Source organism: Lycorma delicatula, chromosome 1 (genome assembly GCF_047948215.1).
Source record: "Lycorma delicatula isolate Av1 chromosome 1, ASM4794821v1, whole genome shotgun sequence".
Taxonomy (NCBI): Eukaryota; Metazoa; Arthropoda; class Insecta; order Hemiptera; family Fulgoridae; genus Lycorma; species Lycorma delicatula.
The window spans coordinates 11031905-11103993 of NC_134455.1; the positions used below are offsets into that span (position 1 = coordinate 11031905).

The 72089-nt window shown below is 30.9% G+C and overlaps 1 protein-coding gene across 1 annotated transcript; it reads right to left on the reverse strand.

Moving 5' to 3' along the window:
• Positions 1–18650: 18650 nt before the first annotated feature.
• Positions 18651–37851, reverse strand: Ude (Uracil-DNA degrading factor). Its single transcript, XM_075369661.1, has 2 exons — positions 37705–37851; positions 18651–20445 (listed from the first exon to the last, which is right to left on the reverse strand). Exon 2 carries the CDS (start codon positions 20436–20438, stop codon positions 19737–19739), a length of 702 nt encoding a protein of 233 aa, XP_075225776.1. The 5' UTR covers positions 20439–20445; positions 37705–37851; the 3' UTR covers positions 18651–19736.
• Between the last annotated feature and the right edge of the window lie 34238 nt (positions 37852–72089).

Here is a 72089-nt window from a genome sequence, read left to right on the forward strand (position 1 = left end):
ATAATAATATGGACATTAATTATTAATTTATTTTTTATCTTATACTCTTTATTCTTACACTTATAATTTATCTTATAATGAAGTGATCTATATAACATACTATTTATTATGTAATGATCAGAGTAAAAAAATTACTTATAAAAGCAGTAAATATGCCCTTAATTTGGGTTCAAAGAATTTCAACATTATTTCATCGTATCTGAAAGAAACATATCTTAATGATTTTTGCTAGGAGCAGAAATCAAGGTGAAATGTTTTGCTAGCTATAAATCAGAATCAAGGTGTTTTTGGACATATGTTTATAGAAACTTCTTTGCTTACATTAATAACCGAAATCAGCTCCCAGCTATCATCATGCAATTTTCAATTATCCAATGTAATATAATTCTACACTGTATATGTTACATAGTACACTAAATATTTTTAAATATTAATTATTTGATTTACTTGCTATTTATTAGGCATTTACTTTTTAAGCTTTGTAGAATATTTTAACTCCAAGTTTCATTGTACATTTTTTATTGAATAACTTTTCAGTTAAAAACCTGTCTGAAAGGAGCAAATGTTCCTTTATTGATCTTGGTCTTTGGTGAAGACTTCCTTTATGAGAATGAAGTCTTTGAACTGAGAAACAAATCTATTATTTATTTCACCCATGTTAGTTCCACTAAATGATAATTATTTGAAAAAATTGTTTTTTTTTTTACTAGCTTTATTATACAAAAAAAATGTATTGTTACTGTGTATATTAATGCAATCTTTTGCATTATATGAATTTATTCTACTTAGTCGTTTCATTTTATTGTAAGAATGCGTACCTGTGTTTGTAGAGAGTAAAAACATCTATTCTCTTTATGACAAATTGAAAAGTGAATTAGTTAAAAAAATGAAAAAACTGTAATCCCTTGTCAATATCAAAATCATTTATAATTTTTTTTTACTTCTTGTGTGAACTAAAGGAAGTATATGATCGTGAAAAATTTCAGTTTCCAGATTTCAACAGAAATATCCATTTTGACCATCCCTGAATCCATTTTGACTAATTACGGTGTGATGTCTGTACGTACATATGTATGTATGTATTTTACATAACTCAAAAACGATTAGCTGCAGGATGTTGAAATTTTGGATTTACAACTGTTGCAACATCTAGTTGTGCATCTCCCCTTTTCATTGCAATCAACTGAACCAAAAGTGTCCACAAAGCCCAAAATTCAAAACAATTTGGATTTTGGACTTTTTCTTAACTGCACTAACAAGCCCTCATTGAGAGATTTTTAACGATATATCATCATAACTGGTATTTATTTTCATTGGTTCTAGAGTAATAACTAAATAAAATCTTAATTAATGAATTATTTGGATCTTACAGTTCGAATCAGACTTCAGTTTAATTTTTTAACTTTTTTTTAATTTAAATATGTTGATTTATTAATAATTATTAACCTCTCATTGTAAAAGAAATGTTTACAATGAATAATAATTTAATAATAAAAATAAAAATATGAAAAAATATCAGAAGTTTTTAATGAAATAAAATTTTATGTACTTTTCATTTAAAAAAAAATGTGTAAATGTAATTAACAGTAAAATGTTAAATGTATTTAACAGGCATACAAGGAAGTCATGTGTTGTGCACATAATTTTTTTTTACTGAATATTACAGAATCTTCATTATTGATGCATAGGCATCATTAGTGTTACTTGCTATGTTGATGATGTAGTTTCAATATTACTTCGTTATTTTATTTTATTCAGTTTAAATTATGTATTACTTAATTTTTTTTTTATTCCTAATATTTCAATCTGTTCAACTAGTAAAAAATAAGCAACTCCCCTCCCAGGATCAGTGAGATGAAGATGATATGTTTGACATGTAAATGAGATGTATTGTTGAACAGACTCAGGCTGACGATTCTTCAGATGTGCGGTTAATTGAACCGCAACGACCCAAGTCCACCAGTATACACTGTCTAGTACTGAAATCCGTAAAAATGAAGCAACTTGCTTTTACCAGGATTTGAACTTGAAAACTTTTGACTTTGAAAATCAGCTGTTAAGTGATTTGCGATGACAAGTTTACCTCTAGATCACACAAATGGACTATATTACAATGATGTGATTTAAAACATTTTAATTCATATAATTTTTTTAATTTTCCTGGTACTGTGAAGTACCCATTGGCTGAATATGTTGTTTAGGAAGACAAAACCAAAGTCAATGAAAATTTAACAGCAAATGTTATAACAAAACTTATTTTATAGGATTGTAGCACAAAGCAAGATTGTTCAGAATAATAGTCGTTAGTAAAAGTACAAATAAATTTATACAGTTAATGGAAGAGTGATAGCAAGAATCATGACATAAAAGAGCCTTAAAATCTATTATCCATTAATTACTGTGTTTAGAATTGAATAATAAACATAAAACTAAAAATTCTGTATAATGCGCTGTTGTACCTATTTACAATTGTCCTTCTAGATATGATTAAATGTTACTAGTGAGGTAATAATTCATAACATAATTAGCAAAATTAATATAGTCATAATTTTAATAGTAGTTAGAAAATTACTATTACATTTTTAATTCATAATAAGTGATATTATAAATTATTAATTTAAATTGTTTGTTCTTGCCTTTTAATCATTAACAAATGTTGGATTAATAAAAAATTAAGTAAAATCATTTTTGATTATGATTTGTGCTTCCAAAATGAAGCAAATAGATAATAATGAAACAATGAAAATATTTCTTTATTTTATAAATTAGTTGAATACATTTAAAGTCAAATGATCAGATTTTATTAAAAATTGATACAGTATTAAGCACTTACTTTTGTAATTCTTTGTATTATTATTCAAGGTATTTTTCTTTTAATAGTTAAAAATTTGAACTGAAGAGTAAAACATTGTTAAATATTGAATTAAAGTAAATTTAAAGAATGTTATACTTAAAATAATATAAAAAATAATTAATTTATTAAAATTTAATAAAAATTATACTTATTTTACTAATATGTAGTTTTTTAATGTGTTTTAATTTCATTTTTAACTGAGTGATGTTGAAGTTTTTCCTCTTTAAGAAATAATTAATGAACTAAAGAATTACTGGCTTAAATTTTTAAGTAAAATTAATCAGGACACAACCCTCATCTACTAATTTTTTTAATATTTCATATCTTAGTCTTTTTCAATGAAAAAAGAACACATCTTTCGTAAGGACAAATTTATTTTAATTTCTGAAGGAATTAATTGTAAGTATTGATTAAAATGTAAAATAAGTCTGATAGTGTAAATAATTTAAGATATACTTACAATCTATATCCACAAAAATAAAAAAAAACTGTTACCATAATAACAATTACGCATTTATTTTTCTAGGGTTTTACATAATTGATGTAACCCTGAATAGTGATTGAATATTTATAGGAGACCAGACATGAGACACAAATCACTCCCAAAAAATTATACTTAGCTATTCTCAAGAACAACAAGCATCCTATAGCAAACTTTCTAAGGAAAATAAAAAATAATGGTTTCTCTTTGCTTTCTTCTTAGAGCAAATTTTATCACTATACATCAACATTCTGAGGCCCTTAAAATACAGTTGATGAGTTCGATTAATTTAATGCTAATGAAGTCGTGTAAGAGAATTAACTTCAGTAAAGATGAGTTCAATAAAAGAGATTTTAAAAGAGAGAACATAAAATTACAAAAGGGGAGAAAAGTTGAAAATCAAATTGTGTTCTGTAACAGGTTTCAGGTTTTGGAATTGAAGGAGAAACAGGAAAACTAAAATGGAAATGGTACAGGCAAGCATAGGAATGTGGCAGAAAATTAAAACAAATATTTTGAACACTACTAGAGAAGTAACTTATGCAGAAAAATTGATACTCACAGAATAAATGGCTCACAGAAGGGTTCAAGTGAATGGTTGAATATAGAAAGAGTATGAAGCATAATAATTTCAAAACAATGCAAATCAATATATTAACAGGACCAAATTCAATAGGATGGGGTGGAGATAAGAGTACTCAAAAGTAAATCAGTAAAGAGAATTGTAAGAAGCAGTAAATGTACAACCATTCAGTGGCGGCTCGTAGCTAAAATTAGTGGAGGTGCTGCTCCAGAAAATTTTTTTCTAGGCGTTTTCAAGGCCATGGTTAAAGTCTTCTGTAAAATAAATGGACCAAAAAAAAAAAAAATGAATCAAATAGAATAGCTGGAAGCAGGATAATAAACTAATTCTGCACTTTATCACATTCAAGAATATGGTACATGGTTTTTAAGCACATTGTGCTTAAAAATTGTATTCAATTTAACCAAATAAATAATAAAATGTCAATACAGATAATATTTTTTAGTATTATTAGATAATAACTTAATAAACGTCCACTTAAAAACACTATAGTCCAATGGTGCTTAATTTAAATTTCTATGTACATAGAAATAAATACATAATTAGTATTTATTAATTTCCTTCTCTTTCACCCTTCCAGAATGTTTTTGGACAGATTTACCAATCATAGTCCTTGCTTGCAGCTATCTTCTGATCACTACTGGAAAAACAACTAAACTACTTTCATACTACTGCATAAAAGAATAGACAAACAAGATTGTCCCTTTTAAACACAACATATAAAATATTATCAAAACTAATCTGGACTCAATTGATACCATAATTTCATTTCACTGAATGAGAATATTTAGTGGAGTGTTCATGAATGATGATGCACCATTGACCTTATTTTCACCCTGAAAGACCTTATTTTCACTTCAAAATATAAAAAAATATTTTGAAAAAATTACACATTATTATTTTAAGAAAGTCTGACAGTGTATGTAGAGAAAAATTGTGGTAAAGAAGAAACAAAACAAATTGATTTATTGGTCAGTAAACAATAGAAAATATTTTTTATTATTGAAGAAAGGTAACAGTAGAAAGAAAGATAACATTGGCAAACAATTATAACATTATAACATTGGCAAAATTATTTTATAGAATAAATGAGTGAGTTTAAACAGTACTGATACAAAATATATAGAAACCAAGAATGAATTTGTGCCAGAGTCCATATGCTTGCATATAAGTAATGTAATCAAAATTATTCTCACAAAAACTAAAATTTAGATGTATAAAAGTATGATCAAAATATTCTAACATATTGAAGAGAGAGATATTCCACTTTACATTTAGAACAATCCATCATTAAAGAATTTGACTAGGAAAGAGACCAAACAACTGTTTTTATAGAACAATAGTGGTGGAGTCATCATCCTTATAACAGAATAATATAAGCAAAGGAAATGAAATTCCTGCACTATGCATAGACAGTATCACTAACATTTCTGACATTTGGGGAAAGTAATGAACATTTCCAATCAAAAAAAAATTTATTTGAGTGTAAAGAGAAGTGGTATTTGTTAGGATGGAGGAAAACAGAATATCAAATAATGCATGACAACTGGTAGGGACAAGAAACCATAGATATCCTAGAAGATAGGAATTGAAATTCTGATTAAACAGTGATACTGGTATTGTAAATGGCAAAAGGAAAAGATGTATTAAATGATACAAATTTGTTGCTAAGGTAGAAGAAGTTCAATTATAAAGTAAGCGGGAAAATATTAGTTAGTAATATTTCTTTAATTAGTAATGTGATCTTGAGTTTGGCTACAGTATTAATATTTATTTTTCTTAATAGGCTATGTTGCATATTTAGGTAAACTAAATGTTACCTTTTGTTAAACATATATACATATTTATTTATATGTGTGTGAGTATTAGCCAGTCAGGGCTTGCTTTATTTGTTACAATAGTACTAATAAATAACAATTAAAGTCTGAAAAGCTCTCTTCCTTCCAAAATTTCCCTTGTTCTTGACAAATAAGCTTGTGCTGTAGGCAAACACATTCCTTTTGGTTCCCTTTCCATTATACCAGAATAGGTTTTTATCTCAGGAAGGAGAAGGTAAAAAGCTGAAAATTGTTATAAAATGCTTATACAACTATTTTTACATTGAAAAATGAAATCAAAAACGATATTAGGTCATTGTCAAAGAGGAAAAATTCATAACTTCTTCCTCAAGGAGGCTAAAGCCTTAACCTATGGCTTAAAACCTTCCCAGGGATATCACAAATGTATTAGAAAGCAATTAGTTGTTTTGGTTCTCTCTTGATGCTGTTACAATTGAACAGAACCGCCACAAACTTTCACATTTATGTATTAGATGAGTGTGTGTATAAAATAGTATATATAGTTTTGCAAATTGAACACATTCAGTATTTTGATCACATTGTTTATCAGTTATTTTAATTTCAAAGGAACACAATTTATAAACTCATAGTGCTAGAAATTTTTTATAATATTTTTTGTTTACATTTTACTTTTTTGTTTATTAATATTTAAAATTTTATTTTAAATATTTATCTTTTACTATAATAATAATAATTTGATATATTCTATATATGGCAACTGAATACTTAAGTAAAAAATAATCTCAAATTCTAATTAATTTTGGATAAAAACCTTAAGTAAATTTTATCATTATAATATCTAAATAATAATAAAAGATTTAAATGATATTCTTACGGGGTCTGTAAATAAAGTAATGAGGCTGGTTCAGAAAACCTTTTTATTTACAATCATATTATACATGGACTTTATCACCTTTGAAATAGTTCCCTTGGGAAGCCACACAACACTTCAAATGGTTTTCCCACTCTTTATGGCAGTGTTGGAACTCAGAAACCAAAAATGTCCTTCAGATGGTCGGTAACATTTTTTTTATTTCTTCTACTGTTCCAAAATGGTGTCCGTTGAGGTGTTTTTTAAAGTTGAAAGGAGGAAAAAGTTGCTGGGACTGAAGTCGGTGAATAAGGTGGTTGAGGAACTACAGGAATGTTTTTGTTTGCCAAAAACTCATTAATTGAGAGTGCAATGTGACAAGGTGTATGGTCGTCATGCAGCATACAGTTATCTTTGATGGCTGGTCTCATGCAGGCAACTTTTTTCCACAGTCTTTCAAGAATTATATGGTATACATATTGATTTACAGTCTGTCCTGTAGGCAAAAACTCCTTGTGGACAATGCCATTACTATCAAAGAAACAAATTAGCATGGTTTTGATTTTTGATTTGCTCATTTTTGCTTTTTTTGGATGTGGTGAGTTTGAAGTGTGCCACTCCTTGCTGTGGCGTTTTGTTTGGGTTGTACTCAAATATCAAAGATTCATCACCAGTAATAACATTTTTTAGAAAATCAGGATCAGTTTCAATTTGTGCTAGAAGATTGCGACACACTTCCATCCTGTTGTTTTTCTGTTCAACAGTGAGGTTTTTTCGGAACCAATTTTGCACAAACTTTTTTCATGTGGTATGGTTCAAATTCAATTGTTCTGCAATCATTCTGACAGTTAATCACTGGTCGTACCGTATCAAGTCTCTGATTTGCGCAACATTGTCGTCACTTTTTGACATTAATGTTCTTCCAGAGTGCGGATTGTCCGCTACTGATTCCCGGCCATATGAAAATGCTTTAAACCACGTAAAAAGTTGGGCTTGTGACAGAGCGTCACCTCCAAATGCCCTTTTCAATTTCAAAAATGTTTCAGTAGCATTCTCACAGAGTTTATTACATAACTTGATTGCACAATGTTGCTCATAATTAGTATCTCTCATTTTTGTAATGCACAACAAAAACTTGTTTCATGAAAAATTTGTTTACGTCTTACATGATAAAAGACTAAAAATATTAATACCTAATTTAAATCAGCTGTTCATATAACTATATGTTTACTAGTAACTTTACAATGTTGCCACTTTGGCTGCTAAAAAAAACTAGTCTCATTACTTTATTTACAGACCTTGTATATTATAGTGTGTCTGACTGTTTAAAGCAGGCTTTCATTTAAACAACCTTATTTTAGATATTACTCTCTATGAATCATGAGAGCTTGCTGATGGTGAGGGGGCTTGAGAGTGCTCAGTGATACAGAGTAGCTGGACTGAAGGTGCAACCACATTAGAGTGGTATCTGAGAGCCAAACTAAAGAATGATTCTGAAAGAGGGCAGCAGCTCTTTCGGTAGTTGTTAAGGGCGCAGGTCAAGAAGACTTAAACGGCTATATCATCCATCACTCAATCTTCTGAGTACTGTGCAGCTGAAAGAAATGGAAAACTAAAGCTGATTTTTTCCAAGAAAATGTAGCTCTCTGCATTTTCATGTAACGAAGATGGGGACGCCTTTCTTGGTAAAATATTTCAGAGGTAAACTAGTCCCCCATTTGGTTCTATGGGTGGAGACTGCTTAGGAAGGGGTCACCAGAAAATTATAAAATAACATTCTATGAGTTGGAGCATGGAATGTTTGTCTTAAAAAGGTTGATAGGTTAGAAAATTTAAAGAAGGAAATGGATAGGTTAAATGTAGTTGTAGTAGGAATTAGCGAGGTTTGATCAGGTGAATTTAGACTTAAGATTTTTAATTAACTGAGTCAAACAAAGGGCAGACAAGAATAGGTTTCGTTATGATCAAGAAGGTAGGGTAGAGAGTAGACTATTTCAAAAAGCTGAGTGATAGAATTATTGTAATCAGGATAAAATCAAAATCCAAGCCGACAATGATTGTTAACGTAAGTCTACATGCCTACAAGTGCTCATGATGATGATGATGAGATAGATTGTGTATACGATTAAATTGACAAAGTATTTAAACATATAAAAGGGGATGAAAATTTAATAACAGTCGGAGATTGGAATGCAAGCATCAGAAAAGGCAAGGAAAAAAACATTGTGGGTGAATACAAGGTGTGCAAAAGAAATGAAAGAGGGGACTGACTTATTGAGTTTTGCACGAAGTATAATTTAGTAATTGCCAATACGCAGTCTAAAAATCATAATAGAAGAATATACATATGAAAAACGCCATCAAAAATAGCACTGAAAAAGACTTTATACAATGCAATCCCTGCTCATGAAAAGAGACCAGAGGTCACTGGCATAGTCATTGTCAAGGTAAAAATATCCTTTGCAAAGCTTATTGAGGAAGGGAAGGAGAAAAGTGATTTCCCATTGCTTTCTCTTCTGAGCCAAACGTACTAATGGACATTAGCATGTTAACACTACCAAAATACAGCACATGGGTGTCTTTAAAAGCAATACTTTTACCAGGCAGAGAACTATAAGACATTGCTGGTTCACTGCAGTGATATGACTAGTCTATAGTAAACATTATTTTCACAATAATCAATTTTGACAAGTGCCTCTTGTAGATGAAGTTCACAGCCATAAGAAACTGCACGGGACAGATAGCATAACCAAAAAATTTATGAATCTGTGCTGTTAAGAAGCAACTTTATTTATATTCTCCAGCTAAATTACATTACATTATCTATGTAAGTAAGACAATATATATTTATATATGTTTTAATTACTCCAGGGAATTAACATTATTATTAATAATATTTTTAAATCCCATCTTTCAGAATGCAAATTCATCTTAAATATTTGGAACCATTGAATTTATTTAATAGTCAGAGCACACAATAAAATTGTCCAAACTAAAATTATCACAATAGCAGAATGCCTGCTGAATACTATATAGCTCTACCAAGAATTAGCTAAAATGAGCCAAAAAAGTCCATATAAAACTTTGATCATCGATCAAAGTCATGTTGTCTCTATAAACACTTTTCATCTGAAAAATATATAAGTCCATATGAGACGTCAAATGTAGAAAAAGCCATAAACACAGGTTGTATATTGAGTTTGATGCTTTCTGGAGAAGTCTATGTTAATTTCATTTCTCTCACATTTTCAGTACGGATTCTCGCTGGTTTCAAATCAAATTCATTACCAGTAAATTCAATGTATTTCCCCCAAGAGATATTGTATAAAATGAGTGAGGAAAATTCTACATATTTACTAAATAACAAAGTAATAAAATACTTGTCTGAAACCCAATGGTGAAAGACCAGTTTTGTCCAATATACTGTGTGAAGGGCTTATTCGAGATCCCCCAGGGCTGAAATGGCTTCCATTTCAAAAGGTGTATGACATTGTAAAAGCAAATAATTTTTTTTATATTTTAATTTTGAAAATGTCCTTTCTTCTGATGCTACAGACACAATAGTGACAAATAAATACACAACACAAAGGTAGTATTTGCAAATGTATCAATTAATTTGTTTTCATATATGTAATATGCAATACAATTTATTTTTTCCAAAGAACAAATTGTTTTTTTAAAATCTTCATAAAGTTTTCAATTCATCAAATAAAGTCTTGCCATCAGCATTGCGATTTTTAAAATATTGTGTGTCGCTCAGTTTTAAATTCAAAACTTGAGTTTTTCATTATTAATTCATCATCACTCCAATCGTTCAGTATAGTTATGTTTTTTTATAATTTGAAAGTCTTCATTGTATTGTAAGAGGAGTGTAAGGTGTGTGGGTGTATCTTAGCCTTCATGCAGTTCTTAACCTATCCTTCATGAATTATAGCTAAGGTTTTGCTACACGGTGCACCTGGTTATCACACACAAGGTGCTGATGACAAACTGACTATTGGTTTAAATGGTCCCCCTCTACCAAGTGTCAACATCCCCTTGGAGGGTCATAAGCAGATAGAGGCAAAGGGAATCTCTTGTTCTTAGGATGAGAAATCACTCCTTAAGGTGGATAAGCCCAACTAATTGGTTCAGTGGCAGAGGATGCAGAAGACAAGGGGAAAATACCACATTAAATACCATAGGATATCTCAAGAACCTCAGTTCCCTATGGTGTATGATGAATCATGCTTTATTTATTTTATTTTTAATTACAAGTTAATAAATGAATTACATTTTCAGAAAACAGCTATTATTTATGATTAATTTTTTCTGGTTGCACAATGAAGTGTCATTATCAGCGCCTGGATATGATATTTATATTTTAAATTAATAAATATTAAAAATTAATAATGGTACAACAGGTGAAACATACAACAGAAAATTCAGATAAATGAATGTAAACAGATGGCACTAAGAAGTAGTAAAACATAAGATTACATCATTTCATTATTCTCTAGCATATTTCGCATGTTAGCCCTATTTTAAACTTGTGACGCAATACCGCATAACAGACACAATCCACAAGGATGTGGTTACAGTTAGTTGCCAGTCACAGTGATTACAAACAGGTGCATCTGTTTTAGTCATCCATATCCATGAGTGAGCTAGTATACCTTATTTGCAAATGGCAGATAATAACCTCCTCTCGACAGTTATTCCTGTATGAGGAGATCCATGGTGACACGTTGTTCTTACCTGGAGGAAATTTATTGTTGATGGTAGCATTTCATTCACTTTGCCACTCATCATGAACCACCCTCTTAAGAAAACAGACAAGTTTGTTCGAAACAATGCGATTAGCAAATGATGGCTGGAACAAGCCTCTTTTGCTGCACTATCAGGGCTCTCATTGCTTGAAATTCCAGTATGGCTGGAGATCTAGCAGAAGCTCACAGTTGTATTACAATGAGTAATTTGAGAAATAACAGGCTGAATCTCATTGACAATAGGGTATCTGGAGTACATGTCATCAATCGCCTGTAAGGCACTCATATTATTTGAGCAGACAAGTACATGTCAAAATGCACCTATAGCAAGACAGATAAATGAACGATGGACTGCATCGATCATCTTTTAAGCGGTGGCCCGCGCCGTCGAATAAGCTACGCAGCCATAGTCTATGCGGGAACCGACCAGAGCTAGGTAGAAGCGCAACATGCAAATTATACGATCAGTTTCACAACGGGAATTGGATAGAACTCTCAGCATATCTGAATACTTTTAGACATTTTAACTTCAACTCCTTCAAATTTGTTACCCACGTCACTTACTGGCCAAACCACAATCCTAGAAATCTAACCCGCGTGCATGCTTCAACTGGTTCACAGCATACAAATACTTGAGGATCAACATGTTCCCTCAGCCGGGAAAAGCAAACGCACTTCGTTTTTTCCGGGGAAAACGTGAATCCAGTCGATTTACATCACTATCCTAAACGGACTATTGTGTTTTGAAGCACCCTCTCGGCAGTAGCCATGTTCTATATGCAACGTGAATAGAAACATCATCTATAAACAATGAACACATAACAGGTTTTCGTACGTAGTTGTTATATTATTTATGGTTACGGCAAACAAAGGAACACTTAGGACACTTTCCTGAGGTACTAGTGTGAAACTTTCGGATATCATCGTTCCAACTCGAACTCGAAAGAACCGAATACTGTGGAAACCCCTAATAAATGCAAGGAGATTCCTTGTAGAAAATTCAAAAATTTTCTTAAACTCGTTTGTTGTTTCATATTATTTCCGCAAGGAAAAAACCTAGATTCTATCCATGCTTTTACTAGTTAAATTCCTGCCCCTTTATAAGATTCCACTTCTCCCCTTACATGTATTGCAGCCTAATGCTTTATTTTTAGCAAATAAACAAATGTTTACTGATAAAAAAATACTGACATTGAGACTCATTCTAATAATAAGTAAAATTTTGTTTTTGGAGCAAAAATCTTATGTTTTTAGTACTGTTGATGGGAAGCCTAGAATCATACTTTCCACTTGAACTACTTTTTATTACTTTTTTAGATTCGTCTCCATCCAAAACACATTAGTTTGAACTTAGCTAATTAAGTAAACCTGTGGTTCTTCTCTGGGAAATTATTAGAAAATTATTTATAAATAGCTTTTCAAAAACTTCTATAATGAAGTTGCTCACATTACAGTAACCAAACACACATCTATTAGTACATAACCGTGAATAGTCATGGTAGTAGTTCGACTAAAATTAGTCGACTTACTGAACACACAAATTTTAGTAGACTGATTTTGAAAATTAATCGTTTCTACGACTAACACACCCTGACAGCATTAGTCACATTCTCATAACAATTCGCTCGAATAAACTGTTTTTACTCTAATTTACAAACTAGTCGTTAAACAAATACGGTAATGGCTATAAAAGAAGAAATATTTCTTTCTAGTTCTATCATTCCATACCAAACGTATCTAGCGCTAGCCCACCATGCTGTCTCCATCTCCCCACCACTCAGTCATCTCCACCACCACACGTTTTAACTTAAACCACTCTATGTACTACATAATGATTTTTGGTTTTGTTTTTATCGGTTTTTTTAAACAAACAATACAATAGACCTAATTCTAATATGTTAAGTAATGACTGCGTAAGCAAGTACACTCATTAAAAAAAGTATCTTTCTACATGCCATGCCACAATAAGATCATACTATCACCATTACACTACCTAATTTCACAGCATGAGTTACTTGTACCGGTACTAATTCTGCGGTATGTATATATGTCGAAAATATTCTAAAGTAGACATATGATTTAAATAAAACTGTACATCTACATGTCAAATTCTTAATTTTTATAAACTCGTAAATTTACGGTTAAATTAACATTCATTTGCTACTCATCTGTTAATTTACTTATTTAGTTGACTTTTTTCCGTTGGTGAGTTTTTCCATTAATTTCGGTAACACATACGTTTCTTAAATACAATTTTTAATAATAAATGATAGCCTATTAATGAGGCACTACTAAATTAAAAAGGCAATAATTACTCTGTATTTATATTTTCTTACTCACACTCATCTTTTACATTTAACTGAGAAAGTACGGCACCGTACGTAAACTAAACAAGTAGTAATACGAAGAAAAAATGTACGCAGACTAATAAAAAATTATAAGAACTAACATTAAAAAATATGATGATGCAGATAGAATTTAGTTACAGTATTACATAAATTACCTCGAAAACAGGTGTTATTGCAGTTATCTATTTTTATTCAAAAAAAATAGTATGTCAGCATCCTATGGTCTCATAGACTCGAAAATTGAGGCATCCCCATAAAAAAATCTTTCTTTAGATCTGGAGACCAAGGGAGTGACTCAATATCACCAAATCTGGACACGATGCAGTTGGGAAACAGAGGGCAAAGAACATCTATTGATGCTCAGGTTGTGTGAGACGTTGCCCAGTCCTGCTGAAACCACACGTCTAATAGTAATTCACCTTCTCCTTAACTCTGACACAAAAAAGGTGTTTACCATCTCAGTACTAGCAATCACAATAACACCATTTTGCTCAAAAAAATAAGGGTCAATGTCACAATTCTTCCCCAACACACACCAAAAAGTAAATTTTGGGTTGTGCAATGGTTTTTGGTGGATTTCTTGGGGGTTCTCAGCAACCCAGTAGTGACAATTTTATTTGTTAACTGCACCATTGAGGTGAAAATGAGCTTCATCACTCATCAACCAGACAATGTTTTCATCTTCCTCATAAAGTAACAACATAGTGCGTGCAAAATTTAATCACTGAGGGTAATCTGTTTCTTTCATTTCCTACATAACCACTAACTTATACGGATGATAAATGTAATTCTTCATGTGAAATATGCCTCATTGAGCGATTGCTGATCTTAAATTCTGCAGCATGTCTCCGAACAGCTCGAACTTCGTAACAATGTTGTTCTAAACTTTTCCACATTTTCCAGAGTATGTATTGTACGTGGGACACCAGGTGATTTGTTTTTCTCTAGTGAGCATCCTGATCAAATATTTTAAGCCAACATAAAATTGTGTTATGAGTTTGAACAGGTCATTTCAGTGGATGTTAAATCTACATCAAAACTCATGTTGAACTGCAGTCATTGAATCTCCATTTTAACAATACTAATGCTAAAACACAGTGCTCTAATCTCCACGGTTTCATGATGCTCACTGAAAATGAAATGCTATGAATAAAGGAACGGAATACCCCTGTCCCGCACTGCTTTCCCATTCCTATCAGCTGAATACTAACCATTTCAAAAATATCCTGTTTCTCTGCTGCACCTATTATCTTGTTTTGGAGAGGAGGTTACTACATATAAAAAAATCCCTGAGGGACTTTGTGTTCACATGCAAACAGCAAGTGCTTCCAAAATTTATGAAGAAGTCTTTGTAATCAGAAAAGTGGAGAGCGAGTTGAATTTTGATATGGAAAGAGCACATCAATATAGTGCCCCATTTAGTAACATGAACAAAACTATGCTCTAATCAAGGATAGTGACGTGTCATCCTGTCTGGTTGGCATTCCCTAAGCATTCATCAACAATTTAACTTCCATCCAGAAAGACAAGATTCTAAACATTTAATAACATCTGGCTTGAAGGCAGATTTACAACCCCAAACATTGGCAAACTGCTATAGTTATACTGCCCAAGGGGAGAAAGAATTAGGAACATATAAAGACTACAAGCCTATCTTTTTCATTTATTGTACATGAAAAATTTTTTAAATAATGATTAGTTCTTGGTTAGTTTGGAAGTTTAAGGAAAAATTTATTAACTTCATACTTCATACCAGACAGGTTATGCTAAATTTCATTCGACTATCGATCAGATCGTACATTTAGAAAATGAAATCCAAAATATCTCTCTAAATCAACCTTTCGTGGATTTATGGACCTAGAAAAGGCAATCGTTATGATATGGTGGCATGTCAAACGCACAAATGTACAACTGGGATTTGCAAGGCAATTTGTCCTGTAATGAACAAATTTACATGTGAAAACTGTTAAATATTGATTTCTTGCAGTTGGATGGAAAGCTTTTTCGCCAGCCTAAAAGCAGCGTTAACACCAACAATGTGCAAAAAGGTACTTTTGGTCAAAATAAGACTGGAAAATATTACTTTTCCTGACAAATTACATTTTTATGTTCAGGGACAAAGGGTTTCATATGTTAAAAAAGCATCAGATGAAAATATATCACTGGCTTCTATCCAGTAATCAATTAAACATCTCCAGAAGAAACTGTTTTGGTTATTTCACATTTGATGGCTCATTTTCACTACTTCCAGTAATGATATTTTGAAAAGTGATGGATAAATTAAGATTCTGAAGGAATAGGTTGTGACAACTTCAAAACAAATTCCCACAAGGCAACAGAGTGTTCCAACAAGATTTGGCACCATGCCATACTGGCAAAAAAGTGGAAAAACTTTTTGAAGCATGAAACATTTAAGTTCTCCCATGGCCAGGCAATTCTCCAGACTTAAACCCAACTGAAAATCTTTGGACAACAGTCAAAAAAGTACTTTCAAAAATGAATTGTACTACAAAAATTGACTTCATTAAATCAATAATACTGGTAAGGTCTCATGATGAAGAAATAAATAAAAAAATGTGTAGTACAACTACACATACTATTAGTAACTAAATATTATACAGGTATGATTTTTTTTTCTAAATATTACTTTATACTTTTTATTAAATGTCATCAGTGTTTGGATTAATTTGCATGCTACTATAAGTACAGTTTGCAGTTTATGATAATTATTTTATATCCTTCTTATCAATTCAGCACTAAGATGTTGCCTGCATTTTAAAATTACTATGCTTAATTATATTCAAGATGTATAATAATGATAAATATATTAAAAAAATGGTATTCATGAATAATGTAATAAATTATTTAATCATAAGAAAAATATCATAATTGTGTAAATGAAGAATAATAATTCATTATCATGTAACTTGATAGATATGAATGTACTATAATTAACAAATGAATGATTGTCACATCATCCAATACAGCAAACATGAATAGTTAGACAATCATTTGCAAAAAATACCACTAAAACAAAAGCTACATAATACAAACTAGACTAATGTTGAATGCTAATCTTGATTACAAGACAGCCCATTCTTTCTGGAGTCCATAATAATAAAAAATAAATTTTCCACCTCCCCTTATATATGGTATATGATCCAAATTAAATCCCTTAATATTTTGTCACATCCTAAGCAAGATAGGAAGCTTTAGATTTTATTGTATCACTTAAAACTTAAAAACTTCTTTTCCTTATTCTTAATCCCTTCTTCATATTCCTGTTTCTATGAGTGTAGGTTTTTCTTGCATAATCTGATAGATTTCCATGGTAGGATGCCAAGATATAGATGATAAAGCAGTCTAATCTTAGTGTTATTACAATAAATGTATAACAAAAGTAAAACAATTATGAAAAATAATAATTTACAGTCAAAATAAACAATAAAAGAAATAAACTTATATTAAAAAGATTTTGTCAAATGTAGCTTTATAGAAAACTAGTACTCTTTGTACTAAAAACTGAAGTGAGGTTGTGCTATCAGTGACTATTTCTTCTAGTCAAGAAATTTATTAGAATTTAAATGAAGATAATAATAGAAGCTATAAATTTCTTTGCTTAGTTTGGATTGTTGATTACCCCTGAAATAAATCTCTAGCATTGTATTGCCTCCTGTGAAAACCAGCAAACTTTTCACCTAAACCTTACAAAAATACCTGTGTTATGATAATGATTCTTTCTGTACCCTCTCTGTGTTTAAATAATCCATCTGCAATTATCAGATTGTTCAGTTGAATAAAAGCAGTGTATAATGAGGGAGTATGTTCTTTCATTTCCCAAGTGCACTGGTAAGAATTGTCGAACTAATTAAAAAAACCCCTGATGGTTGTCTTAAAGAGAAAAAAATCTTAGAATTATGTGTACAAGAAAATGTTATAAAAATTGGAGGTTTCCATTAAAAAATGAATTTCACTACCATATTAGAAAAATTATTTCTAACATGCCAATAGGGTGCTTTTAATCCAGTCAAGAATCAATCCTCATTTAAAGTTCTTTGTGACTTTTTTTAATATTACAACTTTAGACATGATTTTATGATTTTAAATGAGGAAGATAGTTGTAATAATAGGTAAAAATCTGTTCAATGATACAACAATCTCTTTAAATTTACCCCATTTTTAGTCAGTCAAACAAAAAATTGATTGAGTATCAATGAAACATACGCTAGATTTAACTTAAAATATTGAAATATACAATTAAAATAAATCAAAACATACAATTAATTAATACACAAAATTACATTTTCAATGCTTTAAAATATTTCTGTTGCCAGAAACATGTTAAGTCATTGAAGAATTTTTTCAAAATTAAAGTTAGGTGGTTTAATGCCACATAGAATTTAAGAATTTGCCTTTTAAAACATTCTAGTTTTCTTGAAAAATATTTAACATTTTTCTCACTGAGCAAGTAGTTTGAAAATGGATACAAAATAAAATTTAGAAAATAAAATGTTTAGATATACACACCACATTACTTTGAAAAAATTAAAAAAAAAGAAAAAACTGTTTTTACTGCTAGGAAATAAAACCTTATTTCCTAGCAGTAAAACCATAATGAATATAACCATATTCATTAATAGCTTCACTTTCATAGTCTACAATTTATGTGAGTAAAAGTGTAAAAATACAAAATATTGATTTTTTTTTTGTTAAATTTTAGTGCATTTTCAAAAGAAAAAATAAGTTCAAAAAATGTCATGTGGAAACTAAAACTAGTATATATACATTAAAGTAATTTTTGCGATATTTGAAATGAATAAGTAATGAACTGTAATTTTCTGTTTAATTGTAGCATACTTAAAATAATTTACATAACTGTACCGGTTAAATGGTTGTTCAATTGTACCATTTAGTGGTGTAATTTTTTATTGTATGATTACCACATAATCAGGAGAAAATAGGGATAAATATCATCTTTAATACAAAGAATAGATTAGAAAGTATAATTTTCAATATTACATAAAAGTTTACAATCTTGGTTATAGCTAATGAAACAAATAAATATTAATATTAAACATATAAATACAAATAAATTAATATGAAACAATCTTTTTTTTTTTTATATAACATTATATAATATTTTTCATTATAGTTTAAATAATCATTGTTATCATGAAAAAAGTACCGTGATTAATATTTCTAGAATAAAATTTAGAAATAAACTTACTCAACTCCTATAAATAATGTGCATATAGTATACAAATTATTTTACACAGATTTTTAGTGTAATTTAATTACAGAATTTGATGAGTGGAATTTTTATAATTACAATATTACGTATAATTTATTGAAAAAAAAAATTCACTTATATTTAACTGTATAGTATACTCAAAACTCAAAAATAAAAATTTTAATTTACAACTTATATTAATTATGACATTTATTATATTATTGTTTAATTCTTATATTTAAAATATGTTTATTATTTTGATAAAGTCTGCTCATAGCAAACTTAATATGCGTTAGTTGAAAACACACTTATTTTGATTAATGCGAGTAATTCTATCTACACTCAATAACAAATTATTCAGTAAAGAAAAGTACATGTGTACATAAGTACATGTATTAAGATACAACAATCACAAATCACCTGATATGTTTATTCTTCATCGCTTAAATAAATCATATTGTAATTGTATTTTCTCACTATATAAATCAGTTGTGCCACTGCTCAATGTTAAATAAATAATTTAGATAGTTATGTGTGAAAATGTCTCAAAAATACCCTCAGTTTAACTTACATCTCATAAAATAATATATGTAAATAAATAATCCATAATAAATAAAAATAAATTTAATAATAAACATATTTATTAGAAATACAATTAGTTATGGATAATTAACATAAACTCCTTTACCTACCCACAATAAAGAAATAGTTTCCAATTTTACATTTTGTAGTTATTATATGAAAACAAAGTTTTATAATAATAAAAGAACAAAAACATCTTAATATAATGATCTTGAGACTAATAAACTCCATTACTGTTCACAAAATGTATACCAAACTTAGTTACTTCACTTTTTCTTCAATCAAAGGAATACATTTTTTAATTTTTGTTAAGTCATTACTGTATCCCCACATAATTAACTCAACATGTTCTTTAGTGGGTAGACCACGCATTGGTTCATCAGTTTCAAATAGAGGTATGTAATTTTCTTTTATTTTAGTTTTAAGAATTTTTAAATTTTTATTTCTTTGCACATCCCATGTAATTTCTTCATCTGGAACTTTCTTTGATCTCAATGCTTTTATTTCACCATCCACATCTTTAAAAGCTTGTAAAAACCCAATATCTGTGATGTTATAATGTTTTGCTAACGGTTCATAACTTTCCATAATTTCTAATGGAAGGTAACTAAAATTTTCTTTTGAACGACTGTTTGCTTTATAATCATCTATCCATTTTTCAAATATTTCAATTGCATCATTTAAATTTTGTCTCTTTTCTTTATCTGTTGTGCGTTTGTATATAACTTTAGCTCTGTTGTACATAGAATTAATAATTTGAAACTGATATGTTATATCACGACCATCAAGTAATCTAAGTGTTTCATTTGCTTTCTCTTTGTCTTTGAATCCAGCACCTTGAAAAGTATTTTCATTTGCTTCAGTACCAAACAACTGGCCTCCTGCACCCCAGCCGGAAGTTTTCTTCTCTGTTTGTTTTGTAGGGTCATTTTCATTTCTTTTTTCTGATTTTACTTTTGGCATTTTTTGTCTGAAACAAAATTTGTTACAAAAGTTAGAAAAAGACAGATACATCTATAAATAAAAATGTTATCTCTAACAAGAGTAAAGACTACATACTGTATTAAACTGATTTGATTTTTCCTCTTTTTTTAAATTTTATTATGTTCTATGAATTTTAACACTGAAAATTAGATTGATGAATGTTACGTAAAATGATTACACCACCTTGCTGAAAATTAAACATAATATCAGCAGATTTACAAACCGATATATAAACTTACTGGCCAATGAATGAAAGATATATGATAAAATGACATAAAGTGAGGGGAATATATATTAATAAATCTTTTAGATTTTAGGTTATCTTGATTGGATAGACATATTCATATATGTCTACATAAACACATGTGCACTTTGTGCATACACGTATAATCGCATGTGTATCAAAAAATTCATGGTAGACTTCCTGAAAACAAATATGTAAATCTTTTTAAATTATTTTAAAATTACTATATATATAAAGCCTATAGCAAATTAACTTTTTAATTCTCCACAACAATTATCAGATGAAAATTATTTGGAATTTCAATAAAACTTTTTCTAATGCTGATTTATATTTACTAAATAAACTGTTAAAAACACTAGTAAATTTTTCGCAATGGAAAACTCATTTCTCATCATTAATAAAATTTTAAAAACTGTTGAGTAGCTATAATTGAATATAAGTCTTTATTCAATATAAGTCATTATTCAATCATTTTTCAATGATTGAAAAATGATTGAATAAATAAATGTCATACAGTAACTTGAATATCTAACAAACTTTTCTCTCACCAATATATAAAAAAATAACGTAATATATAAAAACATAAATATCATCTTAACATTATAGATTAGTCACATTTGTACAGTTTCTGATGAAATTAAATCATAACAATATAGATATACAAAGTGTATGAAATATTTAAATAGATAAGTAAGCCCGTTTAGAATTTTGCAATAATAAAGCATGACAATTTATTTAGAAATATCCTTAAAAGATTGCTTGATTAAATAAAATTACTGAAACTTTATCACTAGATAAGTTCGTTTCTGACACAAATTCCTAAAATGATCTATATGAACCAGGCAACAGAGGAAATTATGGCCAGATGAGGAGTACAATCAAAGAGAATCATACAGAAAATAAGAAGCCTGCACATTAATTCTGGAGGATGACACAGTAAAGAGATTATTAGCATGTTAATAGGACATATGTTTAACTTCCAGAAAGGTTCCCTTGACATTGAACTCCCTTATAGGTAATAGTAAAGGTTTTTGTAGTAGATTTTAGTACAAATAATACTAGCAGCAGTAGTGTATCACCTTATAATTATTTTATAAATATGATATTCTTTGCTGTAAAAGAGGAAGAAAAGAAGAACAATATAAAGTCAGTCAGTTGTGGCTTTACTTACATAATGGTTTACTTCATGTTTCATTTATATGAAACACAAAATAAATAAGAATTATTAAATCCTTATAACATTACATCAAATTCTTCAGAAACATACAAAATCCTGATTGAGCTTAGCACTTTCCATGCACTAAAATTCTGATTTCATATTCCCAGCACAGTCTTTGAGCTTGTGATAAAAAAAAAATTCTTTACATTTATAAAAGATTTCAAGAATAAACAGATTAAAAATCAGAACCTAAGAGGTAGCCGGCTCATAAACTTTGAGAAGTTTGGCTCATGGTAGCCAAACTTCATAAACCAATGACTGTTGCCAATAGGTTTATTTATCTCTTTTGACAAATATTATTAAAATTTTCTCAAAATCTCACACCGTTTTACTAAACATTATTAGTGTTTGAATCCGTTAAAAATGTTTATCTCACACATATTAACTAAGCAGTGTCACTTTCCCTTATTGAATTTATTACTGATTTAACACGGTAGAAAAATTAAACAAAGAATTGTTTTTTATTCCGTTAATGAACATTTTGTAATCATACAAACAATCCTTATTCGATGGAGTATGAATTACATGATATGTAATGGGACTCGAATGAAATTTTATAACTGTTGATGTGAAAACTCAGATCCAATTCGTTTAGATTCTGTAATTAAAAATTTCAAGATGGCCTATATTATAACATTTTCAAGACTTTATAAAAAGTTGCAAATTTATCAATAAAAAGATATTTTTATTAAATAGATTTATTTATCTTTTCTATTATTTTTATATTGATGAAATATAAATGAACATTCTGAATGTAGAAAAGAGAACGAAAATAATTACCAATGAAAATATATTTTTTTTCATGTATTTCATTCAAAAGAATGAAATTTTTTTAATTCATCATACATGTATCTTAATCACCCCTGTTAGAAAATTACTTTTGCTTCGGTTTTCCAAAGTCAATTATGAAACTTTCTTTTGATTTTCGTTGACTCGAGTAGCTGATTAAATTTTAAGTACAAATGATTCCCTTGAGTGAAATTTACAATTTAGTTTGAATGATTTGTGGTTTTTCGTGCAGATTAAAATCGAGCTACCTGGGTTTGATGTCATCAGAAATTAATAGAAAATTTTACTTTTACATTTACGGTAAGTAATCTATTCTTAGAGAACCTTCTTTATCTCTTCCTGTATGTATGCAAATATATATTTAGGAAGCACGGTTCAAAAAGTAAGGGCCGTTGAGTTATAAATAGCGATTGCCAAAACTGATTGGTTAGCACATCCACAGTAGCTTTAAGTGGTCTGTTGGGCATGTAATCGCCATATTGCCGTCAGTTCATTGTTGTTCGCCTTTGTGAAACAGATTCTTGAAGTGAGTGCAGTAATAACAAATCCCGCTAGTTGTGAAGTTCGATCAGAGAACATAATGTTGCTGAAATTCACCTCTAGTTGTGCGAAATATTTGGGCCTACCGCAAAGAATGAAGGAAAAGTGAGTCAATGGTGTAGTGAGTTTAATGATGGCCATTCAAATGTTCACGACGAACAGAGAATTGGCAGGCTTAATCTCCGGACTGACGATCTTGTTGAACGTATGAATGCAATAACGAAAGATAAAATGGTCGCTTTACGATTAGCAAGTTTTCTTTAGAATTTCCAGAAGTTTGAAAGACAATATTGCTGAGAATCGTAACTAACACTAAAGGCTATCGTAAACTGTGTGCACGTTGGGTGCCGAAAATGTTGACAAGTGTTCACAAAGATCACAGAATGACATCTGCACGTACCTTTCTTGACCGCATTAACCACAGGGGAAACGAATTTTTTCCCCATATCACCAGTGATGATATGGGAAAATTATTCTCTCGTTTCATCTGGTGATGAAACGAGGATTTCGAATATCAGTGCTAAGATGAAACAACAATCCATGTAGTGGCGTCATTTCAGTTCACCTAAACCGAAAAAGTTTCAAATAAACCCAGTCTTAAAAGAAACTCATGGCAACTGTATTCTGGAACTAAAAGGGTGTGCTTTTGATTCATTTCTTGGAACCTGGAACATCAATCACATCACAATTCTATTATGAAACATTTAGTAAACTGCGTCGTGCCATTCAAAATCGACATCGGGGAATGCTGAGATCAGGAATTGTTCTATTTTACGATAACACACGTCCATAATCGGCTGCATGTACAACAGAAACAGTTCAAGAATTCAGATGGGAAACTTTTTATCATCCTTTTACCATTCTGATCTCGCGCCCAATCATCTCTTTCTACACTTCGAAAATCAGATAGCGTGTCAATGATTCGAGGAAAGTGAAGAGTTGAAAATCTCCGTACAAAATTGACTAAAATCCTAGGCGGCGGAATTTTTTGCAATGGGTTTTAGAAGCTTGTTTCACAATATCAAAAGTGTTTGGAAATAAATGTTGATTATATAGAAAAAAAGTAAATAAGAAAGTATTTGAATCCATTAATAGATTTTTCATTTTTTCAACTGTTCTCATTTTGTTACCGATTAGCCCTTACTTTTGAACCGCGCCCGCATATTTATCCATGTTATACCATGTCTGAAGAGAGACATGAAGAGATTAATGTTCTAGGAAATTCTGGATAGCTCGAGAATGAATGATCTTCATTCTCAAGCTAGCTATTATATTTGGTTTTTCTCAGTTTGTAATAAATGTATGCTATTCATTTTTTGTACTATCAAGTGTTATGAATGTTATAAAAAACCATTTTTATGACGGAAATTACTTTACAACTGAAATACAATAACGGACTACACATCCAAATCTTACTGCGAGATCTGAAACTAAAAAATTCATGTAATCGGAAAACAGTTTAGCAATAAATAGAATAAATGAATAATGAATAGTTTAGTAATAAGTAATCTCTGTTACTTTTTAATCTTTACATGGAACTAGCAGTTAATGATGTTAAAGAACAATTTAGATTCAGAGTAACAGTACAACGTGAAGTGTAGTGCTATAGGAGAATGTTAAAAATCAGATGGGTAGATAAAGTGACAAATGAAGAGGTGTTCTGGCAAATTGATGAAGGAAGAAGCATTTGGAAAAATATAGTTAAAAGAAGAGACAGACTTATAGGCCACATACTAAGGCATCCTGGAATAGTCGCTTTAATATTGGAAGGACAGGTAGAAGGAAAAAATTGTGTAGGCAGGCCACGTTTGGAATATGTAAAACAAATTGTTAGGGATGTTGGATGTAGAGGGTATACTGAAATGAAACGACTAGCACTAGATAGGGAATCTTGGAGAGCTGCATCAAACCAGTCAAATGACTGAAGACAAAAAAAAGAAAAAAAAGTAATAAGAAATAATGAATGTACACGAATTATTATGTTTAAAAAATACAAAGTCGATAAAATGGCATTTTATAAATCTAATAATTACAAAATAATTTTAAATTTCCAACAAACAAAAATATTGAAAAAGAAATTCATACAGGAGGTAGTTTTATTAATTTACTAAATACAATTTTTTAGTCTGTTATTTCCGTTTTTTGATATTTCAATTTTTTAAATATTTCTTTTGATTAACTAAAAGTTGTAAATGTTTCATAAAATTAAAATTTTTCAACAATTCGGTTGACGTCTCTAATCAACAAGCTTCTTAGGTTGATGAAGCATCATTAGCTTCATTATTTTCTTCATTGTTATCGGCAATGTCTTTGTATTCTTGAATCGTATCTTCTAATATTTCTTCATTAGTTATTATGTGACCGGATCGTTATTATTAATATCCATCCGTTACCCCTTAAGAATTTAGGGAAAACCTGTTCAACGACTGCGTCTTTCAACCGAATACAATTATTAATTTGTGCTAGTAAACGATTCGTTGATAATACTTCACTTTCTGATTGTTAATTTTCCTCTCTAACAGTCAACAAATTTTTTACTGTTATTCTCGGAAAATTTTTCATGAAAAAGATAGGGAGATTATCGTCTCGTTTCATCTGGTGATGAAACGAGGATTTCGAATGCCAGTGCTAAAATGAAACAACAATCCATGCAGTGGCGTCATTTCAGTTCACCTAAACCGAAAAAGTTCAAATAAACCCGTATATATTGTTTTAATTTATACGCGGCGTAACCAGGGAGCACTGACATGTGTAAATAAATAGAGTCTGTATAAACAAGATTGATGTTTTGATGTAAAAGTTAATAAGAATTAATCTTTTTATTTCTTATCAAACCACAATAAAATTCCATTACTTTGATTTGAATATATTTGTCAGCAGATCACATTTGAATCAATAACTCGAAATATTTTGAAAGGGTCCTCCCTCTTGAGAAAAAACAGGTTTTTTATTTATGAAAAAAAATTGAAGAGAACAAACACCTTTCAGCGGAAACATTTTAAATTTCACAAATTTTTTTTATCACACATACAAATCGCATCTAGCGAATGATCTCAAGGTATGCAACAGATTTATGCAACAGAGAACAAATTTGGAGAACACATTTCGAAGAAAAACGATATAAAATCTCAAACTGGGGCTCTGATATCCGTTTTGTGGAAACAATTTTGCGGTTAACATTTTGGGGATGCATTTTAGTAAAATATTTCAGAGAACAAGAATTTAAAAAAAAATAAACCGGTTATCAATTCTCGGTGAATGTTTTTTTTTTGTTGAAATTTTTAACCCTGGTTCCATTTCCAATTATAGACAAAAACTGGTTCCGGCAAGAGGCCAGGGCAATTCAATTAATTAGTGGATAATGAACTAGCCAGAAGTCAACCAAACTATTCTTCAAGTAGCTGACATGAAGTATATTATTGAAAAAATATCTTTTATTCCTTACTTTCTCTATTACGTTTACGAAAACTGCGAACACATAAACAAAATATTCAGAAAATTATGAGCAAGTCTTTTGATGTTAACTATAATAGATAAGTAGGTTGTATTTACTTAACCGAAGGCCAGTAAATAAGGAAACTATAACTAAAATTGTAATATATAATAAATAAATAAACAACAATAAAATGAGTATTTATCTGGTTGATGTGCTAAAGTAATTATTGCAGTGTATATTTAGTCTGCATAACGTCTGTCATTATAACGTAGTCATATTATAACGTAGTTTAGTCATTATAACGACTGAAAAATGTGAAGCAAGTAGTGTGAAAGATAGTGAAATGACATTATTTGTCATCTCACTACCTTTCCAGACGTATTCATTTAAATATGATGGTGAAATAGCGTAATAATAATCAAACGTATTAAAAGATAAAAAAAAACTTTCAAAAGACAGATGAGACCGTCTCACTAGAAGAGGTTGCGTTACTTGTGGAGAACTTAACGTCGTATTTAACACTTTAAATACTACTGTTTTGGAAGCAGCTGTAAAATACTATTTAACACCTGCTCGATTTCAAATGTAAATTAACTACAGCTGAACAATCACTTGTTTTCAGACTTATTACAGCGATATGATATTTTTAATTGAACCCAGTTAAAAGGTTCGTTTTGATTACACAATACTAAATGATGAGTAATAAAACAGTAACTTATTTTACTATGTTGAATGTATATCGTCCTTATCATTCCTTATTCCATTCCTTATCACACATTCCTTATCCCTATTCCATTCCTTATCACAACTTACGGTTACTGAATTCCCTTCAGAAGAGAATGTTTTCAGAAAACAATCTACTCGACGTTTTTTTTACAAAAAAGAGCTTTTTTGTAATTTGATAATTTGATTATAAATATAATTTTTTTTGTAGGAATTTTCAAGCCTTTTTTTTTAATAAAATGCACGATTCGATGATTTTTAGAGTAAGCTTCTCTGATCGGTAAGATTTTTGAAATAACTTAAGCGGAATCTATAAAGATTTTTAATCTAAGTATTATATGATCAACAAATAAGATTTTAAAATATATTTTTATTCACTATAATGGGTTTTTAAGGCATTTCTAAATCCTCTAAATTAATAAACTAACCTATTTAAGCACTATTCACTGAAAAAGTGCTCCCAATTAGGGCACTTTAGATTTAGTCTTAAATTTTACTATTTATTTCATGATCTGTTTCGTTTAGTAGCCTTTGGCAGCTTCGGTTCTATGTAGCGGCCAACATGGACTTGTTTGATCATCTCCCATGTGTTAATTTTAAGTGATAATATTGTCTCGCTTGGTAGACACCTTTGAAAAATGAGATACACTAAAAGTTTTACTCGACAGTGTCACTTAAAAGACGTTTGCATGTTAGGTTGAACGGATCATTTTTTTATTATACATCATCTAACTCGTTAAAGGAACTAACTAATTCCATGTTTGGAGAGCATTAGTTTAGGTTCAATAGTAGTCTCCTCGCTTCTTTTTAAACAGTTCTTTTCTTATTTCTATCGAGACGACTTTTCCGTTTCTTGAAAAACGTTTTTTTTTCATATCGGGCAGCATTTTTTGTAAATTTACTCAAATTAAAAATTAAAATAAACAAAATTAAAGTAAAATTAATTTAAATAAATAATAATATTGTAACAATAAATGATGTTTATAAATATCGCTAAAAGTAAATATTATTATTTCAGTTTTTAAAGTTTTTAGTTTTTGATTTTTTTTTTTTCTTTCCGTAGCGGAGGAAAAAGCTCTGCCAGCCGCCGTCAGGCCCGTACTGACGGCAGTGCGGGGCTCTCACCCGCTAAAAAACCTCCCCTTCTACCATGCAGGGGCCGGATCTAAGCCATATGGTATGTACAGCCCCTGCGTGATCACCCAGGCACTTCACTATCCGAATCCGTGTGACCGGAAGGCGTCCCCAGGGGGCGATCGATAGTTTTTGATGTTGGCATCAAATTAACATTCACTGACAAAGTCGTGGAGTGTATACCCCCACTAGTAATCTCAAAAAAATGTTATTTTTTGGAAAAATAGTTGTCCAGTATTCTACACTGTATCAAAATATTCATGGAGCAAAGTTTAAACCGTACGCAATTTCTAGTAATATTTTTCTAAGACTTCGATCCAGGAGTTCACATTTATTTTACAGGAAATTAATTTGTTAGTATTTTATTTCGTTAAAAACTGTGAAATTTGGATCGAGGGCTCCAGTACTTTGTTAGAACATTTTTTTCATAACGTGATTCTTATTATATCAAAACCTTAAAAAAAAAGTTAATCTTCGTGCTAATATTTAAAATATAAATCGTTACAAGGTTTTTTAAAATGTCTACTTTCAAAGAATTGTATTTTCGATCATTACATTTAACATCTGCTTTTGATAATACGATTCTAAATGCAGCAGGTCTTTTCGTTTTGTATAAATATATATATTCACATGCTATATTTTATTATTTTACAAATACGATATTAAATAATCAAAATATACGAGTATTTATAATCAAATAAATAAAAACAAATATAAAAGCAATTTTATTTAAATTGAATAATAAGTTAAACATGAAGCAGTTACAAGTATTTGTGGAATTTTTATTCTATTTAAGATTATTAACACAACTGACTGAATGTAATACAATGTGACAGCTGGACGAATTGACTCGGCGTGAGTCTTATTACTGAAATTTTAGGAAAAGAAGTGAATGCGTATTATTTTGACTGTAAGTGGGTCGCAGGTTATTCCGTGTTTGAAAGGTGTTATTCCATTTAAATTATCAAATGATAATTATTAACTATCCAGGATTTCTAATAGTATAAAATTAAATAACCGAAGTCATTTCAATATACTGAAAATTTCTTTAAAAAAATCTCTTAAAAATTGATCATAAAATTATTAAAAAAAAATTTAATAAAATTGGAATTTTTGGCAGGTTAGTCAGAGAATATTAAGATATAAGAATGTAAGTTTATTTTAAAACTGCCTTTTTTAAGGCCATTAATTCAACTTACTGTAATTATTACTTTTTTAATTTAAAAAAAAAAAAAACATTCTTAAGTATAACTACTAATCCTCAACCATGTACGGGAGTAATCGGATGGTGATTAGTGAAGGAAAAATACCAAAGTCGGAAGTGAACTCAAATACTTACGGTTCATTCATAATATAATCGTATGGAATAATATTATTTAATATGTTAAAACCACAAAGAAAACGTTTACGAATAGTGTATTTTATCCGGTAATCAAATCATGACAGCGTTCTTGTTCTCAGTACGTCAAGTTTTCAATTCATTACCAAACTTATTACGTCTTAGTCGTAATGTATTTCCTAAAGCAAACAACTGAATAACACCACACCATTACACGATACTTTAATAACCCAAATAAAACACTTTTTTATCTTCTCTATTATAATCGTCGTCAACTTCGAGACATTTGTCATAGAGTGTCACGAGCTCATGCTTGCGATATTTCATTTATCATCGGTCTGATTAGTTGATATCTTCTTTTAATTGGTTAATTAATATCGAATAGCTTGCCGCACAAAAATTCCCGTAAAATTTTGAGCAAACTTAAGTCAATCGAAGCAAGATCGGAATATATAGCGGTGGTAAACAATCCCATACATTTTTTTCCTAGCAAATGAAAAGTCATACCGGCTGAGAATGAGTACTGTGTTTATCGTGCGTGAACATTACCCCATTTTTATCCGCTCCTGCATAATACAAAAAATGCTCAAAAAACATTCGGAAAAATCATTAATCGTGAGTTTACGATTTATTTGTTTGATTATATTTTTTAATCATCAGTCAGGTTCTTTGAATCGGTTGGTAATGACCGAAGCTCTTCATTATGCATATTATATCTAATATTTAAAAACATTTTGTCATTTTTTCATTCATGATTTTTAAATACCGAACACAGCAGCCAATCGTCTTCTAATTTCAGTCGATATCATGTTTTTAATTTTTCAAAGAACTCATTAATGCTTAACTTTTATTATCGGCAGCAAATCAAATCGTAAGCCTTACTTAAATTTCTATTATTTATCCGATTGATAATTTTATACGTATAAACATAGAGACACGTAGTAGACACGTACACGTAAATAAACACAGAAATAAACATAGAGAGAAGCAATAGGTCTAGTGACTGCAGCAAACAATGTCAATAAATTAGCTGACTAAGTCTGACCGTTCTGCGGACCCTCCTAAAGGAAATTGTTAAACAGTCATAACTAGCAAGATAACCCCGTAAATACAGGATGTCCCATATAAAACGCAACCCATCAATCACTCATCCATGAAATTTCAAAAGTCAAGCTTACTTCCCTACTCGTTACTGAAATGGACTCGTCAAACATCTGAACATCGCGGCGACGCAATAGAACACTACCGATAGTAACAACAATGCAATCATAACGTTCAGTGTATTGCTAGAGATAAGATGATGTTTTCGCTAGATGAACGTGTTTTCATTGTTGAGTCGTACTTCGGTACGAAATCAGTGGTTGCAGTGCAAGATTTGTTTCGCCATAAGTACCCAGATAAACCGGCTCCTAACAAAACATCAGTATTGAGGTTAGTTGCAAAATTAAGAGAGACCGGTTCTGTTAATAACAAGGAACACAAAAGATTTGCGTCAGTGTTGAATACAGGTACAGTCACTGAAATTAAAGACCGATTACTCGCCTCGCCAAATAAATCGATCAGACGATTGTCTGCTGAAATTAATTTGTCTAAATCGACTGTTTATCGGGCGACCAAACGATTACAATTACGACCTTATCACATTCAAACGGTTCATCTACTTCTTGAGCCCGACAAACAAAAATGGCTACAATATTGTCAACGGTTCCGTCGATTTCTGCGTGAGGGAATTATTGTTAATTCCCTCATCAATCCTCCCAGGATTTTTTTCTACGGGGTTACTCAAAGAAAAAGCCTACAGAAACAAACCACGAACACTTGAACGATTGAAAGTCAATATTGAACAAGCTGTATTAAATATCCAGCCACAAACTTTGAAAAAAGTTACAAGAAACGCTGTAAAAAGAATCGAAACTTGTATTCAAGAAGATGGCGGCCACTTCCAACATTTACTCTAAATGTAAGGTAATGGATGGTAATAATAAAAATTACATTTACATTTACACATGGATTTTTATTATTTCAATACCTACCGATATAAGGTTGGGTTACGTTTTACATAGGACACCCTGTAGTATCGGAATTGTTAGATGAAACATAATTAAATTAAAACGTCGCTAAAATTGTTTGCCGAATTTTCTCATTGCACAAAATTCATTATACATTAGACTATATAAAATTACTCTTATTCTGATATTCTTTCGGTACAAACGAATGTAATGTAAGTAGTTATCAAAAATTACAAAAAAATGTAAAGAAAAACTATGTATGTGTGTTCCACTTACACCTGTAACCTACAAACGGCTATAAAGTATACATACAGTCTAATAAATGAGTTTGTTCGGGGATCAGTACAAACGGATCATCAATTTTAAATGAAACTCGCATCATGATTTGGTCGTAGTCTTGATTCAAACTTAAGTTTTAATACTACTTTTATCAATATTTCTTAAAAGGTTTACTGCTAGCTCCTCTTTGCCAATTCTTTTCTATTTATCTGTTTGAAAGCTATTTTATTAAAAATGATAAAATTTAACGCTCAAAAATATCTCAAGATATTGTTAATAAATAATTAGTTTATTACAATATCATGAGACACATTTAGCAAGCTTCTCTTAATCAGTACTCTGTTTGAAGCATACAGTACACATTCTACAACAGCTACTATCATAGTTATCAAAAGAATAAAAAAATCATATTTTTTTTTTAATTTCAAACTTTTTTTCTTAGAAATTTTCAGTAACTTAAGGGAAATGAATCTTCACTGAGGCTGAGCGGTGACGTCTATGTATTTCATACGAAAAGCACCAGCCTTCGAGAGTATTGTATAATACTCGCAAAAATTAAACAGTAATTAGTAAGTGTTAAGCTTACTTACATTTAAGTATCTTAAATTTTAAAACAGTCAATTAAAAAAACGGTTTAGGTTGATCCGACTTCCTTCATTATGTTCATTACAAATGCCAATGTGGGTGTAAGACCATTAATTCTCCGGTAGTAACTCTTCTAGAGCGATTTGTACGTATATATTGTAACGGTATTTTTAGCAAAATTTCGACATTATATTACGTAAATAAACATTTTTAAAATGATATTCGATTATGTGAAATGTTTTAGACTAAAAAAAATAATTTTTTTCAATATTATATATGTGATTATGCGCAAGAGTTTTCTATTTTAATTACCGATTAATATAATATATATATATATATATATATATATAATCTATAAACAACAAAAGAAAAAAATTATCGAAGTTGAACGAATGCATTTTTAATTTATGTTCTTTAATTTTTAAAAATACTTATCCATATTATGTAAAAGCAAATTTTATACTCGACTTATTCTAGTTACGAACTAATTTCAGAACAGCATTTAAAACTTCAGTAAGTAATATCTTTTTTCCAGTGGTGAATAAATTAGATTGTTGATAAGTACAACTGTATCGTCTTACGAATTAATTCTATTCATTATTAATTTACTGATATTTATATTAAAATCATTGACGAATAAGAGGAGTTGCAATTCGTAAACAGTACAGCAGTTCATTTATTGTATATTGTTTTATCATGCGGTTGTGTTTTCAAGTGCACATTATGTTTGCGATCGGTAAATAGAATACAGAATAAAGAGAATACAGATTTATTATAGGTTATTTTACTACTGGAATTTTTCATAATTTCATCCTCATTAACTTACAGAAAAAAATAATCTTCGTAATTCGCTGTAGAGTGAATGAGTTATAAATAAATAAAAAAGGGCAATAATTTAAGTTAAAAGGTTAATAAAATATTATTTTAAATTATGGCGTTACTTCCTCTTTTCAATTATTAAAACGAATGAATGGTTTTCGTATTATAAAAAAAGAACAATAAATAGATAAAAATATTGCGTTATGAAGGTTAAAAATAACATGCTTGTTTTGTAATAAATAATATGGTGGAAATAGTTTTATATGTTTGAAACAAAAAAAGAGATTAAAATTTATACGGATTATTCAAGTATTACAACCTCACCTCTGAAGCAAACGTTGTTAATTTTTCAGAAAATTCGGGTTACGTTTATTCGTATATAGATCTTTATATTTTGTTTTGTTAGAGCCAAGCAGCTGCGCCAAGGTCTCTTTTATTACCTTTGACCTAGTTTCACGCCTGTTAACTCAGCACGCGAATGAATTACTCCCGGTTAATTCATTAATATGTTCGTGTAAACTGCGTTACTCAAAAATAGCATTGTATTCATCGGTTCAGATTATTTAATTCATTTACAATAATTTCAATTTCTCTATAAATTTAAATGAATAATAATAAAATATCTAACTGTAATGCCCGTTTCTACAAATACCATCTACTTATTTGGTTACCAATGTAATGTAGACATAAATTAAAAACTACAATATTTTGTCTATGCAGCACAAGCAATTTTAACAAGATCTACCGATGTGGCAATAATGTGTGTGTATAAATAAATGTCTCTGTGTACTTGTACTACAATTCATAGGCACAAACATACATATACAGATAAAAAAATATCTAATTTACTAAAACCTACGCACTGCAATCGCTCAGAAAATACATAATACCCGTTATGAAGAATTAATGTATGCAGTTTATAACAAACTGTGACTCATTGTCACCATCCCACTATTCTAAAATATAACTTAGCTGTGGGCCAATAACTCTTCAACTATAATTGCCGTCATAAATACAAATAATGATGTTTAATTACGTGTAATTGGAATTAGTACTGGTAAAAAAAAAGCAAAAGTTCAAAATTGATGAATTAAAAATTACGATAAATCACTAAATTTTATATATTTTAACAGAAAATGGTACAAATTGAGAAAATAAAATAGTTATGAATATATAGTCTACAAAAAACACAAAAAAAATACTGCGAAAGTAAATAAAAGGTAGAAAATTTATTTTCAAAAGAATTGTAAAATTTAATATTCAGCTTTATTGCAATTCTTTAATGTCCTTTTTTATACGATTGTTCAAAAAGGAGTGTAATGTATTTAGGGTGTAAGTATGTATGAATGGTATATATCTTTATTCCACCGTTGTAGTTCAACGGCTGAATCGATTTTTGGCTGAACCGATATATGACTCCGCGTTGGAACCCTTACGTTTTCAGGAGTGTCATAAGTGAGTCGTTTTTGAATAACTCGCATTTCAACTCTTCATTCTGAACGATTCGAAAACCTCGTATCTCATATGTGTGAAGTTGTCTTACTGGTTTATTTTACACGACTGACTAAAAAGGAATATAATGTATTTAGGGTAATGTATGTGTATTTGTTCCACCGTAGTAGCTCAATGGCTGAACCGATTTAAATGTATGACCTCGCGTTGAAATCCTTACGTTACCGGGAGTGTCATAGGCTATATAAATATGTATAAACATATATATATTTAAATGAATTTAAAAAAAGATTGAAAAATTATACTATGTAAAAAAATTGTCACTCTCGTGCTCTTTAATTATCCTATATTAAACAGCAATGTTTGTCAGAATTTTCTTTTTTTTTGGCAGTCGTGATTTTTAATATTTATCTTTTGTTTCTAGATGTTTCATGGCATATATATATATTTTTTTTAAAAACCGAATGACTTTCTGAACAGAAGATTACAGAAAAAAACCTAATGGATTGTTTTTAATAAAATATATGTTTTTCATTAAATATATATATATATATATATATATTTCTGAAGAAAATTAAATAGTTTTAGGTTTCATTTTTGTTATAACAAAAATAAACTATCCTAATAATGGGTAATTTTAATTATTATACACATTTTCTTATGTGATTTTTATTACACATTTTCTTATAAAATACATTTATAAAATACATTCTTTTTTTTTAAAAGACTATTGTAAACTGTAATAGCTTCTAACCGTAAGAAAAGGGGTGATAAAAGCGAAAAAATTGGCGCAAAAAACCTTGAAACTGAGAGAGGACCATGAGAAAAGATCACTGATTAGACAGTTTTTTTTTGGGTGGGCATTTCACATAGATATAAAATACAGCTAGGTTAAAAAGGTATTTTTATTTTATTATATTATTTAAAAAAAAAAAATAATAAGTGATAAATAAAATTGTATTTGTTAACATAAAAATAATCGGGAAATAAAACAAGACCACGTTCGATATTTTATCGTTATTAAGAAACGAGTAATTAAGCTTCATGTTCAACGGCAAAAGTATACATGACTGTAGATCTTTTTAATAATATTCACTAAAATTATTTCATTATTATATTTTATTTTGAAGAACACTATCCAATTTTTATTATTTATAATTAAATTATATAAACAGTTACACTTTTTATACGTATTTTACATTTTATTGTATTTATAAAATTATTACTGTATTAAAACGCGCAAATTTTATATAACAATTTTTTTTTAAGAAGGTTTATTACTGGTTTTATTCGACAGGTCGTAGCAACGATGAATTTACTGGCTGCACAGATCCCTGCCTCCTCAATATAAAAAAAAGAGTTATCAGACCTACACTCACATAACCGATAAGACATCGAAGAAATTAGATACATTGCCAGAATTTTCTGCAGGGTTATCCTCGACCATGATGGATATAATCATAATCACCCACCGGGTTGGTCTAGTGGTTAACGCGTCTTCCCAAATCAGCTGATTTGGAAGTCGAGAGTTACAGCGTTCAAGTCCTAGTAAAGCCAGATATTTTTACATGGATTTGAATACTAGATCGTGGATACCGGTGTTCTTTGGCGGTTGGGTTTCAATTAACCACACATCTCAGGTACGGTCGAACTGAGAATGTACAAGACCTACACTTCATTTACACTCATACATATCATCCTCATTCATCCTCTGAAGAATTATCTAAACGGTAGTTACCGGAGGCTAAACAGGAAAAAGAAAGATAAGATAAGAAGGATATAATCATAATAATAATATTACTAATAATAATAATAACAATAGCAAAAACAGTAATAAACAACACTTTTATAATTATAATTTACAGAATTAATGAATTTGGGATTTAAAATGTTACAATGTTGAATTATAGTTATTCACAAATAGGAGTTTCAAAACTGTAATTGTTTCGTATTTCAAAAATTGTAAAAATGTAAAAGTTTTTCTATTAAGTAATTAACCGAGGTCCCTCACCTTTCACTGATAAAGATGTACAAATATATTTCAGTCTTAATTTTTGCTATTCTAACATGCAAGCATTATTGTTAGTTAGTTCATGCATTTGTTGTCATTACAGATTACTTACGCAAAGTTTTACTTTCATCGTTATTAAATAGAGAAACAACCCAAAACTTTTATTTCTGTCTCAAAGTACGTTGAATACGCAAATATCACAAATGTAAATATATAATATTTTTCATTTTATTATGACATATGAAACAATTTATTAATATTATTATTTTAATATATTATTATTTTAATAACAATAATAGTGTTACACCTTTTCAGAAAACCACATTCATTAAATTAGATTACATGCAAACACTGTAGGTAAATAACGTTTTTTAGTAAAGATTTTCCATTGTGAAATATTATTAGATAAAATACAATTAGATAATAAAAGTATAAAATATTTTTATATTTAAAATGGTTAATATTAGTTTTATTTCTGTTCTAATCATCAAATAAAATATCTTTGTTCATTAAAATTGACAGCAAAATCTCTAACTCTTTCTTTATAAATTAATAAAATAAATTAATTAATGTATTCGGTGTAACTGTTTCGTGCAATATTAATTAATTAAAATTAGCAAACAAAAACTAATAGCAATGATAAATAAAAATGTTGAGGGCTCTTACGTTGTATTGGCTGAAGTCGATGTTTACAATCCCAAGGTAAAACTATGAATACGCCCGGCTACACGCTTTAGCTTTACATCACCGTTCAAAACAGAAACAAACATGCATGTACCCCACTCTCATCATTCCTATACAGCGTAGAATGATGTAATACACAAAAATAATAGTGGACGGCCATGCGCAAGATGCTGCTTTCTATGTCCTTTTAGTGTTCCTACAATTTTTAATAACAAAACATACCTTGAACTTATTTAACAAAAATATGCATTTAAATTTACCACTATATATTCGTTTACACTTACTTAAATATTGCATTTGTCAATTACTGTTGGAAATATTGCAGTGCAAAAAATCAGATACTATAATTAACAGAATTAACAAACATAGAAAAACAAGTCGATGTAGATAATTATAGATAAAATATAGTCTTCAATTTTTTTAGTTAAATACTCTAAAAACTGTGTCAAAATAATACCGCAAAAAATTTAGCATAACATTTTCAATTTTTGCTACTATCAGTAAGAAAATAACTTTATTTTAATTAAATGTCCATTTCATCTGCTAAGATTTCTGGTCTTTCCTTCCTTCCTTTCTTTCTTTCTTTACTGTTTAGCCTCCGGTAACTACCGTTTAGATAATACTTCAGAGGATGATATGTATGAGTGTAAATGAAGTGTAGTCTTGTACATTCTCAGTTCGACCATACCTGAGATGTGTGGTTAATTTAAACCCAACCACCAAAGAACACCGGTATCCACAATCTAGTATTTAAATCCGTGTAAAAATAACTGGCTTTACTAGGACTTGAACGCTGGAACTCTCGACTTCCAAATCAGCTGATTTGGGAAGACGCGTTCATTACTAGACCAACCCGGTGGGTTAAGATTTCTGGTCTGCAGAAATGATTTACATCGGTCTATCTGCAGAATACATCTGCAGCTGTTCCTAAAAATTTTGTAATGGATTATCACAATAGAAATTTTTGCCTAATTAATCCGTGTTTTATTTTTATATGTCATCAAATAAATACATACGAAATATCAGCTGTTCCTTGTACGACAAGGAAGTAATGTAATCCCGAAAAATTTCGGTTTTCAGATTTCTACGGAAATATCCATTTTGATTATTTTCGACGTGACGTCTGTACGTACATACGTATGCATCTTGCATAACTAATAAATGATTAGCCGTAGAATGTTAAAATTTTGGATTTAGGACTGTTGTAACATCTAGTTGTGCAGCTCCCCTTTTGATTGCAATCGACTGGACCAAAAGTATCCAAAAAAGGGCAAATTCAAAAATGTCTGGATTTCGGACTTTTTCTTAACTGCAGTAATGAGCCCTAATTGACAGCTTTTTAACGATATATCATAAGTGATACTTATTTTAATTGGTTCCAGAGTTATATTAACCCACCGGGTTGGTCTAGTGGTGAACGCGTCTTCCCAAATCAGCTGATTTGGAAGCCGAGAGTTCCAGCGTTCAAGTCCTAGTAAAGCCAGTTATTTTTACACGGATTTGAATACTAGATCATGGATACCGGTCTTCTTTTGTGGTTGGGTTTCAATTAACCACACATCTCAGGATTGGTCGAACTGAGAATGTACAAGACCACACTTCATTTACACTCATACATATCATCCTCATTCATCCTCTGAAGTATTATCTAAAAACGGTAGTTACCGGAGGCTAAACAGGAAAAAGAAAAGAAAAGGTTCCAGAGTTATAGCCAAATAAGTTTTAATAAATGAAATATTTGGATCTTACAAGGGAAGGCACAACGGTTCGAATCAGACTTCTTTTCCTTTTTTTTAAATTTAAATATATTGATTTATTAACAACACTCATCAACAATGATTTTGTTAAACGAGAGTGAATAACTGATTCTTATAGTATTTTTCATGCTGATTTGAAATATGAAATCAGAATTCTTCTACCAGGCTTAGTTTCTTGTAACTACCATTCTTATTTTCAGGTAGTGTCATGCATGAACTCCATAAGCGTAGCATTTTCTGAGTATTTAATTATATTTGTCAACTAAATAGCTTATTTTTATTATTTACATACTAATTAAAATGAGACTCATTCTTCCTATTTTCATCTTACTATAAACATATCATCCACTCATTAGTTATTTCTGTCGTTATTATATTTACTTATAAACTGTCATGCAGACTAGAAAAATATTTTTAATTCTCATTCAAGTGCGAGTTCTTGTGCAAGTAACATTCAATTTTGTAGCTGGATTGTTCAGTAAAGTGTGTTATGTCTATTAAATTAGTGTGTTTATAAAGTGTTTCTTTTTAAACAATATTAGTTATTATAATGTATTAATAATGCCTCGCAGTTGCATTAATCATTCAAACAATTTCTGCTACATCTCTGGTAAGGTAACACTGAAGTCTCACAAAAGAAATATAACTCCACTGATATAAAAGTTGTGTGAATTGTATTTTGGATGTAAATTAGGTGATGAGGATAAATCTTGGGTTTGTCATATTTGCTGTGCTTCTTGTGTTAATATTGTTGACTGGTTGGCTAAATGGATCTCATCACAAGCCATTTGCAATTCCAGTGGTTTGGAGAGAACCAAAGGATCACACCACAGACCGTTATTTTTGTGTAATAAAGATATCCAGGATAACAGCTAAAACTAGATGTACTATTAAATACCTTAATATTCCCTGTGCCATGTGGCCAGTGCCACATAGCCAAGAGCTTTGAATTCCAGTACCACCAGAAACATGGAACTTAGATAAAGATGAAAATATCGAATCTTGTGCTAACTTATCAAGCGATGAAGAAGGAGATTCAAATGTTTTAGAAAACAGATACACTGGACCCAATTTAAAGTCATAATTAAATGATGTGGTTCTAAATTTATCAATGAATCAAGCAGAAATACTGGCATCAAGACTGAAAGGATGGCATCTTTTACAACCAAACACTAAAATAAGTGCTTTCCGTGACAGACAGTCAGAATTTGAACATTTCTCAGAACGAAAACTTAGTATACTGTAATGATGTGCACTCTTTATTGGAAACTTTGGGACATATGCACCATCCTTATGAATGATGATTTTTTATTGACTCGTCAAAGGCTAGTTTGAAAGCTGTTCTACTTCACATTGGAAATAAATACCCATCAATCCCATTAACATATGTTGTTCACATGAAGAAATCTTATGAAAATATGAAACTTGTATTGAGCAGGATTCAGTATGAGAAATATTTTTGGCATATTTGTGATGATCTGAAAGTAATAGTGCTTTTACTTGGACTGCAACTTTGATACACCAAGTTCGGTTGCTTTATGTGCGAGTGGGAGCCGGGATAGGAAAAACCATTACACAAAAGAGCATTGGTCAAAGAGAGAGGTACTGATTGTAGGAGAAAAAAATGTTGTTAATCAGGCATTAGTAAAACCAGAAAAGTTTATCTTCTGTAACTACACATTAAGCTAGGTTTATTCAAAAATGTATTAAAGCAATGGATTATAATGGTGCAGGGTTTCAGTTTCTAAAAAAACAAATTGCCTAATATAAGCAATGCTAAAATAAAGGAAGGTGTATATTTGTAAAGGAAGGTGTAAACTAATGAGTGATCCGGTGTTTGAAAAATGTTTGAATGACTTGGAGGTTGCTGCATGAAGTCATTTCAAAATATGGTAAACAACTTCCTTGAAAATCATAAGGCCAGTTACTATAGAGAACTTGTGAGCTAACTCCTTCAAGACTACAAAGAACTTGAGTGTAAAATGTCACTCAAAATCCATTTCTTACATTCACATTTGGATTTTTTCCCAAACAATCCTGGCACTATCAGTGATGAACATGAACGCTTTCATTAAATCTACCATTTGGAAAGACAATACCAGGGAAAATGTTAGCTGACTACTGTTGGATTACTGTTGAATCTAAAGAGGGATCTACCTACAGAAAATTACAGCAGAAAATACAAATTAAATAGACTTTAGGTGAGTAATAGACTTTAGGTGCATGTAATCTAATGTCATATTACATTCACTATACATTTTTTGTTTCAGAAGAAATTTCAATTACAATAAAACTGAACTTGATAGAAAAAATTTATTGACATATATGAATTCAGCATAAAAAAATACCATAAGAATCAGCCATTCGTTCTCATTTAAAAAAAAAAAAAATTAAATTTTGTTGACCGTGTAGTTAATTATATCCTCTAATTGTAAAAACGTTTTTACAATAAATAATAATTCAATAATAACAATAAAAAAAAAGTATGAAAAAAGTCAGAGGTTATTAGTAAAATAAATTTTTATGTACTTTTAAAAATGTGTTTATATAATTTAATAGGCATACAGGGAAGTCATGTGGCGTCACCACCAGGTTTTTTTCACCAGTTTCTCTTTAATTTACTACATCAGTTATATTTACTTAAATGAATTGTCTTAAGATTTTGGTAAACCGGTTGAAAAATAAATGTTTAAAAATGTATGCTCTTTTTCATATTTCTCATTATGGGAGGGATACTTCCTCCTTTAAAATTCCTTAAGTTTTCTTAACAGAATTGGTAAAATTAATGATACTATTATAATAAATTTTCTTTTTCTTCCCATTTTCAAATCAATTTTATGTACGAATATTAAATTTTTTAGTTTTGTTTCTTTATAAAATGTGAACATTTACTAGTAGAAGAACGCACATAAAAATTATAAACTAATTATATTTACTGTTATTTTGCAAACCAAGTCATTCTAAGCTTAGGCAGAAGCGATCGACAAATTTTTGAAAGTGAATATTTTTCCAGATGTCAGTCTACTAGAGCATGATTTTATTGTGTAACCATTTTTATTTTTCTTCCAAAATTATTATTATTTTCTTTGAAGTTTTGGGGCATCGACTGGTATGGTTATTAGTCGCTTCCACATCAAAAAGAGAAGAAAAAGAAAAATATTCCTTTCCTTTCCTGTAAAAAAACACATGCGACACTCAGTAGACTAGTGTTGTCAATGTAGATCATCTAATAAACAGACTTGTCGTGGGATTAAAACCCAAAATAAACACAAGATGGCCATTTAAAAACATAAACCATTTCTAACAAAACGTTGTTAAATATTCACTTATATAAAAAATTATTTAACACATAATGACAAGGGTGTAAAGGACCCTTACCACATAACAACACACAGACGTTAAAATATCTCAAAGCACACAAAAACGAACTTCATCTTAATAGCTATCGCCTAGGTTTTCCCTTAGGTCATCCTTTTTTGTACCTCTTCTCCATCTTTCTGAAGGCCTCGATGTCAAATTCTGCAGTATCTCATGCATCTGAGATAGATTCTTCAGTTCCTCCGCCTGAAATCGCGGAGGATCTCCTGCTGCGGCATCATATGACACCAGCTCCTGTGGTGGGGTGAGTAGTACATAACAGTCCAAACTGGATGCATTAATCGATAAAACATGTGGGACGTCCAAAGTCCTCGCCCCTTAAGTCCTCCGTGATTTTGGGGGCTCCATTTTTGTTTTTTGTAAATATTCTTTTTCTGGGATTTTCACCTCTATTTTGTCACTTCCCTGAACGGGGATTTTGGTGATTTCTACTTTTCTTTCAGGCTTCTTCTCTTGCCTGCATTCACTGTCCTTCGTCTTCAAAGGTTCATTCCTCAAAGGAGACGAACTCTTTTGCTTAACAGCTGGTGTTTTCTTCTCTCGTTTTAAGCTATCCTCTCTGGTCGGACGATTCCTAAATTTGTTGTCGTCGTTACGTTCAACTGTACTTGCTAACGCTGGAGCCAGTTCCGTAATCACATCCTTTGCATTGAGGGAAGCTGCAGGAGATAACACAGCTTGTACATGTGACATTGTCTTCGGCGATCTATTTTTTACAACCTTCTTCGATTTGACATAGTTCACCTTTTGAATAGTCTTAATCTCTGCTACCTCTTCTTTATGTTTTGGAAAATTTATAGATCTCGCTGAATGATTCCCCTTAGAATTGATGCATCCCTGCATGGCTCATCATGATGGAGCGGTTCACCACAAACACAGATCAGTTTCCTAGTGCAATGTGCCGCTGTGTTCATATCGCTGACATCCAAAGTATCGCAATAGCGTCGGGACAAACGGACGAAGGTCTAGCCTGTGAAAGCCGGCCGTTTCTTATCTGGGCATTTTGGTCTGTTGAAAATCAAAACGTGCGACGCGGAGGATTGTACTTTTCCACTGCGCCTAGTGTTCAATCGACAAGCTATAACTCCCTGATAACTGAGTTCCTCGACGATCTCATCTTCGGTGCAGTCCAGCAAGTCTCTGCACACAAATACACCCTTAGAAGTATTTAGGGTCCGATGTGGTGGTATTTCAACGTCTAATAGTCCAATTTTCTTCGCTTTAACAAACGTGAGGATTGTAAATCGTAAACACTCCTACTGCAGTCTTCGTTGCACCCTTTATCCGTCCACCAGCAGCTTCCGTGATGTCTCGGGTAATCATAAAAGGACTTGTGTTGCTAAAATCTCCTCCTCTTCTCTTTTTCCTTTCGGTCGAAACTTGGTTTTATCCGTCTTCTTGATTACCAAAAATTCTTCTTTATCGCTAAACTTACACTCTTCCTCCTCTTCGTCTGCGAAGACAGAGGCTCTCCAAGACGAAGGTTTTTACGTGGATCCTCTGCCACGGATGTTGTGAAAGTTCAAAAATCCAAACCTATATTTTCGCTAGTCGACATGTCACAAGGTGCGGGGGGAAAAAAGGTTGGGCGTGCCCCGAATCATAGATCCTGCCTGGATTCCCCCAGTCCGTCGCATCTCATAAATTTAACCCAGGCCGGGGAGTCAGGTACTGCTTGACCCACGATACCGACGTCCTAGGGCTTGCACGTAGCAGTAAGGGCTCGGATACCCTTACCCATGGAATAATCTCTGCCAAAGGCCGAAGCGACTGACTCACAATGGACGGCGCAAGACTTCGGTAGAGCAAGCTCACAGCAGCCCACCCTCAACCCGGCCCCAAAACCGAGAAGAGGGATGGGCACTCCCCGTCCATATTCTGCCCAGAGTGTGACCCAAACAGATCACGTTCATGCCTCCCACCCCCGTTGCAAACATCGAAACAGAGAAGCTCAGACAGCTCGAGACCGCCAATCCCGTACTTCACAGGGAGCTCCTGAGCAAGGCCATTTCTCCGTTTGCTATATAAGTGAAGGTACCGAAGTACCACGTCATTGCCCGCCCCGAACGTGTGCGTAGATGTTATTGCACGGACGTGAGATTAGATTTATCCGGGGCAATTATAATAATAATAATTTTTTTATTATTATTATTACTATTAATTAAAATTTGTCAAATCAATTACGAAATAAAAAAAGAAAACGATTTTTTAAATCGATTTTAAATATCGTTTTTAAAAATCGATTTCTAGAGAATTTTACTAGAAGATTTTGAAGATATTTCACTAGGTGATAGAGGGCACCAAATGTAACCACGTTTACCTCATGAAAAATTAATAATTCGAAGTGATTCCTTTACAAGGAACATTTCAGTTAAATTTTGTCTTTTAACATAAAATCAGTTTAAGGGTATTAGAAGAAAATCAATCAAATGTGAAACCTGCATGCAGTCTGACAATTTTGTGCTTGTTTGCACGTTTAATTTCTGCGATCCAATTTAATAATTTCAGCCGTATCTCAGCTATTTACTAACAAATTTGGACAAAAAAAATGTCTGACAACACAGTTATACGACTTTCCCGGAACGGGGCTTTAGCCGCGTGACGGCTAAAACGAAAGTCCTACAACTGTAGATTATTTTTGATGCACGGCTTACTCACACATACACACACAACTTAATTTAAAATATATATCATTTTACTTAAATATAATATTTCTTTCATTTAATTCAGTGATTTTAACTAAAGCACGAGCGCATACCATACTTAATTCGCGCAGGTGTAGTAACGCTAGCGGCAACGATCAGCACTAACCAAACTAATGTAATTTCACAACTTATATAGAACAAATTTCGCTTGTACGGTTGGCAGACTGGTGTAGTCGCGAGGCTTGTCGCACCAGGTACTAAATCAACGGAGTTCGATCCCTAGCCAGACCGAGTTACTTTTTTACACTTTAAATATTATTTATTTATTTAATCCTACCCCTCATTGATGGCGTACAACATAATGGACGACTTCAACAGCATTTTTTGGGGGCGGGGGTACGATTTGAAAAATATTTTTTTACAATTATTGCTATTTTTTTATTGTTAACAAATGTACCTAAGAAAAATACTACCTTAGCAAGGCGAAATCTTGAGATATTATTGGTGATCTTACTCTACAGCTTCACCTCCTTGACCTTTCATACTGAAAATTGAATGGCATCAATAGCCCTTATAATAAAAGTATTCTGGTCAAGTTTGGTCAAAATCAGTCCAGTAGTTCTGAAAATATAAGGTGATTTAAAGGGCGACAACGAATACACACACGTACATACGAACATTAACATCCGGAAAATTTCCATCCGGTTTTTTGGGTTCCTTAGGTGTCAAAATGTCAAGATCCGGTGAAAAACGTCATATATCCAAAATGGACCGATTACAGTACTTTCCCTTCTAGAGATATAGTTCTGTTATGGCGCTATCTAGACGGGAAAGTAAAAGGTGGTCATTTTGTTCATAATAAAAAAGACTTAATTAACGTATTGTCTTAAAACATAATTCGACAAAAATAATATTTACGCAGCTGTTAATGATTAGCGATTTTAATATCCATCATTTTAAAATTTTCAAAAATAAATGTATAAACTTATTTATCTTGTACATGTATAAACTTATTTTATTTTGTATTTTGTAGATTTATTTTGTTGGGATATTGTTTATAATTAGTACGAGACGAATGACTACCAACACGAGACTCTGGGATCGTCACTTTCCATGCTGTCAAAGTGGAAAGTCTCTTAGGACTGTATAGTCCTAAAAGACTTTCCACTTTAATGAAATTGTTTTTTTTTCTTTTAAATAAAACTTGACCACTGCTTTTGCAAAGTTATAAGTTTGTTAATCTTGAAGTTACATTAATAATCGTTGAATGGAACTAAAATAAAACGAAGTATTAAAATATACCTTAATGAAGTAATAAGTTAGATTTAAGTAGAAATTTCAATTTTTTTTCTTTTTTTTGCGGTAGTAGTAATAGTAGAAGAACATTTTATAAAATGGCTTAAGTGTGTATCTTTATAAGATTTCATTATTATAAATAAGGTTATTAAAAAAAATAATAATCATAAATTAAACGTGAATCTTCGCATTTTATATTAAGTGAATATGAGTAGTAGTACTCTAACTAGGTGTTGAGGTATGTAAGAAGCAAGATTTGAACTTCGATGTAATTTTTCCTGGAGGATTGCAATCATTTTTATACTGAAGAATGCTTGGTTGTGCAATACTGTATCTATATGAGTCTCACAATATTTTGCTGTTAGTTTGATTAGAACCAAAGCGATATTATTTTAAAGAATACTATTTTTTAGAGTATTTATGTAATCGATAACATCGAATGGAAAATTTTTCTGAAGAAATAATGATTCGAAAATATTTTTATTCCTAATCAAGAAGGTTTAAAATTTTTGCAGCAAAAAATGTATGAATTATAAATGTAAACCTGTTTATAGCAGCTTTCCTTTGTCTAGAGTAGTTTACAATCAGCTTTAGATCTTGTTTGTACAATTTATCCATCAAGTATACCATCAAAAGGTTGTCCACTATTTTGGTAGTGCGTTCCTAATATCAGCACAAGAAAAATGTTTCTATAAACATAGTTCCGAAACGATTTTTTATCTGTCTGTCCACTATTTTGAATTTTTAGAAAGGAATCTTTATTTACAAAATGGACTTAGCTATTTTAATGAAAATAAAGAGATTTATTAAACGGTTATCGAAATAAACTAAAAAACAAGATAACTTTAAAAAAAAAAAATTAAATTTACCTAAAATGCAAATCTTTATGGCCATTTAGATTCTTATCAGTCATCATCAAAAGATATTAAGGAAAAAGTATATATAAAACAACAAGTAAAAAAGTTTGTAAAAAACGACAAAAAAATAATAATAAAGTACTTCAGTCGACAAGTAAACAGTATTTACTAAACACTATAAAAAAAAATATCATTGGCCGATTTTAGAATAACATGATATAAGAAAAGAAACGAAAAATACAAATAATTGTTGTCATTCTACTAGACAAGCCCACCTAATTATCGGGTCGCATGAGCAGTCTAGTAATTAGGTATATGGAAAATGAATCAGAACATTTGTATACTTAGGGCATCGATGACCTAAATTATTGATAAATTAAAAATAACCCGGGGGTAATTTTTGTAATTTTTATTTTTTACATTTTTGTGCGGTGGTCGTAGAAAATTGAGCTTTAGTACGATTGAGCTTACTAAGTTATTTAAAATTCCTAAGTTTAAAGTCAGCCTGATTTAGAAGCAACATATTCAACATTATTTCTAAATAGTTTTTGCTTGGTATCTCAAAAGCCTATTGACCAAAAAAGTTTAAATTTGACATAAATATTTGGCTACATAATATTCCAGCTTTGGCCTGATTTTCAGCTCTACGAATCACAGTTTTTTCTAAATTTTGTTCCCCGTTAAGGTATCTTGAAGGGTGTTTTTAGATAGTAAAGTACTTTTAAAAACATTTGAAAAAACCGACAAACAAAAGGTGTGTCACCTATTTTTTAACATATCAATTACTTCATCTGGGAAAAAACTGCTATCTAGGGGAAAAAAACATCACCTGTTTGAAATAAATATGAACCAAAAAACCTTAGAAGACTTTTTTAAATAAAAGTAAAAATTGAAACAGATTTTAAATTACTAAGAACTAGATAAAAACATTAAATTATTATACTACTATTCTTAGTATTACTAACAATAACAAAAATGTAATATTGGAACTATTCATTCAATATTGTTTTATTAAATTATCTTTAAAAATAATTAATTACGGTATGATTAAAAATGATAAAAATATCAAATCATTTCTCACAGTAATTTCCGTGACGTAAGCAGTATGTTACTGACTGGTAGCCTATTAGAAACTCGTTTGATGTAATCAATAAAAATAGAATTTGTATGAACACCATTTGTCATCGGTCGAGACCAGTTTTTTTTCATAATATTACTGGTCAAATCATTTCTTTTTTGTCTTTGTTTAAATCCACTTATTTCATTTTATGGTTGAATTTAGTTTTTAAAAAAAGCAAAAATTATTTGCTTTAGAATTGCTCACATTTAACGTAGCACATACATTTACATTTTCCAGCCCGTACCTCTCCTTAAGAGAGCCTCACATTTTAATAGAATTACTTTCTTTTAACAATAATGGATTTTAAGTATTGAATGTTACATTTATAAAATACATGGTTTAGTAGAATATTTATCATAGCCTGTATAAATGTCAACTTTCTAAGATAATTTTTCGATAATTATGTAGTATTTCTGATACATATTTATTTGATTGCTTCATATTTACAGGTACATTTTTTCCGTGCTTAATAACATATAATATTCTCGAAATATTTGTACCTAAAACGTAACGTCATGTAAATCGCATTCTACCGTTAACAGTTATAACGTATTTATTAATATTTAAATTTACGCAATAAAATTCAAGCGCTACTTAGAGAATAATCGAAAACCATATTTGGAAACAATTTTCACATTAAAATTCTAATATTAAAAAAATCTCTTAATTGGTCTTATGTTCAACACTAATTTACACTATTGTATTTAATATTTATTTCTATAATATTTATTTATTATCTTTTTTTTTTTGTCTTCAGTCATTTGACTGGTTTGATGCAGCTCTCCAAGATTCCCTACCTAGTGCTAGTCGTTTCATTTCAGTATACCCTCTACATCCTACATCCCTAACAATTTGTTTTACATATTCCAAACGTGGCCTGCATACACAATTTTTCCCTTCTACCTATCCTTCCAATATTAAAGCGACTATTCCAGGATGCCTTAGTATGTGGCCTATAAGTCTGTCTCTTCTTTTAACTATATTTTTCCAAATACTTCTTTCTTCATCTATTTGCCGCAATACCTCTTCATTTGTCAGTTTATCCACCCGTCTGATTTTTAACATTCTCCTATAGCACCGCATTTCAAAAGCTTCTTATCTTTTCTTCTCAGATACTCCGATTGTCCAAGTTTCACTTCCATATAAAGCGACAATCCAAACATATACTTTCAAAAATCTTTTCCTGACATTTAAATTAATTTTTGATGTAAACAAATTATATTTCTTACTGAAGGCTCGTTTAGCTTGTGCTATTCGGCATTTTTTATCGCTCTGCTTCGTCCATCTTTAGTAATTCTACCTCCCAAATAACAAAATTCTTCTACCTCCATAATCTTTTCTCCTCCTATTTTCACTTTCAGTGGTCCATCTTTGTTATTTCTACTACATTTCATTACTTTTGTTTTGTACTTGTTTATTTTCATGCGATAGTTCTTGCGTAGGACTTCATCTATGCCGTTCATTGTTTCTTCTAAATCCTTTTTACTCTCGGCTAGAATTACTATATCATCTGCAAATCGTAGCATCTTTATCTTTTCACCTTGTACTGTTACTCCGAATCTAAATTGTTCTTTAACATCATTAACTGCTAGTTCCATGTAAAGATTAAAAAGTAACGGAGACAGGGAACACCCTTGTCGGACTCCCTTTCTTATTACGGCTTCTTTCTTATGTTCTTCAATTGTTACTGTTGCTGTTTGGTTCCTGTACATGTTAGCAATTGTTCTTCTATCTCTGTATTTGAACCCTAATTTTTTTTAAATGCTGAACATTTTATTCCAGTCTACGTTATCGAATGCCTTTTTTAGGTCTATAAACGCCAAGTATGTTGGTTTGTTTTTCTTTTTAATCTTCCTTCTACTATTAAACTGAGGCTTAAAATTGCTTCCCTTGTCCCTATACTTTTCCTGAAACCAAATTGGTCTTCTCCTAACACTTCCTCCACTCTCCTCTCAATTCTTCTGTATAGAATTCTAGTTAAGATTTTTGATGCATGACTAGTTAAACTAATTGTTCTGTATTCTTCACATTTATCTGCCCCTGGTTTCTTTGGTATCATTACTATAACACTTTTTTTGAAGTCTGACGGAAATTCCACTTTTTTTTACTGCGCAGTAATTCTACAGGTATTCCGTCTATTCCAGGAGCCTTTCTGCCATTTAAATCTTTTAATGCTCTCTTAAATTCAGAACTCAGTATTGTTTCTCCCATTTCATCCTGCTCAACTTCCTCTTCTTCCTCTATAACACCATTTTCTAATTCATTTTCTCCGTATAACTCTTCAATATATTCCACCCATCTATCGACTTTACCTTTCGTATTATATATTGGTGTACCATCTTTGTTTAACACATTATTAGATTTTAATTTATGTACCCCAAAATTTTCCTTAACTTTCCTGTATGCTCCGTCTATTTTATCAATGTTCATTTCTCTTTCCACTTCTGAACACGTTTCTTTAATCCACTCTTCTTTCGCCAGTTTGCACTTCCTGTTTATAGCATTTATTAATTTCCGATAGTTCCTTTTACTTTCTTCAACACTAGCATTCTTATATTTTCTACGTTCATCCATCAGCTGCAATATATCGTCTGAAACCCAAGGTTTTCTACCAGTTCTCTTTATTCCGCCTAAGTTTGCTTCTGCTGATTTAAGAATTTCTTTTTTAATATTTTCCCATTCTTCTTCTACATTTTCTACCTTATCTTTTTTACTCAGACCTCTTGCGATGTCCTCCTTAAAAATTTTATTTACCTCCTCTTCCTCAAGCTTCTCTAAATTCCACCGATTCATCTGACACCTTTTCTTCAGGTTTTTAAACCCCAATCTACATTTCATTATCACCAAATTATGGTCGCTATCAGTGTCTGCTCCAGGGTAAGTTTTGCAGTCAACGAGTTGATTTCTAAATCTTTGCTTAACCATGATATAATCTATCTGATACCTTGCAGTATCGCCTGGCTTTTTCCAAGTGTATATTCTTCTATTATGATTTTTAAATTGGGTGTTGGCAATTACTAAATTATACTTCGTGCAAAACTCTGTAAGTCGGTCCCCTCTTCTTTCATTCCGTTTGCCCAGCCCGTATTTACCCACTATATTTCCTTTCACTATATTTTATTTCCTATATTTTCATCTCCTTTTACGTGTTTAATTGCTTCATCAATCTCTTCGTATACACACTCTACCTCATCATCATCATGGGCGCTTGTAGGCATATAGACGTTAACAGTCTTTGTCGGTTTAGGTTTTGATTTTATCCTTATTACAATGATTCTATCGGTATGCGTCTTGAAATACTCCAATCTCCTCCCTATCTTCTTGTTCATCACGAAACCTACTCCTGCCTGCCCATTATTTGACGCTGAGTTAATTTATTATCTATAATATTTATTTAACTTAATTAAAGTGATTTACGAGTTAATGTCGATGACGTCACACCATCCTAACCTTTCTTTTTCCTGTTTAGCCTCCGGTATACCTTACAGATAATACTTCAGAGGATGAATGGAAGATTATATGTATGAGTGTAAATGAAGTGCAGTCTTGTACAGTCACAATTCGACAATTCCCGAGGTGTGTCGTTAATTGAAACACAACCACCAAAGAACACCGGTATCCTTGATCTAATATTCAAATCCGCGTAAATAACTGACTTTACTAGGACTTGAACTCTGGAACTTTCGACTTCTAAATCAGCTGATTAGGGAATACGCGTTCACCACTAGACTAAATCGGTGGGTTACACCATCCTAACCCATAATAACACTACATTTTCGCTACATAAGATTATAACTCAGATTTTTTTCAGGTTACTAATTGCATATAATGCATTTAATTTAAGATAGGATAAGGTTTTCCAATAAATTCATTGGACAACAAAATGTCGTTTTTTGTTAAAAAAATGTTAATAGTAAAATGTAGTATTTTTGGCGGTTATTTCGAATATGGAAGTAGTTTCTTTCTCAGGCATATTTTTTTGTAATTACCATTTTTTATTGTAATAAAAAAAGCATTGGGACGGTAGTATAACATTCTTACACATGCTTGTACAAACCTAAAATCTGTTTCTTTTGATTTTTCTGGTTTAATTTGCTGTAGATACATTAGTATTGAGATTCCAGCAGTAGTCAGACAGCATTCTTGGGTTCCATTTTCCCTGGTAGCATGTTTCTCGGTTGGATATTTTCTGGTGAATGCGTCCTCCATATTCGTCATTTACAGCTACAATATTAGTAAAGAAAGACCCCAGTTAACAGTTGACTGTCATGACACATCAATTGAAGTCTCAGCCAGTTATCCATTATTGCCACGAGACATAATTTGATGTCTCAGTTTTGCAATTCAATACTGCTACAAGACATCAAATGGTGTCTCAGTGTTATGTCACACTTAAGATGCAATATTATTGCTTATTTTTAATTTTTTTTTGTATCAAATTAAATATTATTTTAAAGATGAAGTTCTGTAAATTTCTGTATATTATTGTGTTGTATGAAACACAGATTTTTTTCTTTACATTTGAAATTAAAGAATGTTTTTTTGGTTGAAAATCTCCAAATAAAAACAAAATAAACATAATTGAAAAGTGTTGTAATAAAATGTGAATTAATTTTAGTTGTTTACTGACAAAGTTTAGTTATACTTTAATACAAAGTACTGGCAAAGATATTAAATTCAATTTTTAATTTAAAAATTTTGATTCAAAGTATAATTATAAGTAAGATGTGATTTTATTACAGAAGAGAGTGGCCTTTAGTAATTTATGTTAAAAAACATATAGCAATTAATAAAAATATTATTCAAACAATTTTGTAGTTATAGAATTAAAAATAAATACATCAGTTGTTCAATTAAAATATGCTAAACATTCTGAGACATCAATTGGTGTCTCTTTATCCACGGTTGCTATGAGACACAAATTGATGGCTCAACTTTATTTTTGAATATTTCAAAAGTGAAACTGTTATCAAAACTTATTAATAGGATAACAAAACCTTCAATAAAAATTGAAAAAAAAAAAAATGGCAGAACTGGTGGATGTTTTTAGCAAAATAAGTATAGCAGCCTTGGAAATGTGCATTTTTCAGTGTGGCAGTCAACCTGTTAAGAATCTAAGAAGTGGATATTTAGTGACATATTTGATCCAAGTGCTTTATAGTTTTTAAGAAGCTAGTTATAACTTTTTTGTAGTTATTTGTCTTTTGATTTCCATTGGGGTTGTTTATAAACTTTTTTTAAAAGATTTCCACTCTGCAATTTTACAGTCACTCAAACTGTTTTCAAATTCAATAACATTCATGAGTTTTCTTATTTGCAGGTCCAAAAATACACCTTCCTTTATCTTAGCGACACTTATATTAGGGATCTTGTTTTTTATAAAGTGAAATGCAGTCCCATCATGATTCATTGCTTTAACAGAATTTGTATTAAACCTTGCTTAATGTGTAGTGGTGGAAGAGAACCTTTATCAGGTTTTACTGGTGCTGGATTCACAATATTTTTCCCTCCTGCAGTCAGTGTTTCTATTTATGGCGATTTCTTTGTAAAAGAATGATTTTTCCTATCTTTGCTATTCCATTTACACATGAAGCAACAAAATTTAGTCTACCTAAGTTGGTAAATCAAGTAATAGACCAATCTATGGATCAAGTGATCCATATGTATGGATCACTTTCAGGTCTCTACAGTTATGTAACAAATGTTTCCAATACTACATCATATCCAATACAAGTTTCATATTTTTATATGACTTCTTCATGTGAGCTGCTAAAGAAATTGATGGAATATTATTCCCAATTCGAAGAAGAACCGTCTTCAAACTACACTTTAAGGAGTTTATAAAAAGATGGCATTCATCAGGATGGTGCATATGTTCTCCAAGCTTCTAGTATAGATTTCACATTATTCCAGTAAACTAAATCCTCATACAGGAAGAAAAAACAGTCAAATTCACACTGCCTGTTAAGGAAAGCATTTATCGTGTAGTAAAAGATTCCATCCTCTCAGTAGTGATGCAAGAATTTCTACTTGATTCTTGGATGAATTTAGATCACGAACAAGATAATTTAATTCTTACTGATTAACTGTGGTTCAGTATTTGTATTTTTTAAAAAGTCTGGGTCTCTCCTTTGTTCATCATCTGATAAATCTGCATAACCTTCAACATCATATTCATCTAATTCCCATGTTTTTGGTGGTACTGGAATTGGAAACTATGGACTGTGAGACTCTGACCTTATAGCACAGGGAATATCAGGATGCTTAACAGTACGTCTAGTCTTAACTATTATCCTTGATATTTTTGTTATAGAAAAATAGCATTTGGTGAAGTGACTTTTGGTTCTCTCCAAAACACTAGAATAGAAAAATGTCATGTGTTGAGATCCGTTCAACCAAACAGTTAACACCGTTACACACGAATTACAGTAAATATGAAAATCCTAGGACCTGTCCTGATCACCTGCTTTATATCAAGAATGTAGTTCATATGATTTTTTTATCAGTGGAGATGTGTTTCTCCTCTAAGGCTTTAATCTTAACTCACCACAAATGTAGCAAAAACTGTCTATATAGTCAATGCATTTTTATTAAAATGTTCACTGCAATACACTCAAACACTTATTAGAAAACTTTAAATACTTTATACAGACATTAATTTAGTATATACACTGACTTTGTGGGAAAACTAAAACTACCAATTGGTAGGAAAAGTAACTGCACCACTAAATGTTATGTACACGATAGCTTGCAACTTGAGTGATGAAGTTGAGATTTTTCTTAGCTAGCAGATACATTATTTATTGTTTACAGTATTGCTCAGCACTTAGTTACCAAAACAAAATTTATACATGCTGTGTAATGTGTGACTAGTGTCACAAAAAAATTGAGGCCGATAGGGAAATTCTGAGTTCATTTTCGGAAGAATGATTCAGCAAATACTGACCATTTAACAAATTCATTGTTGACCAGTGTTATTCATCTGCAATAAGAATTTTTTTTTTGTTGATTTCAAGTCTATCGATTAAAGATGTTAATGAAGTAGATTACAATAAATGTTACTTTTTCTATTTATTTTAAGTATAGGTTGGGCATAATAATTCATACAATAATTATTTATTAAAAAATTATTAATAATGAAATAAATATGGTATTATTGTGGTATGTACTTACTATACTTGCTATAGTGAGTCATGGTCGGCTCACTATTAAAAGTTCCCTGTGTTTTTGTACACAAACTGTCAGCCCATCTTCACTAAAGCAATGAATTCTTAAAGTATAATTCTTAATAAATGTATTTTTAAAATATATTTTATCAAATATCATATTCATCAATTTAAAATAGCGATGAAGGTCACAAACCTTGTCCCGTAAACGTACTAAATTTAAATTCAAAGATATGTTTTTCGAAATCGAAAACAACTTAGAAATGGTTAAAAATAAATTTCGTAGGTGATAAAATAATAACGATGGGCTAGTTTTTGTAAAGATTTGAACGCGATTGGTTTTTCTTGGACAGAACGCTAAAAGAAACAATACTTTACTTCGTTTGTACCGTGGTGACGAATCTTAAAAAATTAGAAAAAAAAAATTAATATCGTCAAACGATGGGTAAAGTAATCGTTTTACTTTACACGGTTTTATTTTTATTGAGCTTCAAACTCAAATGCACATATTTTCTGCACTGATTGTTCAGTAAGGGAGTAATCTCTTTGACATCAAACAAAAAAAAATATTGGACGCTTTCAGTTTCAGAATACAACACATTTAATGTAAAAGTGTTTAACGTCTAAAAAAGCTTTCACAAATTTTAAAGGACTAAAAATCGATGAACAATTAGTTGTAGACTGTATGTAAGGTTATGTATAATATAATTAGATTATGTATTATATAAACTTCAAATTAGCGTCATAGTATGATATTCATATCAATGAATTATCTGATGATTAATGCAAATATCGATCTCAGTGAATATCTTAAGGGGTTGATGTGTGTTATCGAGCATATCTACGATGAAAATAAATTACGCAAAATAAAAATTTTCCTGGATAATTCTGAACGGAAAAGATATTAACCTAATATCTTTTAAATTCAACTTTTTCCTTCTTGTTGTATTATATTTGATACCGATGTTGATTAACATCATATGAGTCGAATGATAAACAAGCAACAATTTATATATTTTCTAAATTTATATACATAATATCCTTTTACAATATTTTGTAAATTTTACGTAACCTATTATTAATTAATAAAATACATATGTAACATAGGTTATAATCAAACCTATGAAAAGAGAAAACCATAAAAAATTTTCAATTTTTTTCTTTTCATACACCTTGTTTTATTACATTTTATATAGGTGCCTAGCAACTGTACAAATACAATTAAAATAATTTTTTCTATTTTATTTTTATGGTCCAAGAGGAAACTTTTTTTGGCGAAATTTAATGGTTTCTAACTAACTCAGATTAATTATGCCTAGTAATGGCGGTAATTCAACAAAAAAATGCTGTAAGGGGTGCAGAATTCTTAGTAAGTATTAACAGTTTTTCAAAAATTAATTTATAAAGAAATACGATAATGTATCAGAAAAATTTAAGATGACTATGCTCCGTTGAAATTATTTCGGAGGGGCGATTTCATTCATAACTTGGACTTTGACCGAAGGACAGCATTCATCCCGTTATTACCAGTCAGAATGGACTAAAATTTTCGAATGACTCGTGTCGATGCAGGATTATTATTTATTGTACCCGGTTGCAATTCCCATTGATTAAAATTGATGTATGGAGTTCCTTGAGTGATTAAAATAAAAAAGCTGGAGTGATTAAAATAAATTTGTAGATAGTTTTATAAACTGATCCGATAAAAATAGTTTAAATTTCTGGAAATGATCACTCGTTCATAGCAAATTAACATGAATAGTAAGACTACTGTAAGTTTGGAAAACGTTTATTGATATAGCAGGGAACTTCGGACATATTTTTAGATGTAATTTCAACCAAAGAAATATATTAATGCTACTATAACTGAAAATGGAAAACTGGTTCTTTCCTGTTTACATTTTTCTAATCATTAGTCCCTAGAACGCTACAACGAGCGGACATTTTCTTAATTATAAAAAATGCTACAGATTTAATTTTCCTTTAGACCATGTACCATGAATATCTGAACAAAAAAAAGTTCAGGAACCATGATGCTCAATAACATGAATTTAAGAACTTAAGAAGGCGGTACGTTGTCGTATTTCTGGATTTAATATAAATCTTTGAATCTATTTTTAAACGCCTTTTTAATGAATACTGACAAAATCAGGTTTCCATTTTTCGATTTACATTGTGGAAATTTTTTGACTCTAATTAACCGTATGTAGTATCTAATGAGATTTGACGCATACTAGTATAAGATTTATCGTTGACATTATTAATTAATTTTTATTAAGCTTGTGAATTAATACTATTACGAATATACAGCGAAGTTTAATTTACCCAGCAAAACCAGAACTCTTCTTAAGAGCTCTTACTTCACCGTATTAGTAAATCACGTTCGCAAATGACTTTGAACGGCAATTTTTATAAGCTGCAATTTCAGCAAATCTGAGGAAAATTGTTTCTTGAATTATGAAAAGTGATTTCATCGGAAGAAGTCAAGAGATTTCATAAGTGGCAGTCTCACTTATTAACTCAATAAATAAATCCTCTAGCTGATCCGTACATACGTTATAAAAACTACGTCAGGAACGGCTTGGTACGCTATTCCACGGATAAAAAAAAATAATTGCTCCAGGATTTCTCTGTACGGATCAAGGGAAACTGTGGTATAAACTTAATTGGAATAGAATCATAGAATAACAATATTCAGATAAAAAATTGTTGTGATTAAAGCTCATTTTAATTATTTAAAATATAAATGTATTAAATAATGTTAAGATAAATTAATGAAGATATTACATATAAAAAAATATCATCCACAGTTCAGAAAGCACTATTAAAAATTATTTGAGCTTTATTTATGTTAAAAACTGGGATGCAAAAAATTTAGTTTAAAAAAAATTTTTATTAGTATTATTTAAAAATTCATTGGAGTGATATTATTTTCAGTAAAAGAATATTTTAATGGTTTAGAAATTCATTAAAAATCGAATTATAATAAAGGCATTTTTAAGCCAGAAAAGTATTGATATGAAAACAGTTTCTGAGATCTGTTGTAGAGATGAATGTTATTTATTTATTTTTAAGAATAAGTGCCTTTTCTTTCTATTCAATCCCTTTATTTATAGTTGAGATTATAAATCTGTCTATGCCTTCCATCAGTTCTTGAGTCATTTATTTAAAGAAAATCTGAACAGTTGCATTCTAATGAAAGAAGTTGCTGCAGAGTGTGAAAATACAAATATATGAGGCTATGAGAAACTTTCATTTTAAATACAATTTCTATTTCTTTAATTTCCAGAAAATTATGAGCAACCAAAGTGAGCAACGTTCATGTGTACAACTTGATCATCAAAGATTATTCTTTTTTGATATTTCTTTTTTCATCTGCTGTATTTTCTCCTAAAATTCTAGCTGGATACACTGAAAGAGCTATTTTTAAACCAATAAAAATTTTTACTTGTTAAATTTATAGATCTGAATTTCAAGTTACCTTTTAGCTATGTGTATACTGAAACACAGTGGCGCTTGAGTTAGCCGTATTGGAAAAATAGCCAAGCTGCATGTAGAAAGTTTTAGGAGAACTGAGTGATTAACTTTTCTCCCATGAATTTCTTCAAAGATAAAAAAATCTTTAATTCTTTAAAGAGTAAAAATTTTGAGTAAAATGGTATGTAAACTAAATGTTCATAAAAAAATATAGTTTTACAGTACTTGAAAGCAACTCAGGCAGCAGTAATCTGGGATCCTTTTCTACAGAAAGAAAAGGTTGAGTTTTCTTTACTACAGGCTCTTCAGTTATTGTTAAGGTAACTGATCTGATAGTAACTGGCTCTTTAACATAGTTAAAACCTTGTTTAATAACCTTATCCTGTTACTCATTAATGTTCCATTCAGTTTTAGAGCATATTGTTGCCAGTTATTAGAGATTAGTGATGTATCTCAATGCCACTTAAAAAATTATAATAGTGTTACAGAGAGATTCATTTAAAAATGACCAATGCCAGTTTTCTCTATTATTGAAGTTTTATAGCACTGTCAATCAGTTAAGGCCAGTTAGCCAGTTACATGAGAGTAATTACTACTTTCTGACTAAAGTTTGTGATGAAGAAACTGTGTATACAATATTTTTTCTCATATTCTTAAATGTCCTGCTCTCTTCAATAATGGGATGGAATTACAGAGATGTGTACAGGATCCATGATTTATTTTTTGTTTCTATATCTTCCATAATGTGTATAATATAAATTGCAATTTTCAAGTTCAATTTTCTATGCAAATTTCAATCGCTGAATTTGATATTTTTGTTTCTCATCTACTTTACTTTCTCTGCCAGTAAAATTAACAAGAATTAAATGTAAAGGATGCTTTTAAGCTGTACTACAGAACCATTAAAATCCACAATCATGTTATATAGAATTTAAAGTTACCTTAAAATGCAATGCAGTACAGTGGTGGAAATCATATTGATGAGTTAACCAGAATCAATAATTTAAAGAGAAAATCAGGTACTAAACTACAACTTCATTTGAATTTTAGGGAAAATTTTAAGTTTGCAATTTAATGAAAAGGAATAAATTCTTGTAGTGTATATCATGATTGTTTTTCCCTGATAAAATCTGATTTAATAATTTCTATCATATCTGATCCCTTGGAGATGGCAGTTGTATCCTCCCTCCCACACTTGTGAAGAATTCTTCATCACTTCTGGTCTTTAAAATACACTACATTGTTATATAGATTCCTCATCACTGATAATGAATCAGTATGCCCCTGAAGATAGTGGCTGTAAAATGGTTTGTCACTTTTTTCATGTTGTGTGCTACGGTTCATTTTGGCAAAGATTCAGACTAACACACTATATTGGCAGGGTTCAGGGGATGATGTGACTGAGATGTATGTGAGTATGTGCTTACTGCTAATTTATTTTACCTATGCTATGTGTTTTTTATTTTTGAACGATGAATTTTACACCTATTAAGCTGCATGATTTCTGATTGCGGGCATCATTATACAGTCCCTTATTGTTGATTTCTTCCTTTTGTATGTTGCTGCTTCCAAAAATTTGTTCCTGAAACTTAGAATTTTAATTTTTCTAATTTTCTGAGAAAACTACATAATTTTTCATATATCACATACACTGTGGTATTTGTTATTAATATTATTCAGAAAAAATACCTTCTCAAAGGTTTTTTCAAAGAAATTTTAAAAAATCTTTCCAAACATGTGTAGTGATAGGGACCTATTGAAATAGGACGATATTGCATATATAAATTTATTATTTTATCTAGTAAAAATTTACTGTGCCTATTATTAGCCTAATGTTAGCTATACAAATGCCTGTGATAATGAATATCTATACTAACTAATGTGAGATAAAATTTTAACATGATTATTTTATATTTTAATGTGTTCAGCAAAAATTCTCTACGAAGGAGGTCACAGACGATTAAAGAATGAAGGGAGTACAAAATGTATATTACAAAGGAAAAAATCCTTCCATGGTAAAGTAAAATAGTCCTACTCTTCATTAATTTAATAAATATCCAATTAGTGTGATTACCATAGTACTCTTTACTAACAAAATATTATTAAATGTATTCTTTACTAATTTATTGTTTAACACCTTTTTAGAGCTTGAGAGAGATTTTGCAGAATTTTAACCCTGTTCGCTCATCCTTATACCAAACAGATACAGAACAATATGAATATGATATAATATATACGGATATTTATATCCGTTAACATTATATAGATTAACATTTTTAACATTATTTGATTTCAACATTCATAAATGGGTTAACCCACATACTGAAATCGTGAAATAAAAACAATTATTGTATTTCTTGTCAAAGTTTAAAAAACATAAACACTTAGATGTTCAGTGTAGGTTGTCTGAGGAGTGTAATACATTGGAAGGGATAGTGTATCATGACAGATTGTCTTAGCAAGAAGCTAGCCACTTTACTGGACTTAAATTAATTTTCCGTTCTTTGTATCCAAGTTTTATGTACAGTATTTTTAATAATCATCTTCTTTCCTTCTTTTGTAAACAATATTTTTCAATAATCAGCATCATTTATTTTTATATGAGAACTACCTTCTCATACACACTCACCTTTGCAATAGCTCAGCCTAGATCCAACTGCAAATTAAAACAAGGAGTGGCTTTAAATAGTCAAAGCAAATGTATAATAATGAATGTTTAACTTGCATAACTGACCTTTGCACCATATCTATTCATATGTTACTGTGAGATATAACCTATTAAAATTTATATAAACTGAGAGAAATTCAGAATTTTAATATGCCAGAAAAAGTTTGTAAAAGAACAAAGAAGAAAGTTAATGTTAATAGCTGTGAAAGATCTACATCAAGAAACACTGTATACAGTCTTCATAAATGGTATAAAACACTACTGACATTAAAGAAACCATTAAAGGTTTTAAACACAGTACTTGACCTTTAGATAACCTGCACATGCAAAACTATGAAAATTCTGAGGAGTATGGATTTTAGATAGAAAAAGATTGCAAGTAATAATAGAAAAATTTTGGTAGAGAATATAATACACATTTGAAATGAGTAAATAATAATAGTAAACAAAATAATTTTACAGACAGGAAAGAAGAGCAATTACTTTTTCAGACGAGTCATACATTCACTTGACAATGTGAAAAGTTTTGATGGTGATGACTGTCATAAAAAAAACCTGCTCTAAAAGATCAAAGTTAGGGTTGAAATCTGGATTGGTGCACACCAGTCGTGGTGCAAGAGAAATTCCTAATGCATTTTTGATTTTTAAATTGGCCAGAACCAAGAAGAATACCACAAGATGATGAATGCTCAGAACCATGAATTTATTGGCTGGAAACAAAATCATAGATTTCTGTCTTGTCAATTTTGGTAACTGGCAACTGGCTCACTATTGTAATGTAAAATTACACAATTTGCTGAATTCAGGTGGAAGAAAACTAGAACTGATATAAGTTGCAATTAGTATTGTATAATAAGTCTGGGTGAAGATCTATTTTACTCTGTATTAACTATTTTATTAAGGCTTTAGCCGTGTACAGATTTTCTGAACAATCTTTGGTAAGCTAGAAGCAATTTCAATCACATATTTCACAAAATCATACACTACCACTCAGCACGATAACAAAATATTAGTCTTTAAATAATAAACTAGTTCAAATAAACACAAATTAAAATATCAACATAATTATGAACAGTCATATATATCTATATGAAAATACAATATTCCTCTGTTATGTGAATATTACTGTGGAAATATTTACCAACTTTTATACCTATCACAAAGATTTTAAAACCTGAACTGTATTATTAATTTGAATGTATTTTTTTATGAATTAGAAAAATTATATGATAATATTGAGTGACAAATATAAAAATTATGGTCTGTAGCTTGTAAGTAATACTATAAATGTAAAAAAAAGTTAAGTATACCATATATAACAAGTATATTACTGAGTTTAAATAACATAAAGTAAATCCACAATCTCTTTCATTAAACACTGTGAAATATAACGGTTATTATTAAGAGATGTGATTGGTGGATACCAAAGAATGCTATTTAGACTCCTTGTCCTTGGGCATCTAGTACGAGAAATTTGGTACATAATTTTTTTTTTTTTTTGCGGAGGGAGGTGGAAACGCACGGAGTGTCGGGCTCCTGCTGATGGTATTATCCAATCAATATCAGCAGACTACCGACTAAAACCAGCCCCCTTTCTACCAGGACTCGACACGGAACCGTTTAACACATTACTTCCGGTCGAGTCCTCCTATACTAGCCTGATTAGGTGCTACCTAATTTTCAGGACTATCCAGGTCAACCTTTTTGGCCCTGAGAATGTTGCCGACGAATCGGGCTACACTTTCCCAGCTGCTCAGGTCACGGAGCATCATCGCAACTACGTTGTGGGGACTCAGTGCTCCGAGATCCGCTTCTAGTGTCCCTCGATCTGCCGTCCACCGAGCATATTTGAAGAAGGTGTGCTCAGCGTCGTCCCGTACACCGGGGCAATACAGGCAGTCGGGGGACGGCGCTTTCTCTATGACATGGAGGTAACCGCGGAAATACCCGTGACCCGTTAAAAATTGGGTCATGTACTACTCCACCTCTCCATGCCGTCGTTCCGTCCACGGTCTGACCAGAGGGACAAGCCTTGCGGTCCATCGTCCTCTGGTCTCGTGGTCCCAGGTCTCCTGCCATGCGAGGAACGTGCGAGTGCGTTCCTCGTTGGCAATGATCACCCGGTCTTCGCCTGCCCGTCGCCTCCTGTAGATCATCTGGCTGTCCCTTGCTAAAGTAGCAATGGGTATGACGCCGGCGACCACAAGTACTGCAGGCTCGGAGACCATCCGATACGCGGAAGCGACTCTCAAGGCTGCGGTGCGTTTCACCTGCGCGAGCCGCTTCCGGTTTCTCGCAATTCTTAATGCCTGAGCCACACTTATAACAGGATGGAATGCATCGTGGACATCAGCAATCGCCGTTTGCTGGCCTTCGTTCTGCCGACATTCGCCAAAAGCCGGCTGAGAGCAGTTACGGCTCTCGCAGCTTTGTCGGCGGCTGTACGAAGCTGCTCAGCAAAGCTGAGTTTCCGGTCAATCATCATACCGAGGTACTTAGCGGCCGGCTTGGTCTCGACAACCTCTACTCCGACCCGCAGGGAGGGAAGGGTGTCGATATGTTTCTTCGTGAGAACTACGATCTCCGTTTTGGAGACAATCCATGGTCGTCCAGCCAGGCACCGACTCTGTGCATGGCTCGACTGAGCCTCAGTTGGGCGCGCTCCACGACAAGTAGCGCAACGTTGTCAGCGTACCCAACCAAGGCAGATTCTTCAGGCATCTCCAGCCTCAGTAAGCCATCGTAGACGGCGTTCCAAAGGTCGGGGCCGAGACTCGACCCCTGCGCCGCCCCTGACGTGATCGTAGTCCTACGCCAGCCTGCTGTGGTCTCGTAAATGAGACCACGGTTCCTCAGGTATGCGTCCACCATTCCGAGAAGGTATTGAGGCACATGGAACGAATGCTCCAGGGCCCGAATCATATCACTCCACTGTGCGGAGTTGAAAGCGTTTTTTACGTCCAACGTAACGAGAAGGACCACACGCACCGAAAAATGATTGTGATCCTCTGCTTGCCGCACTGCCTCAACAACCTCCTGAATTGCGTCTAGGGTCGACCGACCCTACCGGAAACCGTACTGGTTAGGTGACAGGCCACCTGCCTGATTCATCGCCGCAACCAGTCTTTTCTTTAACAGCTTCTCCAATACCATCCCAGCTGTGTCAAGCATACACAATGGGCAGTAGGAGGACGGCGACTCTGGGTTTTCTTTTCCCTTGGGAATTAGCACAACACGCGCGGTCTTCCACCTGGCGCTAAAAGACCCAGCCTTCAGACATGCATTATACATGTCTAGTAGAAGACGGGGCCTGCAGCGCCCCACTAGTTTGAGTACCTCGGCCGGTATACCGTCGGGACCAGGGGCTTTTTTGCCTTTCAGTGACCGTAGGACTCCCTCCAGTTCCTCCATCGAGAAGAGCGGGAAGTCACCCACATCGCCGAAGTCCCGCCCGGCACGAGTGGGAATAATAATAATAATTATAATAATTTAAAAAGCCCTGTTATCTCTACAACAATAAATAAGTAAATAAAATATGAATTCATTTTCTTATTTTCAAAACCCTGGTTGAGTTAATAGTAATACAGAATCATTACTCCAGAAAATTTTACCGAAAACTAAATCAAAAAATTTTTAAGTAATGAATCTCTTACACAAACATATTTCTTTCTTTTTCCTGTTTAGCCTCCGGTAACTACCGTTTAGATAATTCTTCAGAGGATGAATGAGGATGATATGTATGAGTGTAAATGAAGTGTAGTCTTGTACATTCTCAGTTCGACCATTCCTGAGATGTGTGGTTAATTGAAACCCAACCACCAAAGAACACCGGTATCCACGATCTAGTATTCAAATCCGTTACACAAACATATTATTTGATGTGTACTTAACTTCTCCATTGTACATTACTATTTCAGTGGTTTGATGAAACTACTTTTTTCATCTATTTAGGCTGCTCTAATGTTTTTTGTATTATTACTGTTATGTTAATTTTTATTTTGATAAGTAGAAACTGAAAACTGATTTGAAGATACAACTATATTTTGATTAGTGTGTAACATGCAACAAAGTGAAACCCTTTATATTATTACTGGGCTAGAGAGAAGTAAGAAAAAAAATAACGCTTTCTATTTGGCCCGAAAACCACTACAGATCATCATGTTACATATTATGTACTGGTCATGCAACTCAGAAATTATTATAATGCCAAAGAAATTATAATCTACTGAACTATGTTGTTTGTATCACTTCCTTTTTTTCAAAGTCTTCTTGCTTCCTGAGATAACAAAAATATAATATAAATACCATTTTGATAATCTGCATTTAGTTACAGATTGTTACTTATTTTAAACATCTCTAAAGCATTTCTCTTTGCTGTTTTAAGTCAAATATACATAAAAAAAAAATAGTAATAATGTTATTTATTACTTGTAATAAAGTAATAAATATAGAAATATAGTAATATTTCTGTGGGAGCTGTAACTTTATTGTCAAAAACTGTCTCAGATAAATGGAATTTAAATTACCTTAAATTCTACTACAAATTGTTTGCATCTAAAAATGTGAAATTTTAATATAAAACTGTTTTTGTTAAGGGAAGCCAATAACAAAGAAGTCAGTTAAGTGCTTATACAAAAAGATGGTTAATCCTCTAGTTAATGCCAAGGCAAATCTAAGAGGTAAGACTAGAAATTATATATTAATCCTTTTGTTGAAAAATAAAAACTTAAAGCTGCTTTTCATGTGCTTTAAAACCATCAAATATGAAATATAAATACTACTTACTATTTGTGTTTCTCCCTAAAGTAATACTTTTTTTAACGAAAAACTTAATTCTTTTTCATTAAAAAAAGGTGAGAGGAATTAAGTTTCAATGAAAATAAAACAAAATAGAGAACCATCAGTTTGAGCAGCTACTTGGTTTATAACTGAGCTTGACTGTTTAGCTCATGACTCTGATTTAATCTAAAGTTATGCAGAAATTTTAACTTTAAAGATGAGTCAATAGAAAGTGAATCAGGTTTACTTTGTATTAATTTTGTTTTACAACTCCCAGTAGCAGAATTCTTAGTATTATTAGTGACTCCAATTCCTGAAAGGTATAGCCAAGTACAATAAAGAGTAGCATTACTCCATTCAAATGGATCCATTACTTCAACTATTATAGTGCTCATAAAAAAGTCATCTAAAAGTTTAGCTATTAGTCTATGTACAAACAGTAATTTTAGATTGTCAGTGAAAATCTGTAAGTGACTGCTTCTTAACCTTTTAATACAGTTTAGTTGGCGATAGTAAAAATTAAATACATTAATAAATTTTTGATGAAGTTATTGTTCCAACTTGTTTAGTTGGCAATTTGCATTGATATGGGATTCTTAATATTAATTTCTTTATATGTTATCACCAATAAGAAATAACATAATAAATTTGGTTCTGAATATGAACATTTGTAACTCATATAATAGTTTTTTGTTGTCATATATTTTTAATATTCCATTTTTTGTTTAGAATAATCTCCAGTTCAATCTCATTTTAAAAGAAGTGCTTTTACTTGTTTTAGTAATTTATAATTAATTGCCTTTTATTTATTTAAAATAGATAAACTGTTCTATGTCACCATTGTGGGAATTTAATTAAAAATGTAGTATAATGTAAATCTTAATGAGAAAAATATTAAATCATTTATTACATAGTAGTGTAGTAACAATGCCAATATAAAATGTACTGAAAATACTAATACATCAGCAGTTAACATTATACAAATTATCTAACAACTGATAGTGATTTTAAGGTGCTACAGAACCAAGTTTCAAATACAAGTAAAGTTACTGTTATTCTTTTTTCTGAATTTAAATGAGCATGTTATTAATGATTTTGGTAAATTGAAGAAATATTTTTACTTAAACATTGGTACAAACTGAACTTTGGTATAATTTATCATATGAGTATACGGACAAACCTCATACAGTAATGACAATAGAATAATGGCAGTTCTTCAAAAATTTAACCTTAATAACTTAATTTTTGTTAAGAATGTCAAACTTGCCTTCACCAGAATTGAAAAGTAAAATATTTTGAAGACAAAATTTTTTGAAGACAATATTTTGAATTAAAAGTAAAATAGCCTGAAGACATTCTGTTAAATTATTTTATATTTATCAAAATCTATTTATTTTGAAGTGTTTATATTATAATTATGTGACTAAAATCTAATACAAGAATTGAGAAAATTGAAATGTTTGACCTTTTGAATAATTGTATCAAGAATAGTCATTAAAAACATACATTTAAAACACATGATGATAGACAAGAACATTAAAATCTTAATCTATTTTTGAAATTTGTTTGATAATGCATAAAAGAAATAATAGACACATATATTAAATACAAGAAAATACCTATGTAGGGTAAAAAATGAATGTGAACATTTTTACCAAACTTTTGTCAAATATCTGAATAACTGTTTTAAACAAACAACTCATTAAATGCCCAAATACATATGTAAATAATCAGTTTGAGAAACAAATTTAATAATATCACATGTATAAAAAAGAATATCAGGGTCATAGTATACAAAAATGAATATGTATATCTCTTAACATTAACTTAGAGTAATGATCACAAATAAAATAAGAGTAACTCAACATGACCACCTTTCATCACTTGAATCTTGTGCCTCAAATTCACAAAATGCTTCATAAAAGCTCAAAGAAAAAAAATCACATCGGGTCAGAGTGATTGACCTTGGAGGCCACAACAAACAAGCTCTTTCAACTGGTTTGTTCTGTCTGCTTCAGCAGCTAGGGAAAATATCAGTCAAACAATCCTGTACAGGGTTAGGACAGTAAGGAAGAACATCATCTTGTTGCCAAGTAAAATTCTCTGGTCCATCTTACATTTGAGGAAAGAGCCATGTATGCAGCACATCCATATAAGAAATTCCTGTTATGCTTACTTCAGCAAAAAAGAGCAGCAAGTAAACTTAACATTGAGATATTGCACAGAAAACCTTTAATTCTGGTGAATCTCTTTCACGTTATAAGACTTCATTGGGATTTTCTGACTCCCAGATACAGACATTATGCGAAAACTTTTTGACAAAGATTAAATGTAAAATCATCAATTAACACTACATGATCAAGAAAGTAACGAATCTCAAAGCATTTTGTTGAAAAAAATAACATAAACAGAACTAAAAATAAACTCCATGCAGCAACAAAAAAGGAAAGTGTTTTATCTTAGAGTCAATGTTGTTGATATATGAGTAAAACACATTACTGATTTGTTTTTCCAGCCAACCATTTTGAGAGGAAGACTTTTATTTCTTTTCCAATGAAGTTTATTTTAATTGTTTTTTTTTACATATAAAATGATTTTTATTATAAATTGTTTATAATATTACTATAATTAACAAAATGCCATAGTGTTTTTATATATAGTAAAAAATTTCAATTTTTTAAACAAATTTTGTCAGTTTCCTTTGTACTTTCTAATCCCAATACCAATTTTTTTGTTAAATCTAAAGTTGTCCCATATAGGATGGATCAATTATTAAATGGAACAATATTAATTTCAACAACAAAATTAAATTTATTCTATACACCTCCAACATATGTTTTATTCAGAAGACCAAACAAATTTCTTTTTTGATTCATGGAAAGTTGAAGCAACTATATATTTTCTTTCATATATTTTATTTTATTTAGAGAAATTATGATAAATTTAAAAGTTTTTTAAGACTTATTTTTGTATTACAGAAATGAAGCATGTTAATTTTAATAATGACTTATCACTACATAGCACACCAACAAGTGTTCGATATTCTTCTGGTAAATTACCTAATGCCAGTCCAGGTAATGATCGAGCAACCACAAAGGTTAATGGTTCAAATAACAATCAAGCTACTCCAAAGACTCGTCAAATATGTTTAAAGTCTTCTGTACCAGGTAATATAAAAAAAACTATCACTTTTTGAAATTTTTACAAAAACCAATAAGTTATACTATAACTAAACTAATAAAAACTATAGAACTAATAAACTAGTTCTTTTAAGGACTATACACTTTTTGTATTATAATTTTTAAATGAGTAAAGTTTTCCAAAAATAAATAGATGAACTATTATTCATTAAAGTTTCAAGGAAAGAAAGTAAAAAAATGACATTTAAAAGTTTTATTCTCAGTATAAATTGACTTTTGTAAATTTTCAGTGGAGGCTGAAAATATAAACTATAAATTAGTTGTAAAGTTAAAAAAAAAAAATATTAAATGCTTAATAAATTTATTAAAATTTTTATTAAATTTTAAACTTAAAATTATGGTCAAGATAAACTACTCCAAAACTGTGTCTTCTAGAAAAAAAAAAAGCTAACTCCACAATAATAGAATGAGATTTCTTCTTCAGTATCTTCCAGGTATTCCCTTTCCCAGATTATCAAACATCAGCTACCTTATACCTTACCTTATCTGTACGGTATACAGAAATCAAATTCTTACAAAAAAGTAAAATTCTGATTTATTACTTACTAAAATGTACTAATTTTTTAGGAAGTTCTTAAATATAAATGGATTTCCATTTAATAATTATGATAAAAATAATTTTTTATGTATAAAGACACAGTGATATTTCTGATGTTTCAATCCTTTTCCCTATATTTGTTATTCATATTTTTGAGTACTACTAATTTTTTTTCATTTCTGTGCAATAACTTATAATGCTAATTTAAGAACAGGTATAATATTGCAGAAAATATCAATTACTGTGTGTAAGCGTTATTTTTGTATTATAAAAAATAAATATTTTTAATCAGTGTCATCTAGTTCTATTTATATAACCTTCTGTTTTGCACTTGCTATGGACCAGTTGCAAGCTGTTCCCAATAGCAACAACAAAACAACTTATGTAAACATTAGTCTACTGGGTAATAAAGAGTGAGAATCTCTAACATGTTTCAGCAGAGACCCTAGGAAAACGATGATAGGTGGATGAAAGACCTTGTAGTAATTAACACTACTAGATTACAGATAATATTATCGAGAATATGAATGATTTCTCAGAGTGAGAATGAAAGTGACAACATTACAGATTTACATACAGACAATTCACCTTGCTAGACAATTCCAGTAATGTGTACACAGATGGTGTCACAAACTAATCTTAGAGATGACTTATCACTATCCAATCGGTATGAAACAAAATCTGATTGCAGTGTTCAAGTAATCAATAATAAACAGCTTTGACTACTTTTGAAAGACACTGATGACTACAAAAGAATAATTCTAGTGGTATGGGAGCACTACTTTATTGAATATATTTTCATGAGGTGTGATGAGGGAACATTTTGGGTAGTGCTAAAAAACCTACACTACTCAATACCAATAAATGTGATAAAGGAAGTCAATGAAAGTCAAGGGCATAGGCTTCAAAGAATTGTGACCACCTGTCATCAGGTAATGAAAGAACTGTTACTTACTTTTCTGTAAACTTAGAATGACAGGATTAAAACACCCAAGAGATCTCCTGGCATAGTACAATTTATGCATTGTCAGCAATACGGACCTACTAACAACTATCTGTGGCCACACTGCTATGAGAAATGCGCGGACAGCCACAGAACTGCTGATTGCCAAAAGACAGACATAAGCACTCCAGCTACTTGTGTTATGCCATCTGGATTACCCCGCTAACTAAAAAAGATGTAGGGTGTGTAAAGAAATTCTCCAAAAAAAGGAAACACAGAGTGTGAATTACATACCAAAAATTAATCCTAGAAGGTCTCATGGTATGGTGGATAGGTTGTTTGTCCTGAGCCATATTAACTTCCCACCTTTGGGACAGAGAAAACCTAGGAATTTGAATGACTGAACCAAGAATAACTTCAATATTTGTTCCAATATTCACCCTCAGTTGTATGCTGAGGAAGAAATGCAAAACAACCATGGTTATTCTATTACTGCAAATAAATTTGAGAAGATTGCTACTAACATTGAATTCTTAGTTCAAC

Bases quoted from the DNA above. Each gene is read 5' to 3' on its own strand.
- Ude (XM_075369661.1), bottom strand. From the start codon at position 20,438: ATGCCAAAAGTAAAATCAGAAAAAAGAAATGAAAATGACCCTACAAAA.